The sequence below is a fragment of the Triticum urartu genome, chromosome 2A, assembly GCF_056163025.1.
Source record: "Triticum urartu cultivar PI428250 chromosome 2A, HENAU_Tu73, whole genome shotgun sequence".
NCBI lineage: Eukaryota > Viridiplantae > Streptophyta > Magnoliopsida > Poales > Poaceae > Triticum > Triticum urartu.
In genome coordinates, this window is record NC_141874.1 from 687360183 (window position 1) to 687432271 (window position 72089).

Genomic DNA, 72089 nt, shown 5'->3' on the forward strand with positions numbered 1-72089 from the left:
TATCCAATAGCAGCATGGTGCTTCTTCCGAGTTTTCAATAATCTCTCTTCTTCATGCTCCGAAAGTTTAGCACTAATAATTACAGGATATATCTTTTCATCATCAAGATAAGCATATTTAAGAGTATCAGGTAACGGTTTGAGCTCAAACATGGGATCACCCTTGGGTGGAGGAGGATCCCCTAGGATTTCAACAGGAAAATTGTGTTTCAGGATGGGTTCCTGTTTAAAGAATACTTCATCTATTTCCCTTCTTTCATTCATAAACATATCATTTTCATGGTCTAGCAAATACTGTTCTAAAGGATCACTAGGAGGCACAACAATAGAAGCAAGACCAATAATTTCATCTTTACTAGGCAATTCCTCTTCACGGTGTTGTCTACGAAATTTAGATAAATTAAACTCATGAGACATATCACCTAAACCAATAGTAACAACATCTTTTTCGCAATCTATCTTAGCATTAACTGTGTTCAAGAAGGGTCTACCAAATATTATGGGACAAAAGCTATCTTGTGGGGAACCAAGCACAAGAAAATCAACAGGATATTTAGTTTTCCCACACAAGACTTCAACATCTCTAACAATCCCAATTGGTGAATAGTATCTCTATTGGCAAGTTTAATTGTAACATCAATATCTTCTATCTCAGCAGGTGCAATATCATGCATAATTTCTTTGTATAAGTCATGAGGTATAACACTGGCACTAGCACCCATATCACATAAGCCATGATAACAATGATCTCCTATTTTAACAGAAATAACAGGCATGCCTACAACGGGTCTATGTTTATCTTTAGCACAAGGTTTAGCAATTCTAGCAGTCTCATCACGGAAATGAATAACATGCCCATCAATATTATCAGACAAGAGATCTTTAACAATAGCAATATTAGGTTCAACTTTTATTTTCTCAGGAGGTGTATATGTTCTAATATTGCTTTTACAAACCACAGTTGAAGCTTTAGCATGATCTTTCACCCTAACAGGAAAAGGTGGTTTCTCGGCACAAGCAGTAGGAACAATAGGATCATTACAGTATTTTCTTCAACTTTAATAGGTGCAACTACTTTTACTTCTATTGGGGGATGATATTTAAACCACTTCTCCCTAGGGAGATCAACATGAGTAGCAAAAGATTCACAGAAAGAAGCTACTATTTCAGAGTCAAGTCCATATTTAGTGCTAAATTTACGGAAAACATCGATATCCATAAAAGATTTAACACAATCAAAATTAGGTGTCATACCTGACTCCTTACCTTCGTCGAGGTCCTAATCTTCAGAGTTGCGTTTAATTCTTTCCAATAAATCCCATTTGAATTCAATAGTCTTCATTATAAAAGAGCCAACACAAGAAGTATCGAGCATGGTGCGATTGTTATCAGAAAGCCGAGCATATAAATTTTGAATAATCATTTCTCTTGAGAGCTCATGATTGGGGCATGAATATAACATTGATTTAAGCCTCCCCCAAGCTTGAGCAATTCTTTCTCATTCGCGAGGCCAAAATATATATATATATATATAATTACGATCACGATGAACAAGATGTATAGGATAAAACTTCTGATGAAATTCCAATTTCAATCGTTTGTAGTTCCGTGATCCCATATCATCACATAGACTATACCATGTCAATGCGTCTCCCTCCAAAGATAAAGGGAAAACCTTCTTCTTGGTAACATCATCGGGCATACCTGCAAGCTTAAATAATCCACAAACTTCATCCACATATATTAGGTGCTCATCGGGATGTAATGTTCCATCTCCTGCAAAAGGTTTAGCTAGCAGTTTTTCTATCATACCCGAAGGAATCTCAAAGTAGACATTTTCATTCTCAGTAGGTTCAATAGGTTGAGGAGCAACTCTTTGCTCTTTGGTCGGGGTGAAGATACCCCAAACAAGCCCCTCACAGGATTACTTTCCATAGCAACAAGTGACAGTAAATTTCATCACACTATATAAATATTTCCTTACCAAATTCCACCTACCAAAGGCGCTTCACTCCCCGGCAACGGCACCAGAAAAGAGTTTGATGACCCAAAAGTATAGGGGATCTATCGTATCCTTTCAATAAGTAAGAGTGTCGAACCCAACGAGGAGCAGAAGGAAATGATAAGCGGTTTTCAGCAAGGTATTCTCTGCAAGCACTGAAATTGTAGGTAACCGATAGTTTTGTGATAAGATAATTGGTAACGAGCTACAATTAACAAGAAGTAAATAAAGTGCAGCAAGGTGGCCCAATCCTTTTTGTAGCAAAGGACAAGCCTGGACAAACTCTTATATAGAGAAAAGCGCTCCCGAGGACACATGGGAATTATCGTCAAGCTAGGTTTCATCACGATCATATGATTCGCGTTCGGTACTTTGATAATTTGGTATGTGGGTGGACCGGTGCTTGGGTACTGCCCTTACTTGGACAAGTATCCCACTTATGATTAACCTCTATTGCAAGCATCCGCAACTACAACAAAAGTATTAAGGTAAACCTAACCATAGCATGAAACATGTGGATCCAAATCAGCCCCTTACGGAGCAACGCATAAACTAGGGTTTAAGCTTCTGTCACTCTAGCAACCCATCATCTACTTATTACTTCCCAATGCCTTCCTCTAGGCCCAAATAATGGTGAACTGTCATGTAGTCGACGTTCACATAACACCACTAGAGGAGAGACAACATACATCTCATCAAAATATCGAACGAATACCAAATTCACATGACTACTAATAGCAAGACTTCTCCCATGTCCTCAGGAACAAACGTAACTACTCACAAAGCATATTCATATTCATAATCAGAGGGGTATTAATATGCATATAGGATCTGAACATATGATCTTCCACCAAATAAACCAAATAGCATCAACTACAAGGAGTAATCAACACTACTAGCAACCCACAGGTACCAATCCTAGACTTGGAGACAAGAATTGGATACAAGAGATGAACTAGGGTTTGAGAGGAGATGGTGCTGGTGAAGATGTTGATGGAGATTGACCCCCTCCCGATGAGAGGATCATTGGTGATGACGATGGTGATGATTTCCCCCTCCCGGAGGGATGTTTCCCCGGCAGAACAGCTCCGCTAGAGCCCTAGATTGGTTCCGCCAAGGTTCCGCCTCGTGGCGGCGGAGTCATGTCCCGAAAGCTGGCTTATGATTTTTTCCTCATCGAAAGACTCCATGTAGCAGAGGATGGACATCGAAGGGCCACCAGGGGGCCCACAAGGTAGGGGGGGCGCGCCCCACCCTCGTGGGCAGGGTGTGGCCCCCCTCCGGAACTTCTTGCGCTCAGTATTTTTTATATATTCTGAAAATGACTTCCATGAAGTTTCAGGACTTTTGGAGCTGTGCAGAATTGGTCTCTAATATTTGCTCCTTTTTTCCAACCCAGAATCCCAACTGTCGGCATTCTCCCTCTTTATGTAAACCTTGTAAAATAAGAGAGAATAGGCATAAGTATTGTGACATAATGTGTAATAACAGCCCATAATGCAATAAATATCGATATAAAAGCATGATGCAAAATGGACGTATCAACCTTCATCTGGCTACCCGTTGCTGTTGTTCCGCCTCATCACAAACAGTTAATCCGAGTGAACTGTATGCCGTATATTGCACACGCCTTCATTTGGCTGCCCGTTTTTGTTCTTCTTTCTCATCACAAACAGTTAATTGAACTGAACCGTATGCCCAGGATTGCACATGCAACTAAAATCGGAAACGTGTTCAATGGCTCTGCCATCGCAAACGTTTTGCATCTTTTTTGATGGTTATTTTACACCATCGTTTGCGATTAATGCATCACACACAGTTTCGTCAAAGGGTCTTTGATCGTAGTGTCGCGTTAGCAGCATCCTGCAGTAGTGGAGAAGAGGAGAGAGAAGAGAAGCATGCTCTTGATTAGTAGCTAGCTGCAACACGAGCCCCAAGATGCTTTGTTAGGTTGTAAGGTGGGCCAACTACTAATAAAGTAGTACACATTTAAAACTTACTATTGTACATGTCGGCTATGATGTTGGCTCTAAATGATGTGGAAACTCCTTATAGCCGACCCTTTGCTGTATTATTAACCATGATCTGATAGGTGGTGGTCATTGAGGGAGTCTTGGATTACGGGGTCCTCGGGCGTCAGGGCTACGTGACGTGGGCCGGACTGATGGGCCATGCAGATAAAAGATGGAAGACTTTCCCCCGTGTCCGGATGGGGCTCTCCTTGGTGTAGGAGGCAAGCTCGGTGTGCGGCTATGAGGATTCCTTTCTCTGTAAACCGACCTTGTACAACCCTAGCCCCCTCCGGTGTCTATATAAACCGGAGGGTTTAGTTCTTAGGAACAATAATAATCATACAGGCTAGACATCTAGGGTTTAGCCAATACGATCTCGTGGTGGATCAACTCTTGTAACCCCTATACTCATCAAAGTCAATCAAGCAGGGCGTAGGGTATTACCTCCATCAAGAGGGCCCGAACCTGGGTAAAAACGGTGTCCCTGTCTCCTGTTACCTTCGACCCTTAGACGCACAATTCGGGACCCCCTATCCGAGATCTGCTGGTTTTGACACCGACATTAGTGCTTTCATTGAGAGTTCCACTATGCCGTCATCGAAAGGCTCGATGGCTCGCCTTGTCATCAAGGACGGTATCACTTCCGGAGGAGCCTTAGTTTCAGGGCAAACCCTTCGGCTTGGCGGCTTCACCATGGATGCCCATTCGGCCGTTAAGCCAAAAGAAACCCCCAAGTCGCCGAAAACCCTCTCCGTATCAGACCCGAATACTCCGACAAGATGGATCCGGCAGATCTATCGTATTTGAACGAGCTACTAGATCGCATCGCTGCCCTGGGGGTCTCAACTGACTATGATCGGATCAAGCTTAAACCCGACCAGAGAGAAATTAAAACTCCACCGATCACCCATCAGGTAGCGGTTGTGGAGGAACAAGCTGACAATAACTCTTCTCCTACGTTGAGAACAAACTACGTTCGGATTTCCGAACCCGGAAAACCGGATACCCGCCCTCCGAGTACAAAATCGGACATTACGCCTGCGTTTTCTCCGGACACTCCGGAACCTGGGCTGGTAACCTCGGAAATTCTTCAAACTCCGGATCCCACAGTGGGCCAGGGTGCGAATTTAAGCCCGCCCACCCACCACAAGTAATATTCTCCAATTAATTCCAGCCCTCCGGACATATGCGACCTAATGTATGTGCGGCAGCAGCTTCGGGAGACAGTCCATCACTTTTGGGCTAGATTCCTTCTTGTTAAAAACAAGATAAAAGACTGCTGCGATGACGACGCAATTTCAGCATTTCACAATAACTATACGGACGAGGGAATCCTTAATGCCCTCAATCATCATCGTGTACTGCAATTTGCAGATTTGGCACACATAGTACATAAGTACTACGCAATGGAAAGCGCCTGGAACAATCAGACAACCCGCTGGGAACCGCAGGCCTTTAAGCCATCTCCTCGGCGGGCAAAAAGGATGCACCCTCACGGGGCACCTGATCATCATCCCGTGGACAAGAAAACCAAGCCCTTTACGGGACATAGAACTGTCTTCGAGGAATGGCTCAATAGGCCCTGTCAAATACACTGACGCCAAATACCGAGCCAACACACAGCCTACGGGCATGTTGGATACTCCGGCAGGTGGCCAAGAGCGGCGAGGGTATCCTCACCAACAATACCCCAGAGTAGTACTGTTCAGAGGACACCGATCTCAAAGTATTCACGGTCTTCGAGACCTTCTCATCAAATAATCGACGCAAAAGGTCACTCCGCAACCTCACCGAAGGCTGCCAAATAGCAGCAATAAACCCTGGGAACGATACTGCGATCACTTTCAATGCCGTGGACGAACCAATGTCCCGCTCAGTCTGGGCACCAGCCGCTTTGGTCCTAAACCAAATCGTGGACAGCTTTCGGCTCACTAAAGTGCTAATGGACAGTGGCAGCAGGCTGAACCTCATCTATGAGGACACGCTCAATAAAATGCAGATGGACATGAGTCAAATTGAGCAGAGCAACACATCCTTTAGGGGAATCATCCCCAGCAGGGAAGCAAGATGCTTAGGGAAAATTAAACTAGATGTGGTATTCGGCACACCAGAAAACTATAGGTCCGAAGAGATAATCTTCCAAGTGGCTCCTTTTAACATCGGATATCATGCCCTGTTAGGACGAGAAGCATTCACACGCTTTCAAGCTATACCTCATTACGGGTATATGAAGCTCAAAATGCCCGAGCCCAATGGTGTTATCACTATTTCCAGTGATCCGGACATAGCACTCCATGCCGAAAATAAAATCGTATCCCTGGCCCTCGAGGCACTGTCCGAAGCCCTAGCGGCCGAGGAACTCACCGCTCTGCATTCCACAGTGGATAGGGACGATGTAATTCTTAATAAAAGGCCTAAATCCACCTCTATCAAGCCAGCTGACGAAATAGTCAAATTTCAAGTCCACTCGACGGATCCCAAGAAAACAGCTTCTATTGGGGCGCAGCTGGACCCGGCGGTCGACGCCGCATTGCGCGTGTTCTTGTGCGAGAACTGGGACATCTTCGCCTGGCACCCCTCGGATATGACAGGAATCCCACACGCGCTGGCTGAACATAGCCTCAATATAGTGAAGGGATACAAGCCGGTCAAGCAAACGCTCTGACAATTTTCTGAACCCAAGCGACATGCTATGGGGGAGGAGCTAGGCAAGCTACTCGAAGCCGGGTTTATTAGAGGGATCAAACATCCAGACTGGCTAGCAAAATAGGTCATGGTACCAAAGAAGGACAAATCCTGGCGCCTGTGTTTCGATTTCAAAGACCTTAACAAGGCCTTCCCTAAGCACCCCTTCCCAATACCTCGCATCGACCAAATTATTGATGCAACCACGGGACACGATTCACTGTGTTTTCTCGACGCATACTCTGGATACCATCAAATTAAGATGAACGAATCCGAGCAAGCCGCCACGGCATTCATCACCCCGTATGGGCCTTTTTGCTTCAACACTATGCCTTTCGGGCTCAAGCACGCCGACGCCACTTACCAACGCATGATTCAAACATGCCTGGAAAAGAAAATCGGCAAGACTGTGGAAGCATATGTAGATGGTGTACTCATCAAAACAAAGCATGTTGAATCATTGGTGGATGACTTACGCCTCACATTCGACAACCTCCGAACATAATATGTAAGGCTCAATCCGAAAAAGTGTGTTTTCGGCATTCCTGCTCGGGTTTATTGTCTCCAATAGAGGAATTGAAGCAAACCTAGCCAAAATCCGGGCCCTGTCACAATTGGCCACACCAACTGACCTCAAGCAGGTCTTGCCTTGAGTCATTTTATCTCCAGACTAGGAGAAAAAGCATTGCCATTGTATCGCTTGCTCCGACGCACCGGCCACTTCGTGTGGACGGACGCTGCAACAGCCGGACTGGAGGAAATAAAAGCTTTGCTAGCAAGCAACCCCATCATGGCCGCACCAAACATCGGCAAACCAATGTTGCTCTACATATCGGCAACTCACCAGGTGGTGAGTGCGGTGCTCGTCGTTGAACCAAAAGAGGAGGGGCATAAATTCCCAACCCAAAAGCCAGTATACTACATATCGACGGTCCTTACGCCATGCCAATCCCGATATCCGCATTATCAGAAGATAGCATATGTGGTCTTTGTGGCATCTAGCAAGCTGCGGCACTACTTTCAAGAGTGCTCGATCATGGTAGCTTCAGAAGTACCACTCAATGATATTATAAACAACCCGGACGCCACCAGCCGGATTGCCAAATGGGTTATTGAGATCTTACCATTTGAAATAATGTACAAACCACACCGAGCAATTAAATATCAGGTGTTGGATGACTTCGTCGCCGAATGGACAGAGGCCGAACTCCCTAAAGAGTACGGCACGTATTCCAACTAGGTGATGCACTTCCATGGCTCTAAAATGCTAGCCGGACTTGGGGCCAGCGTCGTCCTGACATCCCCTATAGGAGACACAGTCCGTTACGTGCTCCAAATACTGTGTACGGACTCTAATAACGCAGCCGAATACAAGGCCTTATTGCATGGTCTTCGGATGGCCGTCTCTATGGGCATTCAACGCCTTAGGTGCGTGGGTATTCAAACATCGCAATATCCCAAATAAATGGAGATTTTGATGCCAAAGATCCGAAGATGGCGGCTTATCACAACGCTACACTCAAAATATCAGCTCGGTTTGAGGGGCTTGAGTTCCATCATGTGGCCCGAGAGAGCAATCAAGCAGCAGACATCCTCGCTTGTATGGGGGCTAAGTGTGACCCCGTCCCACCTAACACGTTCGTGGAAAGGTTCTTCAAGCCATTCATGGTATGGCAAGACGAGAGCAGCAACGCCAGTCCGGATCCGATCATACCCCCAGATGTCGAACATAATCCCGACATCATCGGGGACTCGGCCACCGAACCAACACCATTGGCCCATGCAATCATGGCAATAATCGCTCCATGGACCGAACCATTCCTGGCCTACCTCAATAGGCGAGAGCTCCCCAAGGACCAGAATGAGGCTCGATGCATCATCCGATGCTCGAAAGCCTACAAGGTTCATGAGGGAGAGCTCTATAATAAAGGTACTACCGGAGTCCTTCAAAGGTATATCTCCGAAGAAGAGGGGTGACAGCTCTTGGCCGAAGTTCATGCTGGTCTTGGCGGTCATCATGCCGCAGCTCGGGCCCTCATAAGTAAGGCCTTCCGAATAGGATTTTTTTGGCCTACGGCCCAAGCAGATGCACAAGACCTCGTCCAGCATTGTGTAGGCTGCCAACTTTTCGCTAACCAAAGCCAGATGCCACCTACCGCCCTACAAACAATCCCCATTACTTAGCCCTTTGCAGTCCGGGGGCTTGACATGGTCGGACCCCTTAAAGGGGGAAGCCACAAGAAAAAATATATATTGGTCATGGTGGATAAATTCACTAAATGAATAGAGGCCAAGCCGGTTAAAACGGCCGAAGCCGGACCAGTGATAGATTTCATATCCGGTGTCGTACACCGTTATGGTGTCCCACACAGCATCATCACCGATAACAGCTCGAACTTCACAGCCGACAAAGTAAAAACCTGGTGCACTAATCTGGGCATCAAGCTCGATTACGCCTCCGTCTATCACCCTCAGACAAACGGTCAAGTCAAACGGGCTAATGGCCTGATAATGAGCGGCATTAAACCCAGACTAGTGCGATTCTTACATGAGTCGGATAAACACTGGGTTGAGGAGCTTGGCTCCGTACTCTGGGGGTTGCGGACCATGCCCAACCGCACCACCGGATACACACCATTCTTTATGGTGTACGGCGCAGGGGCCATCTTTCCCTGCGACATTATCCATGACTCACCTCGAGTCCGCATGTACGAGGAGAAAGAAGCCGAGCTCGATCGGCAGGATGACTTAGATGGTCTGGAGGAGGAGCGCTATGGTCTAGATGATGCCATGTCGTACCACGCCTCCCGTGTCTGTGACTTCAGCTCTCGTGACTGCAACCACGCCTCCCGTGCTTGCGGCCACGCCATGAAGGTAGAGAGAGAAGCCGGGTGCATGGAGAACGACGAGTCGGTAGCCAGCACCTCCGCGTCCGTCACCATCATCAAGGATAAGTAGAACATGGGGGGCCACCGCCGCTTGGGTTCCATGAAGTCCATCGCCGAGGCGATGCCGGCGTACATAGCCGGTGTCTTGCCCAGTTCTTCTCTTGCGAGGACCTCCGTTGATCCCACGTGGGCTCCATGGAAGTGTAGGTGCCTCCTTCCCCTCCCGCTGAAGCATCAGCTGGGCGTTCCACTCAGATGAGCGGCAGGGAAGTGAGCCGTCCTTTGCACTAAAGCATATACCACCGGGGCTCCCGCCAGTCCGATGACCGGACTACCGGACATGAGGAAGACAAAGGGATCTATGGTCAGCCATTTAGATTAGGTATTATTGTGCCTCCAAAGCCGGACTAGCACTGCTTAGTTTGATGTAATTGTAATGAAATCCGTCAGGTTTATATGAAAATCTAGCTTTTTTATATGAAATCCGGCTTTGTTTGATCAAATTTCGTTCGGTTAGTTTTAGTTGTTGTGAAAATGTATCCGGCTAGCGTTGGGTAGCGCCCTCCCACATTCGTGTCCACAGACTGGCCCACTATTCGCGAATGGATACAGGAGTATTTTTGCGGGTTATCGTTGGAGATGCCCTGACATGCTTCACACTTTCCCTTTGATATTCAGTTGTATCCCTAGCAATCCGACCCCATGCTAAAAATCTATTATGTGTTGCTTTCAGGCCTCACCACGATGAGCAAACTGGGTCGCAACCGCTGAAGGCAACCTAGTTACAGTTTGAAAACCACGTGTCTATTGACTGGGATCAAATTTAGGTCTAGAACACTAAATTGCAGCACTACTGAATCCCTGGAATCGCATCGTGGAATATTTTGGAGGAGTGCATTAATGACACATGGTTTAATTTCTATAGTATTGTAGTACATTTTTGTACATTTTATTTCCATTACATTGACGTGCAAGTCGGGAGTTACTCAGTAGAAACGACGTCTTGACGCCTATCTAAAGGAGAATAGCAAGGGGATTTTGTAGCAGTCTTGTAATGTCATCCGCATGGGTTACATTTCGTGTGCACAATTTTGATGCAAGAAACAATCAGGTTGGCAGGGGCTTTGGTGGAGAGAGGAACATATCCTTCTTCGTTGAGGGATCTAGAGATGTCTTTGGAAGAGGGGGGGGGACGAGCTGGAGCTGGTAATGGTGTTGGAAGGAGCTGGTGATGGGGTTGTTTTCACAGGAGAAGCATCTGGAGCAAGACAGATATAGAAAGCGAAAGGGGGCATAAAGATATTGTAGGTTGAAGCGAGGAGAAGCAAAGAGAGGAGGTGGAGTTGACAGAGAAGGATAGTGGGAATGGAAATGGAGGGCCTGCTGGTACATATCCTAGGCAACAGCAACAATTGCTTGCTGCTTTGCTATCCCAATTGGTTCAGGGGATGAGCTATGGAGGTGGAACACAAGAAGAGGTGATTCTTGGGAAAGGAGGGTTAAGTGGTGGAGGGGAACTAGAAAAAGGGCTACTGGTATTGAAAGGAATGCTCAAAAAGGAGAGAAAGGGACTGAATCTGATATGAGTAGTGGAGTCAGAAAGCAAACTGGCAGAGGGCCTTGGCAACAAATGGGTGGTGATGAAAGAAAGCAAAATGACAGGTTCAATAAGCAGGTTTGTGGCAAATATAAAGATCCCAGACATTCAACCAGAGAGTGTAGGGTGAGTCACTGCCTAATTTGTGGCACATTATTGGGGAATGCAATCTGTTGAAGCAAATGAAGCTGGTGCCAAAATATGTTGGCTATGCTGCTAAAGGTTTGGGGATCCTGCTAGTTCAGAGTTATAAGGATGTGCTCATTGCTGAACATATGAACCCTTTAGGAGTAGTCATAATAAGAGATGAACAGATTAATAAGACAGAGCTGGTGAAGGCCTTTGGGGAGATGTTTGACTAGGGATGGCAGTGGAGAGTGAAGGAATATGGTAAAAATTGCTACATGATGAGGTTTCCTAACAAAGCAAAACTAGTGAAATTTGCAAAATTCAACGACTTCAATCTGCTGGGGACTAGAATAGTGATTAAGGTCCATCCATGGTCTCTTGATCATCAAGAAATTGGGAAAATGCACACTACATGGGTCAAGTTTGAAAAAGTGCCTAATTGCTTCAGACATTTTTTGGGTATGTGTGAGGTTGCTGCAGTAGGCCTGTCTTGGAAGTTGATATGCGTATTATCAATGAAGAAAAAGTGAGGGTTAAGTGTGGCATCAGCTATCTAGGAAAAATGCCCTTACATGTGGAAATTACATCCCCTGATTTGTTGATGTTTAGAATTGGAGCTTAAATGGAAAAGGTAGTTCAATCGGGATGGTACAAAGAAGAAAAGAGGAAAAGTGATGTTGGTGAGTTAGAAGACAATGAGGAGGAGGAAGAAAAAAAGAAAGAAGACCAAACTGGATGACAAAGGCAGAAAAGGGGTGATGTTGGGTATCTTGTCACTAAGATAGAGTGAGGAAATAGATATAAAGAATGAAATGATAAGGATTGCAATGGAAAAAACTATGGGGCAGTGGCAGAAAGAAATGAAGGCAGATAAAGGGAAATGGCAGAAAGAAAGTGATATCATGTTCAATAAGATCAAAACCCTAGAAGAAGACAAGGCCAGACACAATGCATTGTGGAGCAAAACTGAGAAAAGGATCAATGAGCTAGAGCTTACACAGAAAAAGTTGGAGGGGATGATTGAACATCAACAAGGGAGAGATTCAGAAACTTTTGCAGGAGGCAGCTAATCGAGAACAATATGAAATGAAGCTGGCAAATATGGAATTTGAGGATTTTGAGAAAGAGAATCATGAGAGGAAAGAAGGCAATGAATCTGGAAAGTATAATGAGCCTACTGATTATAATGCTAGTCAGGAATCAACAGGGACTTTTGGAGAAAAAATGGCTGAAATTCATGGAGCTGGAATGTTGGATAAAAGTGAAGAAGAAAAAGAAGTGGAGTTGAAGAGAAGTCTAAGAAATAAAGGAAAAGAGGACCAAAAAGTTGAGGATATGGCAAAATCAGAGCTGAAGAAAGAGACAATTATGGTAAGAATCTAAATCCAAATATGAACAATCCTTCTTTACTTCATGTTAGTTCTTTAGTTGGTATTTATTTAGGATGCTCTATGGAAATGATTGACAAAAACTTAAAGATTATTAGGACAATGGTGATTGCTAGAAAAGATATATACATTCAAAACATAGCTAAAAAGGATGCTGGAGGGAGGAGACTGATAGGAGGGAGGACAAATCCCTTGACAATCCAGTGCATATTGATACTTGAGATGTGGATATTGAATAATTATGTTCTGATCTGGAACATTCTGATGCTGAGGTGGAGGAACAACAATATAAGAAACTATAAGCCATTTTCTAAGGAAGAAAAAATGGGAAAGAATGCTGACCAGCATTGAGATATGTGAAGCACTCAGTTGGGGTGGTGGGGGTCTTGAGAAGAAAAAAAAGAGGAAAAGAAGGATGATTAGCCTCTAACTGGCATAGAATTAAGAGGGCTGAGTTAGATAAAATATAGTTAATAATTGGGGGTAGTAAAAATGAGAGGAATTTCTGGAATGCTAGAGGCATTGGGCAAGATTAAAAAAAAGATATGTGAGAGAGATGATTATTGATCATAGATTGGATTTTTTAGGGATTTCTGAAACCATTAAACATAATTTCTCCAAAAATGAACTACACAATTTGTTTGGAGGGAGAAATTATGAGTGGTGTTGGAACCCACCTAGAGGGATGTCTGGAGGAATATTGATGGGTGTAAATAAGGATACATCTGATGTAGAACACATAGAGAAAGGGGAATACTTTTTGAGAATGTTAGTATCTGATAAAAATGTTAAAATGCATTGGAATTTGGTAACTGTGTATGGAAATGCTCAAGCAGAAGGGAAATCTGGTTTTTTAGCTGAGCTAGCCAGATTATATCATATTAACCCCTTACCTTGTTTGGTAGGGGGAGATTTTAACATTATCAGGAACGAAAAAGAGAAAAATAAACCTGTCCACGATGATCATTGGACTTTTATGTTCAATGCAATTATTCAGGAGGCTAGGCTGAGAGAACTACCTTTGAATGGGATAAAATTTACATGGGATAAAAACTTTTATGACCCCACCTATGAGAAATTAGATAGGGTGTTAATGTGCCCAGCCCGGGAAGAGAAATACCCATTGACAATATTACAAGCATTTGCTAGAGAGGTATCTGATCACACTTCTTCGTTCTTGGACACAGGGGTAAGCAAGATATCAAACATATTCTTAGATATGAGAATGCTTGGGCTATGAGAGATGGTTTCAAGGAGTTAGTTTATAAAACCTGGAATGAAAGATATATAGGAGATATTCTAGAGAGATGGCAGCTTAGACTAAGAAACCTAAGGAAGAAAACTAAAGGATGGAATAGAAATGTTGACGCATGGTATAGAAAAATTAAAATTTATATCACAAAACAATTAGATGAGATTGATAAAAAGGCTGAGGTCATGGGGATAGCTGCTGCAGATAGAAATGTATAAAAAGAGCTGTTAAAAAGAGTGATGATACGGGAGGAAGTGAAATGGCTCCAAAGATACAAAAATAAAGAAATTACATATGGGGATGCAAACACTAGATACTACCATGCAAAAGTAAATAGTAGAAGGAGAAAAAAACAAAATCATTTCCTTGGAACAAGAAGAGAGGTGGTGGAAGGTGAGGAGAAATTAATGGAATATATTACTATTTTTACAAAGATTTTCTTGGCCATCCAGAAGAAACCTAGATTTCCATGAAGGAAATAAAGATGAAACAAATTAGTGAAGAGAGGAAGATATTAATGACACACTTTTCTCTAAAAGAGATACAAGAGGTGGTGTTTAGAATGAAGAAAAACAAGAGCCTTGGCCCGGATGGATTCCCTGCTCATTTTTATGAGGAGTTTTGGGATTTAGTCAAGTGGGATTTGAAGGCCATGGTGGAGGAATTTTCCAAAGGGAATAGAAACATTTCTATATTGAATTATTGGATTATTACCTTGGTCCCAAAAACATCCGAGGATAAACAAGTACAAAAGTTTAGACCTATTTGTCTACTTAATGTTAGCTTTAAAATTATCACCAAGGTGTTGATGAATATGCTAACCAAATGTGTATCCCCTGTTATTTCCAAAACACAAACTGCATTTATCAAAGGGAGATACAAAATGGAGGGGTGGTGATTTTACATGGAGGTTTGAATACTTCTCATGCTAAGAAAGAGGATGAAGTGATCTTTAAAGTGTATCTTGAAAAGGCTTATGATAAAATTAAATGGCCCTTTGTAATCCAAATGTTAAACCTCAAAGGCTTTCCTGACAAGTGGTGTGATTGGGTAATGGAGACAATGAGGGGGGGGCATGTAGGGGTGAAGGTTAATGATCAATTTGGCCCATATTTTAAGACACGGAAAGGGCTGAGGCAAGGGGATGCCATGTCACCTCTCCTAGTTGACTTAGCTGCTAATGCGCTGGCAGTGCTCATGAGTAATGCTTTGGAGCATGGATTGGTGAAAGAGGTCCCGGGGTATGAAAATAATAAAGGGATAAACATGTTGCAATATGCAGATGACACAATCTTCTTAATGCAGGATGATGTGGACAATGTTAAAAACCTTAAGTTTATCTTGGGAGCTTTTGAACAGATGCCAGGGCTCAAAATATACTTCCATTTAAGTGAGATGATGCTCTTTGGGAAGGCTAGAGACAAACTATTGGGTAACGTAGCAATAATTCAAAATTTTCTACGCATCACCAAGATCAATCTATGGAGTAATCTAGCAACGAGGGGAAGGAGAGTGCATCTACATACCCTTGTAGATCGCTAAGCGGAAGCGTTGCAAGAACGCGGATGAGGTAGTCGTACTCGTGGCGATTCAGATCGCGGTCGATTCTGATCTAAGCACCGAACAACGGCGCCTCCACGTTCAACACACGTACAGCACGGTGACGTCTCCCGCGCCTTGATCCAGCAAGGAGAGAGGGAGAGGTTGGGGAAGACTCCGTCCAGCAGCAGCACGACGGCGTGGTGATGGTGGAGGAGTGTGTCACGCCAGCAGGGCTTCGCCAAGCACTGCAAGACACGAGGAGGAGAAGGTATTGGAGGGGAGGGTGAGGGAGTCCTGGATTAGGGGGTGTTCGAATAGCCGGACTATACCTTCAGCCGGACTCCTGGACTATGAAGATACAAGATTGAAGACTTCATCCCGTGTCCGGATGGGACTTTCCTTGGCGTGGAAGGCAAGCTTGGCGATGCGGATATTCAAGATCTCCTACCATTGTAACCGACTCTATGTAACCCTAACCCTATCCGGTGTCTATATAAACCGGAGTGTTGTAGTCCGTAGGCAATCAACTCCATATACAACAATCATACCATAGGCTAGCTTCTAGGGTTTAGCCTCCTTGATCTCGTGGTAGATCTACTCTTGTACTACCCATATCATCAATATTAATCAAGCAGGACGTAGGGTTTTACCTCCATCAAGAGGGCCTGAACCTGGGTAAAACATCATGTTCCCTGCCTCCTGTTACCATCCGGCCTAGACACACAGTTCGGGACCCCCTACCCGAGATCCGTCGGTTTTGACACCGACATTGGTGCTTTCATTGAGAGTTCCTCTGTGCCGTCACAATCAGGAAGGATGCCTCCTCCCGTCTTTAAAGACGGCACCGTTGCTAAGGGAGCCTTAGCTGTCGGCCAAACCCTCCGGCTAGGTGGTTTCCTCATGACCGCCTGTTCGGCTGTTGCACCGACGGTGACCTCTCGGGTCATCAAAAGCAACCTGCACGTCAGCTCGGAGCTCGTCGAGCAGCTAGATCCAATGGAGCTCTCTTCCGTAAACGAGCTCTTGGATCGCATCACCGCCCTGGGGGTCACTACGGATTACGACCAGGTTGGGCTTAAACCCGATCTAAGAGAAATTAACTCTCCCCAAGTCACCCACCACGTTGCCGTGGTAGAGACGCAGTGCGGCGACCCCTCATCTATTTTAAGGACTAGCTACGTCCGAATTCCCGACCCCTCCAAGCCGGATACCCGCGGAGGGGGAGATGTAACTCAAGACCTGAGCTTAGGATCAGGCAACGGGCCAGATTCACTGGACAACATCCAAGAATCCGAACTTCAGAGTTCGGAAACTCTTCAGCCTCCGAATCTTGGATTGGGTGAGCTTTCAGATTCAACGACACCCGCCCACCCGATCATAAGAGATCTCCCCCAAATCAGGCAGAGGCCCGAGGAAACAGTACATCATTACTGGGCCAGATTCCTCCTGGTTATGAACAGGATAAAGGATTGCCGCGGGGAAGACGCAATCTCAATTTTCTGCAGTAATTGCATGGACAAGGGAATCCTTAACGCCGTAAGTCGTCGTGATATCACACGCTTCGCTGACTTGGCGTCCATAGTACAAAAATACTGTGCGATGGAAAGCGCCTGGAAAACCGAAATAAATTTTTGGGATAATCCGGCCTTGAATAGTAATCCCGTCCGAACTAAGAGGGTGCATCATTACAGGACACCCGGGATAAACACCAAAAAGCCAAAACCCTCTATAGGGCATGGAACCGTACTATAAAGATGGCTTGATGGACCCTGTAGAATTCACAGTACAGAGGACGCCACACCAACTCACAGCCTTAGAGCATGTTGGATACTCCGGCAGGTGGCCAAAATCGGCGAGGACCTCTTAATTCCGGAGGCCGCAGAAAGCCAGCCCAAGGACACCAGTACCATTCTCACAGTCTTTGAGACTTTCGCATCAAACAATGTGCGAAAAAGAACACTCCGCAGCCTCGTCGAAGTCTATCAAGTTGCAACAATAAATCCATGGAGCGACACTGCCATTACCTTCAACGCAAGTGATGAACCTAGATTCCGAACAGCCCGAGCACCAGCCGCATTGGTCCTCAGTCCCATAGTGGACGGCTTTCGCCTCACCAAGGTGCTCATGGATGGAGGCAGCGGACTGAACCTCATTTATGAGGAAACTCTTCAAAAAAATGGAAATAGACTGGAACCGCATCGAGCGAAGCAGCACAACCTTTAGAGGAATAATCCCAAGTCGGGAAGCGCGTTGCACAGGAAAAATCACACTAGATGTGGTGTTCGACACGCCGGATAATTCCAGGTCCGAAGAAGTCACGTTTCAGGTGGCCCCGTTTAAGAGCGGATATCACGCTTTACTAGGGCGGGAAGCATTCAAAATCTTCCAAGCAATACCCCATTATGGGTACATGAAGCTTAAGATGCCCTGGCCAAATGGAATTATCACTCTAGCTAGTGATCCGGACATAGCACTCCGCGCTGAAAACAAGACGGCCGCATTAGCCCTTGAGGCGCTATCCGAAGCCTTAGCGGCCGAGGAACTAACTGTGCTGCGCTCCACGGTTAACATGGATGATGTGATACTCGATAAGATATCCAAATCCACATCCTTCAAGCCAGCTGACGAAATAGTCAAATTCCAGGTCCATCCAACGGACCCCAATAAAACAGCTTCCATCGGGGCACGACTGAACCCTGACGCAGACGCCGCACTGCGAGAGTTCCTACGAGAGAACTGGGACATCTTCGCCTGGCACCCTTCAGACATGCCAGGGATCCCACGCAGGCTGGCCGAACACAGCTTAAACATCCTAAAAGGATTTAAACCTGTCAAACAAGCCCTTCGGCGTTTTTCCGAACCCAAGAGACAGGCTATGGGAGAGGAGCTAGCCAAGCTATTAGAGGTCGGATTCATCAGAGACATAAAACATCCGGACTGGCTAGCAAACCTGGTGATGGTACCAAAGAAGGACAAATCCTGGCGCCTGTGTGTCGATTTTAAAGACCTTAATAAGGCTTGCCCAAAGGATCCCTTCCTCCTCCCCCGTATCGATCAAATTATCGATGCCACCGCAGGACACGATTTGTTGTGTTTCCTCGACGCATACTCCGGTTACCATCAAATCAAGATGGCAGAATCAGACCAAGCTGCAACAGCATTCATCACACCATACGGCCCATTCTGCTTCAACACAATGCCCTTCGGGCTGAAAAACGCCGGAGCAACATATCAGCGCATGATCTAGACATGTCTGGCAAACCAGATCGGCAAAACAGTGGAGGCGTATGTGGACGATGTGGTCGTCAAATCAAGAGATGTTGAATCCCTAGTAAACGACTTGAGGCTTACATTCGATAACCTCCGAAAATATGACATCAAGCTCAACCCAGAAAAATGCGTCTTCGGCGTTCCAGCCGGAAAGCTCTTAGGCTTCATTGTATCCGGTAGAGGAATTGAAGCAAACCCAGCCAAGATCCGAGCTTTGTCACAATTGGATGTCCCAAAGGATCTTAAGAAAATACAAAAATTAACTGGGTGCGTGGCGGCTTTAAGCCGCTTCATCTCCCGCTTGGGAGAAAAGGCACTACCCCTTTATCGCCTCCTTCGGCGCACCGAACACTTCGAGTGGACGGATGCCGCCATGGCCGGACTTGATGAAATAAAATCCATATTGGCAACAAACCCAGTCCTGGCCGCGCCAACCTCCGGCGAACCAATGTTATTGTACATTGCAGCAACAAACCAAGTTGTCAGCGCAGTGCTCGTTGTCGAGCGGGAAACGGACGGACACAAATTCCCCCTTCAAAGGCCGGTCTACTACGTGTCCACTGTCCTCACTCCATGCAAATCACGGTACCCGCATTATCAAAAGATTGCATACGCGGTATTCATGGCATCCCGGAATCTACGACACTACTTTCAAGAGTGTTCCATAACAGTAGCCTCGGAAGTGCCACTAAACGATATTATCAACAACCGCGATGCAACGGGCCGGATTGCAAAATGGGCCATCGAGCTTCTCCCGTTCAATATAACCTATAAGCCATGGCGAGCTATTAAATCACAAGTTTTGGCCGACTTCGTCACAGAATGGATGGAGGCCGAGCTCCCTGAAGAGTACGGCACATATTCAAACTGGATTATGCATTTCGACGGCTCCAAAATGTTGGCCGGACTGGGGGCGGCGTCGTCCTGACGTCCCTCACAGGAGACACAGTCCAATATGTGCTCCAGATCATGTACACGGATTCCAACAATGCAGCCGAATATGAGGCCCTCCTACATGGCCTCCGGATAGCAGTATCCATGGGTATCCAGCGCCTAGAGGTACGCGGGGATTCAAACCTCGCGATATCCCAAATAAATGGAGACTTCGACGCCAAGGACCCAAAAATGGCAGCTTACCGCGACGCCGTCCTAAAAATGTTAGCTCGGTTCGAAGGGCTGGAGTTTCACCATATAGCCCGAGAAAACAATCAAGCGGCGGACGTCCTAGCACGCATCGGAGCAAAACGCGATGCAGTCCCCCCCAACGTCTTTTTGGAAAGATTGTTCAAGCCATCCGTAGCATGGGAGGGGGAACCCTTACATAACAGCCCGAACCCAGCCGCACCACTTGACGCCGAACAATCTGACACAATCGGAGGCTCTGCCAACGAAATTACACCTTCAGCCCACGTAATAATGGCGGTTATCGCCCCGTGGACAGAACCGTTCCTAGCCTACCTTACTAGGCAGGAACTCCCCGAGGACCAAAACGAGGCCCGCTGCATAGTGCGGCAATCTAAGGCCTACAGAGTCCATGAGGGAGAACTTTATAAGAAAAGCACTACCGGAGTCCTTCAAAGGTGCATCTCCGCAGAGGAAGGGCGGAACCTCCTGGCTGAAATTCATGTCGGACTCGGTGGTCACCACGCCGCTGCTCGGTCCCTTGTTAGCAAGGCTTTCCGTACAGGCTTTTACTGGCCGACGGCCCGAGCAGACGCTCAGGACTTAATCCAACGATGCGCTGGTTGCCAACTTTTTGCCAACCAAAGCCATATGCCACCCACCGCACTCCAAACTATACCCATCACCTGGCCTTTTGCGGTCTGGGGGCTTGACATGGTCGGACCCCTTAAAGGTGGAACCCATAGGAAAAAATACTTACTGGTCATGGTGGATAAGTTCACCAAATGGATAGAAGCCAAGCCTGTTAAAACGGCAGAATCCGGACCTGTGATAGACTTCATATCCGGGGTTGTACACCGTTATGGCGTCCCCCACAGCATCATAACCGACAACGGTACAAACTTTACCGCCGACGAGGTAAAACTCTGGTGCAAAAACATGGGCATCAAGCTCGATTATGCTTCCGTCTATCACCCACAAACCAACGGCCAGGTCGAACGTGCAAATGGTCTTATCATGAGCGGCATTAAACCCAGACTGGTGCGGTCCCTCAAGGAATCTAACACGCACTGGGTAGAGGAGCTCGACTCCGTGCTATGGGGGCTGCGAACCACGCCAAATCGCACCACCGGGTACACACCATTTTTTATGGTGTACGGCGCAGAAGCAGTTCTGCCCTGCGACATAATTCATGACTCACCTAGAGTGCGCATGTACGAAGAAAGAGAAGCCGAGCTCGATCGACAGGACAACTTGGACGCCTTGGAGGAGGAGCACGATGTGGCAAAAGCCCGTTCCGCATTTTATCAACAGCAGGCCCGAAGATATCAAAGCAGAGAAGTACGGGCCGAAAATTACAATGTTGGCGAACTAGTTCTACGCCTGCCGGATAAGAAAAAGGACAAACTCAAGCCCAAGTGGGAAGGTCCATTCATAATCGACCAAGTCCTGACTGGCGGGGCGTACCGCCTGCGAGATGCGTCGAACAACCGACTCGAGCCGAACCCGTGGAACGCCACCCGTCTCCAAAGATTCTATGCCTAGCGCCGGACTCTGTGTTCGTCTCCTTCCTCTGTCCATCCCTTTTTGTATTTTTCTGTCTTACATTTCTCTCCTTCCCATTTTTTTCTTTCGTAGCCCTTAAAGGCGCATCTAGTGACGCGTCACTCGCGCTCATTAAACCTGGGGGCTTCTTTAACAGAAGCTTATTTATACGGGCTTCACGCCCAACACATGCGTCAAACTTCCACATGTACCTTTTTTCTTCACCATTATATGCATCGATATGACTTAAGTTTTGGCCAAGCTGGGTTGCCTGGCTCCTGTGCTTACCCCTACGTTCCCGATTGTTCAGCTAGGCGGTAAAGGGAGCACCTCTGTGATTGTTACTGCCGGGTCAGCCGGATGTGTACCTCAAACTGGGTGAAGCCGAAAGCTAGCGTTCTTAAGGGAATATTCGGTCGGTGAAATAAAAGATGATCTTTTTACTCATTTTATGCGCCCCTAGATGCTTTTTTTTCTGCGTCTCTTCACACAGTCCGGACATGCACCTTAGGGCATGCCTAACAGCGAAAGGAACCCTTAACAGAACTATTCTCTCTGGAAGATGTTTCTTACTAACCATGTAATATAACATAACTAGTTGGGCACTTGTCTGATAAAGCACTGATGACCCCTATGCCTGGTCTCCACGCATACCCCGGTTCTTATATAACCGCTAGGGTATTCGGACACACTCCGGACCGTCAGGTCCCGAGGTTGAAGCGAAAAGGTCGGCAACGACAAACGATCTACAATCCGGCTAGAAGGCATTACACATGTCAATTCAAAATTACACAGTCATTCTGACTGATTGTATTCCTCTTCTATACCATCTAACAGGCTGTCTAATTTACAGTCCTGCTGGGAATACTTCGCGACCAACTCTACTTGGCCGTATACTAAGCTTACAGGGATCTCCTTCCCGTCAGGCCCCCTGGTCCGACCTCGGCCATGTGGTTTGGGTCAGATTTCGTAAAACGGGTCTTCACCATGGCCCAGGCCTCCCTGGCGCCTTGTCGGTAGGCCGATATCTTCCACAACCGGAAGCGCCGCCGAGCTCCCTTCAGCTTCTCCGCAAGCTCTCCAAGGCCCTCGGGCACGGAGTGGGCAGGCCATAAGGCTTGGGCAATACCCCGCATCGCCTGCCGAATTCGCTCATGCAGTTGCAAGAGTTCGGGAAGAAGGTCACCCGTAGAACTGGGCATCTCCTCTGCAGGACGACCTGTGAGCATACCTACAGACATTACTCTGTTAGTCGACTTCATCGCCGAACTCTTTTTTCAAAGTTCGTTCAAGCACTTACTAAAAATGCCGCGTCGAAGCCGCTGATTATCCTTCGTGGAGTCCGACAGCTGGCCACGAACATCTTTAAGTTTGACGTCCAGCTTGGTGTTGGCATCCTGAAGATCATTCTTCTCTCGCCTCACCTCTGTCAACGTACTCTCACCGGCCTTTAGCCGGCGTAAGAGTTGTTGCTTGTCCGGATCGAGCCCGGCGCCATCTGCAAAATGATTTGTCAGATTTTCACCCACACCGCACAATACTAATCTTTCGAAGTGTATCTTACCTGAGGGGGTCTCTTTGGGCTCCCCTGCTGCGGCTAGTGCGGCCTATAGTTGGGCCTTGCACTTTTCCAGCTCCTGGGACAGTACGGTATTCTTCTCTGTAAGAAGCTACATATTACATGATCCTTAAATCAGTTGCTCTAACTGCTTCAAGTCTCGGGGGCTACTGGCATATATATATATATATATATATATATATATATATATATAACCAAAATTTTCTTACCCGTATGTCTTTTACATACTGCTCCGTGGCTCTGGCTAAACCATTTTGAGCGGCACGGAGGTAGGCATCTCCCGAATTAAAGGCATCTAAAGCCTCTTGGGAGAAACAAGCATCGCGTAGAATTGTCCGGCGATGCCTGTGGTTCATGGCACTCTTCACTTTAGAATTTGTGGCAGATAGCCTGTCCGCATCCTCTGTCGGAGGAGCGTCCGGTGCGCGCCTTGTGCTCGCCTCCGCTTCCTGGCCAGACGTTGGAGCCTGGCTGGTGGAGGCGCGATTGGCAACCTCTCCGGATGTAGTCCGGCGAGGTCTCTTCGTTCTGAAGATAGCACGAACATTAATATGCCCTGACAGAATAACTCCAGGGAAACAAAGGGTGCACTATACCTTTGCGCCGGCATCTCAGTCCGGACTACATTCCTTTTTGCTCCACGGGGCCCTGCGGCCCCTCGTTGGCTAGCCGTCGCAGGTTCGGCCTCCTGCCTCGGAAATCTCCCCTGCAAAACACGGCTGTCGTCAGAAACACCGGGCTACGTGAGGGTGGAATCTCTTTCAAGGGAATAAGACCCCGGTTTCTGTCACCTGGGAGGCCGGGATTAACCCTGGGTAATCCGCCGTAATGGCTACCAAGGTATTGTCCTTGCTTAGCTGATGGAACACCCCATCGATAAGCTCCACCGATATGTCCGGATCCTCTTCGGAGTCCGGATTGAGGGACCGTTCTGGGTCCTCGGGCTGTGGAGGGCGGCTGTTTATATCCTTTACCTCCTGTCGCAGTTCCTGCATTGAAGTCGTTAGACTACCTATCTAACCATGGGAGTATAAAACAAACGGGCAAGCGCAATTGTTCACTTACCCAACTTGGAGGATCGTACATACTGAATCCTACCCGCGGGTTGACGCGGAGGAATTCCTCCTTTTCTCCCTTGTACAAAGAGGATAAGATCTTAATTAAGGCGGCGGCTAAGGCCGGCCCCTTACGACCGTAACGTGTGGCGTCATTCTCCCCGTTGAAATCCCACATGGGGTGGCCTCTATAGTGAAGCGGCTGCACCCCCCGCATAATGCATGCGGCCATGACTCCAATCATGGTTAGTCCGGAATGAGCCAACAGTCTTATCCGGCCCATCAGGTAAAGGACGTCTCTGTTGCTTTCTCTCTGAGAGCTCCGCGGACGCCAGCTCAAGTGTTTCTTCAATGGAGCACTGTTGAACTCAGGGAGACCGACCCGGATAGGGTCCGGTAGCGGGACGTCATCTATGTAAAACCATTCCGAAGGCCAGTCCTCGGACGCCTTCTTTGGGGTTCCGGATAGGTATCCGGTCCCGGCGATGCGCCATACTTCGGCTCCGCCCACTTGGTATATAGACCCCTCCTGAGAACGGGGCATCAGGCAGAATAACCTCTTCCACAGTGCGAAATGAGCCTCAACGCCTAAAAATAGCTCGCAAAGGGCGACGAAACCCGCAATATGCAATACGGAGGCGGGCGTGAGATTGTGCAGCTGGAGGCCGTAGAACTCCAGAAGCCCGCGGAGAAATGGATGAATTGGGAATCCCAGTCCCCTTATTAGATAGGGGACGAGGCACACCCACTCTCCTTTAGAAGGATTGGGGGTGCTCTCCGCTTGTTTTCCGCCATTGTAGGTGGCGAGACCGGCTCGGACCGGGACCATGTATGCCTGAGGGAGAAATCCCTTGGCCTGAAGCGACACTAACTCGCTATGCAGATGGTGCAACTCTCCCAGTCCCCGGGTTTGGGACCGGAGGGGCGAGGGGAGGAGCTGCGACGGCTGGTCATGTTGGAATGGACCTTTGCTGGAAGCGCTCTGATGATAACTCACGGAAAGGAGAAGATGTGGTTTGGACCTAAATCCCCATCCCGTTAAATAGGTGGCTCGTTTATACGGCTAGGGGTGTGGGTGTAAAAACGCCCCGGCTTTTTGCATTCGTTTGACACGTGGAGGACGGCCATTATTGGGCGTGGAAGCCGAGGAGCACTACATTACAAAAATCGGACATTATTCCTACAGGTACACAAGATTTGGAGAAGAACCCGCCTTGCAATGCCGAACAATCTGCGCGCCGGACTCGTCGTCATTGAAGCCTGGTTCGGGGGCTACTGAGGGAGTCCTGGATTAGGGGGTGTTCGGATAGCCGGACTATACCTTCAGCCGGACTCCTGGACTATGAAGATACAAGATTGAAGACTTCGTCCCGTGTCCGGATGGGACTTTCCTTGGCGTGGAAGGCAAGCTTGGCGATGCGGATATTCAAGATCTCCTACCATTGTAACCGACTCTATGTAACCCTAACCCTATCCGGTGTCTATATAAACCGGAGGGTTGTAGTCCGTAGGCAATCAACTCCATATACAACAATCATACCATAGGCTAGCTTCTAGGGTTTAGCCTCCTTGATCTCGTGGTAGATCTACTCTTGTACTACCCATATCATCAATATTAATCAAGCAGGACATAGGGTTTTACCTCCATCAAGAGGGCCCAAACCTGAGTAAAACATCGTGTTCCCTGCCTCCTGTTACCATCCGGCCTAGACGCACAGTTCGGGACCCCCTACCCGAGATCCGCCGGTTTTGACACCGACAAGGGGGCTGCGCCAAGTGCAAGGGTCTGGCCGCCCTCCCACACCTCCACTATTTATAGGTGGGGGGAGAGGGGGGGCCGGCCCCCCTAGATCCCATCTAGGGTTGGGGCGGCGGCCAAGGGGGGGAGGAGTGCTTCCCAAGTCAAGTGGAGGCCCTCCCCCTTAGGGTTTCCCCTCTCCCATGCGCATGGGCCATGGGGGGGCTGGTGCCCCTGGCCCATTAAGGCTAGGGAGCCCCCCTACAGCCCATGCTGATGTATTGGACGTGGTGGAACATTTTCTGGACCTCCGGACCCCTCCAGAATCCTCCGGAACCTTCCGGAAGCTTCCCGGTACAATACCGAAAAAAACCGAACTTTTCCTCGAACCCGAACAACAACTTTCCATATATAAATCTTTACCTCTGGACCATTCCGGAACTCCTCGTGATGTCCGGGATCTCATCTGGGACTCCGAACAACATTCGGTAACCGCGTACATACTTTCCCTATAACCCTAGCGTCATCGAACCTTAAGTGTGTAGACCCTACAGGCTCGGGAATCATGCAGACATGACCGAGACATCTCTCTGGTCAATAACCAACAGCGGGATCTGGATACCCATGTTGGCTCCCACATGTTCCACGATGATCTCATCGGATGAACCACAATGTCAAGGATTCGATCAATCCCGTATACGATTCCCTTTGTCTATCGATATAGCACTTGCCCGAGATTTGATCGTCGGTATCCCGATACCTTGTTCAATCTTGTTACATGCAAGTCTCTTTACTCGTTCCATAACACATCACCCCGTGATCAACTCCTTGGTCACATTGTGCACATTATGATGATGTCCTACCGAGTGGGCCCAGAGATACCTCTCCGTCACACGGAGTGACAAATCCCAGTCTCGATTCATGCCAACCCAACAGACACTTTCGGAGATACCCGCAGTGCACCTTTATAGCCACCCAATTACGTTGTGACGTTTGGTACACCCAAAGCATTCCTACGGTATCCGGGAGTTGCACAATCTCATGGTCTAAGGAAATGATACTTGACATTAGAAAAGCTTTAGCATACGAACTACACGATCTTGTGCTAGGCTTAGGATTGGGTCTTGTCCATCACATCATTCTCCTAATGATGTGATCCCGTTATCAATGACATCCAATGTCCATGGTCAGGAAACCGTAACCATCTATTGATCAACGAGCTAGTCAACTAGAGGCTTACTAGGGACATGGTGTTGTCTATGTATCCACACATGTATCTGAGTTTCCTATCAATACAATTCTAGCATGGATAATAAACGATTATTATGAACAAGGAAATACAATAATAACCATTTTATTATTGCCTCTAGGGCATATTTCCAACACAAACAACAGGTCCGCCAGGAAATCCTGACTTGCAAAAGGAGCACTATACCCATAAAATATTTAGGAATGCGTGTAGCTGACTCCAGAATTAGAAACACACAATGAAGGTGTGTGACTGAAAAAATTGAAAATGATGTAGATATTGGCAAGGGAAATTGTTGGGCTCTATAGCAGGAAGCATGGTTCAAGCTTGTTTGACAAACATCCCACTCTTCATGGACTAATGAGCAACTCGACTCGTTAAGCTCGTACTCATTAAGCTCGTTCTTATTAAGGCTTGGCTCGTTAAGCTCATTAATATTAACGAGCAGAAAACCCTGCTCGGCTCGGCTTGTTTGAAGCTTGTTAAGCTCGTGAGCGCTCGCGAGCTCTCGTTAACAGATTATGATGTGTTACAATATACATGATGAATGTGTATGTGTGGTTTTCAATATGAAATATGGTGACTATAAAAAAATTCCAGTAGTTTGTTGCCTCACATGTCGATTAGATTGAATAGATGCGCTGAGGTGCTACAAAAAGTTTGTCACGTAAGATGAAAATATGTGTTGTGTTGTTACTAACGAGCTTAATGAGCTACTCGTGAAACTCGTTAGCTCGCTCGATACACTTGTTAAGCTTAACGAGCTGAAATCAATGATTGGCTCTGTTCATTAAGAAGCGAGCTACGAGCTTAATGAGCCGAACTATCGAGCATTCATTAAGCTCGCGAGCTACGAGCTTTTGGTCCAGCGATGTCATTTTATGCTATCCCCAAAGGGGTAATTAAGAAAGCTGATTTTTTTCAGAGCTAGATTGGTATGGCAAGAAGATGAAAATGTTAAGAAATGGCATTTAGTAAACTGGAAGACATGTTGCTTACCCAAGGAGGTGGGAGGCCTAGGAATTTGAAATTTGGAGTTAATGAACATTTCATTGCTAGCTAAATGGTTTTGAAAAATGGAGACAGAGGAGGGGCTATGGAAAGATGTGATGTTTAGGAAATATGGGGGAAATGGATGCCTATCTTGGGCTACTAGGAAAACTGGAGATTCTCAGTTCTGGGCTAGTCTGATGGAGGTGAAAGAGGTTTTCTACAGAATTGTGAAAAGGAAACTGGGAAATGGGGAAAACACTAGGTTCGTAGAAGATATATGGGTGGATGAGAAACCACCTAAAGAAGCCTACCCCAGACTATATGATACTTGTTTTGATCAGAACATAATAGTGGCCGAGGCCCAACTGAGGGGTTGGCATGGGTTCAGATTTAGAAGGACTTTGTATGGTGAAACTCTAGGTTTATGGAATAGTCTATAAAGTAGATGTGAAGAGGTTGAAATGAGAGAAGGAAAGGATGAAATAATCTGGACACTCACTGCTGACCACAAATTCTCTGTCAAATCACTATATACTTTGGCCTTAGATTCCCACAGAAAGTCTTGTGGAAAACTAAAGTCCCAGCTAAAATAAAGATTTTTCTGTGGCTGGTAAATAGGAAGAGGATATTGACCAGAGACTCACTACTCAAAAGAGGGAGGCGAGGGGATAAAAAATGTGTATTTTGTGGAAAAGATGAGTCAGTGGACCATTTATTCTTCACTTGCTCGGTGGCTTCTCTGATTTGGAGTTTGGCGAAATGTTCTGTAGGTTTGAGGACAATTCCTTCATAAATTCGGGAATGCTTGGGGGGATGGTTAGATAGGTTTAAGAAAAATGATAAAAAGCTAGTTATGGTTGGGATCTCTGCTTTATTATGGGCTATATGGAAATGTAGAAATGGGATAATTTTTGAGAATAAAAGGGTGACGGACCCTGTTGTTTTGATCAAACTAATGAGTAGCTGGATTATTGTGGACTGGTCTATTTTGCAGACAAAGGAGCAACAAAAAGGGGCACTGGATCTGGGAGCAAAACTGCTAGAACGAGTAGCAAGTGAAGTATATGTAACGTCGCATGGGTGGAGGATCAACGTGGCACGACTGAAAGGATGAGCAGAGAAAACCTTCTACCTGTTGTAGCTGCAAGTTCTTCATTGTTGCTATTTTTCTCTAGTAGTTTGTCTTTTGGAGTCTATAAGATAAATGTTGATGTCCGGACTTGGATACAGTGGATGTGTAAGGAGACGTCATGATCGATGTAGATGTGTTTCTCATCACTTAGCTCTGACAGGCCTTCCTGTTGAGGTTTGGGTGGAGTTGAGAGAGAGGAACATGGTAGATTGTCGTGTTTGCTTCCTATCGTAGCCTGTTTCGTTTGGATGCTTTGGTTTTCATTAATGAAAATCGGAAGGTGGAAGCCCTTCTTTTATCAAAAAAAAATCTCGGTAATCAACATACCTGAATTTTTGATAATATTGTGCAATGCGAGTGTACATGGATTCTTTTTATCCTGATGGTTATGAATATCAAGTTTTAGATCTTTCCTAGTCACAGAACGGGCATTTCCTCGATGGCTTGTGTAGTTGTTCGGATAGGCTCATATTCTTGGATTAGACGGCAGATAAATCACTCTCCCCGACTATGGAGGGAGAACACACTGGAATACGGATCTCGAGATTATTTTTATGCTATCCTTGGAGAAAGTCATTTCCCGAGCACCTTAGGCCGTCGCTTAGATAGACGACCCACAGGTCCCTCTGTTTGTCGATGGGAATGGGGCATTAAGAGGAACATAATTTTTGGATTTCCACACATTAAGTAGAAGAGCTCCGGATTTTCTGAGGTACGTACATGGGAAAGCGAAGCAAGGTGTGGCTTGGCGCTTATAGAGTGGAGTATACTGACAGTTAATCCAAGAGTCGCAATGCACACTCGGAGTGAATCAAGATGAGAACCCTCCACCTATGCCACTCCATCATGCCTTTTTTTACACAGTACAATACTAACATACACGCACATATACCCATCTTTTTAATCGCACACATGCACACACTACCCTATGAGCACCATTGAGATACTAAGTCGACACAAATTCAGTCAACGGGTGCCTTTTGACTGGATCAAGGGTGGGGGGGGGGGGGGGGGTATCCAAAAACTGATATTGCATAGATTCAAGTATTGGAAACCGGTGTCAAGCAAAATTAGTTAGGTCCTCTTTGGTTACAAGATTTCTAAAATGTGGGAACATGAGAAAAAAAAATAGGAATTGTACGTCATGGCATGTTGAATCCTACACGAATTGAAAACGCAACAATGTGTAAAAAAACACATGCATTTTCTTGAAGAATTAGATGTATGCCATGGTTGTCACTGAAACAAATAACACATTTCATGGGATTGAAATCAATGGAAAATTTGGATCTCAAGTAAGATCTCTTAGCAACTCGTGAAACCTCTCATTGGCCCCAAGTAAATTGTCTCACCGAATTGAGAGGACCTGACAAGGCATAAAAACTTAGTTGGGAAATCTCACCAGGCTTAAAAAATGACCTAACTAGTCTTAAAAACTTGGTCCCAACATAGTTTTTTAGAGACTTCCCTGGCTTGGTTTTAGTTTTCCTCTTACAACCTTAATTCCACTTACTGTTGTCAGGCTTGCTGGTAAATACTAAATGCTAGTACAGAAAAGTGATAATATTTGCCATATTCTAGGCAAGAACTCAAATCACATAAGGTAAATACCCTATAAGTATATGTAGCATAAATCAATCAAGGAAACATTACTTTAAATTAAGGAGGCACACCCCATTAGAACTACTTGGAGAAGGAGCCAAAGCTTTGACTGCCAAGACAAGCTGCCTCTATAGAAGACATGTAGACTCAAATTAAAAGAAGAAGACTACACTGCAAGACCTATTTCGCACACACAAACTAGTTCTTGTAGCATGTAAACTCACATCAATATACATTTTACGGGATGCTGGGCTGCTAATTATACTTGCCAAGAGGGCTTGAACCTAGGTACATTGTTGTCTCCATGGTCTCTAAAGTCTATGAATGGATCTCCTCATCGCTCGATTAAACACCTGAATTGTATGTATAGCTTCGTGTATAGGATCAATGAATTTCTCGTCAACAATATTAACGGAAGTCCATCGCTCACTAGCTTTTTGTCCAGATGAGTACCTACTGAATACACACTTAACAAAACTGGGACCAATTGAATTTCCTACTCTGAAGGAATGTAGTCTCTAAGAAAGCAGGTTCAATAAACAATGAACTCATTCCTAAACAAAGACCATTTCATATTGGAGTCTTCATCCCACTTTTAATGGCACAGTATAGCTGATGAGATACTCCAAAGTAGGTAGCAGTCATAACCACTTCACTCCACAAAAACTTTGGCACATTCATAGTGTACATAATCAATCTTGTTTTCTCCAAAAATGGTGATTCTTAATTTGCGCAATGCAGATTATTCTTTTAGCGGGAGGCGATGTTGCTGTCGATCGCGAGGTGCCCGCAGTCACTTTGTTAATCTTGAAGTTCTGCAACTCCGACCGGATCTTCATTAGACACAGTGTGAGTGCATGTCTGTGGTGGTGTTGAGTGTGCGAGTCTATGTTTTAATTAGTGTTGACCATTCACATCCAAGAAAATTCTTTTTTTTTAAATACGCACAAGCATGTGTATCATGTATTAAAAAGGAGATGAGGAAAAGAGCCCCGTCGGCCAAGGTTCTACAAGTAGTTACAAGCACCACTCCACCACGGCACCACCACACAGCCTAAAGGCCACGCTGACACACTTAACTACTCGCCCTAGCCCACCTAGTCAGCATAGCCGGGAAGTTAGAGTATTCTCCCTTCAATATCCCTGCTAGCTCTAGCTTCCATGATTTGCTCTCACTCTCAATTTTAAAAATGGCCTTTGTAGCCGAGGGCGAAGCCCCATCAAATACAACCGCGTTCCTACCCTTCCAGAGCTCCCACATGCACAAGGATAGGAGTGTGTTCGTGGGAAGCACATTGCTTAATTTATTTTTCCAATAATGAACTGCCATTAATATCATCTTTCCATATAAAAACGATCCAACCGCGAAAGAGTTCAACACCCGGCTACATATGAAGATGCACATACTCCAGACACACAAAGTTCCACATAACTACATGACTTTTCAGATCTGTATGTAATACACATGGAGATCACATCAGAAGTACTAGTTTATTTGAATTTAAAACATAACATGTACAATTGGAATTTAAGGACACATAAATAAAGTCGTCGCACATGATGAATTTGATTACCCACACGGCCACACATATGGCTTTGACAACAAACAAGACCATGCAAAGATCCGGATAGGGAAACAACGGTTCAGCGCGGCAGCTGTACGTGGAGAGTTGCACGCAATCGCAGATCCAACTTCTTCTTAGCACTGATTCCCATGGTTTCCGTCATGTCAAGATCACCGGGGAGAATGCCATCTGGAAGAGCCCAGTCGAAATAAAACAAAAGGCTTGCGAGAGCGAGCTCAATGTTCGCGATCCCAAACAACACCCCGGGGCAAATCCGCCGCCCGGCGCCGAATGGTACGAACTCAAAGTTGTTACCATTGTAATTCACCTTACTGCCCATAAATCTATCTGGGATGAATGCTTCCGGTTCTTCCCAGTACTCAGGGTCCCTTGAGATAGCCCAAGCATTCACAAGAACAATGGCGCCCTTGGGAACGTCATAGCCGAGTATGTTACATTGCTCTTGGCATTCCCTTGGCAGTAGTAATGGCGTAGGTGCGTGCAACCTCAACGTCTCCTTGATGATACACTGCAAGTAGCTTAGATTGGCTAGACCCTCCTCGGTTACCTTCATTTGTCCCGCGAAGGCACCCCTGACCTCAGCTTGTGCCCTAGACATCACACTAGGGTTTTGCATCAACTCTGTCATGGCCCACTGTAGCGTTGTTATCGGTGACTCGCTCCCCCCTGCAAAAACATCCTGTGTTCTTTTCCCTGTTGGTGAAACCGTGGATTGATAGAAAAACTAGCGCGCCCCACATGTACACACGTGTGTATGTATATATAGCATGTACTAGAATGAGCAAAATAACTTACTAAAATCACTGCTTTGATATGGTTCATGGTGAGGGGGAACGCAAGGTTGCCTTCTCGTTTGATCCTCAAGAGGGCATCGACCAGGTCTTCCTGGTGAACTTCCTTGGAGGATCTCCTCGCGAGATGATCATCTATGATACGCTCCAGGAAGGATAGCACAGAGTCTCGAAAGACCGCAGCCCTGCGCAAAGTGCTGCTCAGAGTGCGCGCTAGCCTCGACGACGGGAACAAGTCGGATAAGGTGTAGCCACCTATCAGCCGCACCGCCTCCGCGACATAATCGAGCAAGGTGTCACTGTCACGGTCCTTGAACCGGCAACCCAAGGTGGAGTGCACCGTCGTGTCCGACCCGTAAATGGTGAGCATGTTACTCAGATTCACAGTTAGCTGTGTCTCTGATGCAGATGAGATGGATCGAATGAACCTGATTACCTCCTCCTCACGGGTGGGCCGGAAAGATTTGACGCGCTTGGCGTTCAGCAGCTCGAGGACGCAAATCTTGCGGAGCTGCCGCCAGTGTGCACCGTATGGGGAGAACGTGATCCCCGTGCCATGCTCGTTCAGCACCTTGGCCGTTGAGCTCAGTGGCCTTGTGCAGAAGATGTGGTCGTGCGTCTTCATGATCTCCTTGGCAGCTTCGGCGCTGGAGGCGACGATCACTGAAACCTTACCGAGCTTGAGGAGCATAAGGGGCCCATGGCGCCGAGAGAGATCCCGTAAGGCACGGTGTGGGAGGGCACCAAAAAGATGGTGGAGATTGCCGATGATAGGAAGCTGCCATGGGCCAGGAGGAAGCCGTAGACCGCGGTCGCCGGAGCAAAAGAAAGCTCTCAGGGAGCGTAGGATGTACAGAAGTGGAAGAAGAGCTAAAAGATAGATGTATGCCTCCATGATTGGGTAGTATCAGTGTGGTGGATATGTGATCAATACTGGAATAGGAGTGGGGTTTTGGATGAAGAACTCAAGTAATCACGGTTTATATAGGCAGCATTGCTGCTTGTTCGTTTTCTGTTCCAGCTGCAGGTTGCTTGTTCGTTGCTTGATGCCCGTACTTCTTTTATGCCACGCGCATTTTCAGGGCAAAAAGAAAAATCAAAGTCAACTATGTGATCTCGTACCGATTTGATGGATGCATGTGATCATGCGGTACATATATCTAAAGAGTACTTATAGTGTGCTGCAGGAGCAGAATTAAATAGCTAGCATTTTTTTTGGAACGACGTAGCGTCCAGCTTTAAATTAATAAAGCCACTAGGCAGCATCCACACAAGTTTAAGACATTACAACTAATAAACACATAAGTTTCGCAGGCTCGACGTCCCGGCAAAGCCTAAGAACGATGCAGTTTAAGGAAAACAAAAGCGGAGCGAAACATAGGCTCAACGCAAAAGACTCAAGCTGACGGTCCTACTTGTCGCAACTTCACCATGCACAGCTTGATCTGCTCCATCACCTCGGTCATGTGGTCCTCATCACGCGTCTTCCCCAGCGGCGCCCAAGCCTGTAAGAAAATGTGGCATTTGAAGAGAATATCAACTGGGTGGGCAGGGAACTTGTGTTCTATAGTTATTTTGTTCCGAACCGACCAAAGTGACCAAAGCAGCGCCCCTACGCATCGCCGAACAACCCTTGCATTGGTGCCCCTTTGTACCAATAGCAAGGTCAACAGGTTATCGCTAGACCGCGGGTTCCAATTCTGCTTGAAGGCATCCCTAACCGCACTCCACGCAAATCTAGCAAGACTACATCCGAAGAACACGTGGTTTGCGTTTTCCCCTAGACCACAAATGGCACATGTTCTGTCCGTCAGTCCGTTTCTTTTGGCCATGTTATCCGAGGTAGGTAGGCTCTTGCAGAACATTTGCCACAAAAACATCTTGATCCTAAGGGGTAAGCCGTCCTTCCATAGCCCCCTGGCCATGTCAAGCGCGTTCCCCTCGGTCAATTTATCATAGAGAGATTTAACCGAGAATTTCCGGGAGGAGGTAACCTTCCATGTAATTGCGTCATTCTCGTGGTTAAGGTTTCTCTCCTCGAGTTCGGCCACCAGCGTTGCCCAGCGCGTAGCCTCCCTTGCCTCTAGATCCCTATAGAAGGAGATCGCCGGCGGGTGACCACGCAGGGCGTCGGCAACCAGGATGTTAGTATCAGTGGCCAGCTGGTATAACTCCGGATGGGATTGCCACAGCGGTGCTTAACCCCACCAAGAGTCCAGCCAAAACCACGTGTACGTGCCATTATTAACCCAGAATTGTGCGCCCACCAAGAAGGCCGGTCTCATGTAACACCCCGGATATGATTTACCCAATATGTAATCCAACTCTTGCCGTTTCCGGCGTTAAGTTATTTTATTTTCTCGGGTTCGGGTTTTTGCCTCCGTGTGTTGTTGTCGTTGTCATGCATCTCATATCATGTCATCATGTGCATTGCATTTGCATACGTGTTCGTCTCATGCATTCGAGCATTTTTCCCGTTGTCCGTTTTGCATTCCGGCGCACTGTTCTTCTCCGGTGGTCATTTCTACCTTTCTTTCGTGTGTGGGGGTTAAACATTTCCGGATTGGACCGAGACTTGCCAAGCGGCCTTGGTTTACTACCGGTAGACCGCCTGTCAAGTTTCGTACGATTTGGACTTCGTTTGATGCTCCAACGGTTAACCGAGGGACCGAAAGGCCTCGTGTGTGTTGCAGCCCAACACCCCTCCAATTTAGCCCAAAACCCACCAAAACCCTCTCCATCATCGAGAGCGTTCGATCACAATCGCGTGGCCGAAAACCGCACCTCTTTTGGACTCTCCTAGCTCCCCCTATGCCTATAAATAGGTCTCTCCCCGAAAATCACGGGTCTTCTTCCCCGAAACCCTAGTCCCGTTCCTCTCCGCGCGGCTGGACACGTCCGTCGGCCGCCGACGCGTCCGACTCGCCCCGCCGCCGCCACGTGGCGCTCTCCGGTTTGTCCGCCGCCTGCGCCCACTTCGCCGGGCCACAGGGCCTGCGGGAGGCCCTCCCGGCCCGGTGCCTCGCCGCCCGCGCCCGCCTTCGGCTCCGCCGCCTGACGCCGTCCTCCGCCGCCGCTGACTCGTCGCCGGCCAGCGGAAGCTCCGCCGCGGCAAGCACGCCGCTGCCACGTCGCCACCTCTCCGCCCCCTGCCTCGCCGACGCTGCGCCTCCGCCGCCTCTCCCCGCCGTCGCCGGCGGCCCCTCCGAACAGATCCGAGCAGGGACCGGCCCGATCCGGCCATCCCTCACCGACCCCGGCCACCACCTGCCTCGCCGGAGTGCGTGCGCCACCGCCTCAGTTCGCGGACCCAGCGAACCCTAGATCTCAGATCCACATATCTCGGTTGACTTTCCCCCTCTCCCTTATTTTTTCCGCTATGTTCATCATGTTGTATCTCCTCATCCGTAGATCCGTTTTGGGCATATAGCATATCAAAAATGTTCGTCTCAGAGAGCACATCATTTCATCTCATTGCATCATTTCCATTTGAGTTCATCTTGATGCCCGAAATGCTGTTGGAAGAGTGCTATTTGAGATAATTGTCAGATCTGCTGCTCCAATTAGATATTTGTCATTTTTGCCATGATTATTGTGTGCATGATATGCCCAGGAGCTCTACATATGTTTTGTTTTATGCTTTGTCATCTATCCAGTGGTGCCATCCATGTATTTTTGTGATGTGTGTGGTGACTAGCACAAGCTTGCAAAGTGGTGCATTCGTTAATGCTGATTTCAGGTACTTAGCAATTCCACTAAGTCTTTGATCTGTTTATCTCAATATGCCATATGTTCATGTTGTTTCCTAGTGATCCGTGCCTCTTTTGAGGATGATCAGTAAGGATGTTTTGTTAATCTTGTAGTGCTCTATCCATCCATGTCTTTGTTTGCAATTATGGAGCACCCTACCTTGAGTCAATCGAACTCTACTTTTGCTATTTCATGAATCTGGGCAGATTGTCTACTTGTCAGCGATTTTGCCGAGGATGTTGTAGTTGATCCGTGCATGCTATGTTATTGTTCTTGCCATGTCTAGATTGTATAATGTGTATTCTTCACGGGTGTATGCTTAGATTGCCATGACTTGCTATGTGGTGAGTGCATCTAGCTCGTAAACATGCCTACTTGATTTCTGATTTGCATGCTCCAGTTTTTCACTAAGTCTGTGATCTGATTATGTTTTTGCCATGTTCACATGCTTGCAAATGTATTTTCTGATCCCTTTTGGCTCAAGGTCACTAAGGGACTTTTGTTAAGCTCTTTGAGTAGCTCCATTCCATGCTTTACTTTGCCATTTTCAGGTCCTGTAGCATATAGTTTTCATGCTCCAAAGTGTGCTACCTGATCTGAAATTCCAGACAAGTGTTAATTTCAGTAAGTCTGAAATCTGTTTACCAAATGCATTTTTGCAATGCTTGTTTGAACCTGTTAATGCATGAATTGGCTGTAGCTCAGTGTTCATCTTTTGTTAAGCATCATGAATGGATCCCTGCCATGTATTTTTTTATCATGTTTGAGTGTTGTAGCATGCTCATCTTGTTGCATTTAGATGGTTACTTGCTGTAAATCGCAGACCGGTGCCATATTTGAATTGCTTGCCATTTCCAAACCGTAACTCCGATTCCGGCGATATTTATATTGTTTTCAAGCGATTTCATCTCACCTTTCCAGTGGCACACTTGGATTTCCAAGTTGAGGCCAGGTTCATTCATTCCTTTTCAAATCTTGTATACGCATCACATATCGCATCCCGCATAGCATACCATCTTTGCATCATATTGTTTGAGCTTTGCACGTGGTTGATTGTGTCCTTGTTGCTTGTTTGTCTTGTTTGGGTAGAGCCGGGAGACGAGTTCGCTAACGAGGAGCCAGTTGAGTTTGCTTTCGAGGATCCAGTCAACTCTGACAACTTTGCAGGCAAGATGATCATACCCTCGAAATCACTACTATCTTTGCTTGGCTAGATGCTCGCTCTTTTGCTATGCCTATGCTACGATGCCTACCACTTGCTTATCATGCCTCCCAAATTTCCATGACAAACCTCTAACCCACCATATCCTAGCAAACCGTTGATTGACTGTGTTACCACCTTGCTCAGCCCCTCTTATAGCGTTGCTCGTTGAAGGTGAAGATTGGAGACCGTTCCTTGTTGGAACATTATTTACTTGTTGGGATATCATTATATTATCTTGTTATCTTAATGCATCTATATACTTGGTAAAGGGTGGAAGGCTCGGCCTCTCGCCTAGTGTTTTGTTCCACTCTTGCCGCCCTAGTTTCTGTCATATAGGTGTTATGTTCCCGGATTTTGCGTTCCTTACGCGGTTGGGTGATAATGGGAACCCCTTGATAGTTCGCCTTGATTAAAGCTTTTCCAGCAATGCCCAACCTTGGTTTTACCATTTGCCACCTAGCCTATTTTTCCCTTGGGTTTCCGGAGCCCGAGGGTCATCTTATTTAAATCCCCCCGGGCCAGTGCTCCTCTGAGTGTTGGTCCGAACCAGGCAGCCTGCGGGGCCACCTCGGGGAAACTCGAGGGTTGGTTTTACTCGTAGCTTGACCTATCTGAGTGTGCCCTGAGAACGAGATATGTGCATCTCCTATCGGGATTTGTCGGCACATTCGGGCAGTGTTGCTGGATTTGTTTTAACTTGTCGAAGTGTCTTGTAGAACCGGGATACCGAGTCTGATCGGAATGTCTCGGGAGAAGGTCTATTCCTTCATTGACCGTGAGAGCTTGTCATGGGCTAAGTTGGGACTCCCCTGCAGGGATTTGAACTTTCGAAAGTCGTGCCCGCAGTTATGGGCAGATGGGAATTTGTTAATGTCCGGTTGTAGATAACTTAAACTTTAACTTAATTAAAATGAATCAATTGTGTGAGTTACCATGATGGTCTCTTCTCGGTGGAGTCCGGGAAGTGAACACGGTGTTGGAGTAATACTTGCCGCAGGTGGCCCTCTAGTTACCCGTTCGCTCTTTGCCTCCTCTTCTCGCTCTCTTTTGCGAATAGGATAGCCATCATATATGCTAGTCGCTTGATGCAGCTCCACATACTTTACCTTGCCTTACCTGTAAGCTTGAATAGTCTTGATCGCGAGGGTGCGAGATTGCTGAGTTCCTGTGGCTCACAGATTACGTCCAAAACAGATGCAGGGCCTGATGACTCCGTTCCATATGACGCGCTTGAGCTCAAGTGGGAGTTTGACGAGGACTCACGCCGATACTACGTGTCTTTTCCTGATGATCAGTAGTGGTGCCCAGTTGGGGCGATCGGGACCGTGTCGCATGTTGGGTTGTTCTTTTATTTTGGCGCCGTAGTCGGGCCATGAGTGTTTGAATGTTGTAATGCTATTTATGTACTTTGATTGACGTGGCGAGTGTAAGCCAACTATGTTTCTCCCCTTTTATTATCTATATTACATGGGATGTTGTGAAGATTGCCTAACTTGCGACATTGCTTTCAATGCGGTTATGCCTCTAAGTCGTGCCTCGACACGTAGGAGATATAGCCGCATCGAGGGTGTTACAAGTTGGTATCAGAGCCTTCCCCGACCTTAGGAGCCCCATTGCTTGATCGTTTTTAGCAGCCGTTGTTGTGTCTAGAAAAATGTTTTGAGTCATTTAGGAATTATATATCGGAGAGTTTAGGAATTCTTTTTACTCCCCAGTCTCCTCATCGCTCTGGTAAATCATCCTGACGTAGAGTTTTGACTCTTCTCTTCTCAAATTTCACAAAAAAAATTTAGGATCACGCGGGTATCTTGGAATCGTTCCGATGGTTTTGTGACGAGAACATTGTTCTTGGTGCTTCCTGTCTTTAGGGGTTGTGGCAGTGTCCCGGGGAGTTGAGCTCCGAGGTGTTGTCGTCACAATTTTATCGTTGCAGTTCTGGAATACCTGAGTTTAGTACGCCGACATCAAAAATCTCTTTTATGCAGTTCGTTGGTGAGATAACCTCGACGCCACCCAGTACTGGGGCGGGAGTTCGGGAGTATCGCCATAACTTGTATAATGGATGCTTTTCTAAGGTTGAGGTAGATGGTTTCCGAAGTTTTCTCGGTTATGTGTTGATGGATGGATACAGCTGGATGTAGGATTTGCTAGATTTGGGTGAGATATTATTCTTCCCCAGTATCCCCAACACCTGATTGCATAACCGGAAAGGTTCGGGAGTTTCATAGGTGGGAATTCTTGTAGCTCTAGTTCTTCTTCCACGGATATTTGGTTTGAGATTGGGATTTCTTACCGAGTATTCGTTCTTGATCCGTACCTTGTTGATTTATTCCTCTACCTAAATTCTAAGTGGCTTCCCAATTTATGGATATGTGACCATTTCAACTGGAATGCATTCGTTCATTTTGTTCGGATGTGAAGACTATATGTTGCAATTTTCATTCCGTTGGATTCAGCTTCATTTTATCTATCAATGTGCTAACGGTTGTCACCCTCTTCAGGATGGCTCCCGCTAAGAGCAGCAATCAGAATCAGAATCAGAATCAGGATCCGCCACCACCTCCACCTCCTCTGGAGGCATGGCAAGCTGTGATGGCCGCAACCAATGCAAACACGCAGTTGATCATGCAAATTCTTCAAGAGCGCAATCAAGAGAACCAAGGCAACCAAGGCAACAATCAGAATCACTTTGCTACACTCAACCAGTTCCTTGCGAACGGGCCAAAGACTTTCAGCAATTGTGTTGAGGCAACTGATGCTGACGATTGGCTCGTAGATCTGTGCAAGCATTTCGAGTGCAGTAACGTCAGGCCTGAGGACTTTGTCAAGTTCGCTTCCTTCCAACTCAAAGACCAAGCTGCAGAATGGTTCCAGCAGTACAAGGATTCCAGAGGAGGCCGTGTGATTACCTGGGATGAATTCCGTCAAGATTTCAAAGCTCATCATATCCCTCAGAGCGTGGTTGAAAGCAAGCGTGAGGAATCTGCAACCAGAAGCAAGGCTCTTTGTCTGTCCATGACTACAACAAGTTGTTTCAGATGCTCGCCCACTTTGCTAAGCAGGACGTCCCTGACGAGAAGAGCATGATATACCAGTTCAGGGGTGGTCTCAGAGAAGAAATCCAGCTAGCTCTTGTTCTCTTTGAGCCTTTGAGATATGATGAGTTCTACAACATGGCATTGAAGTAAGAGGCTGCTCAACTGAGGTGTGATGCTTCCAAGAAGCGAGTCAGAGATGCTACTCCTTCTTCCTCTACTCAAGTGGCCAAGCAACAGAAGTATTGGCTTCCTCCTCCTCCGTTCCGTCAGCCGTATCAGCAGAAGAGCAAAGGTGGCAGTGGATTTTCCCACCCACCCAACCCTGGCTTTCAGAACAAGACTTCATCTCAAGCTCCAAGATCGAGTGCTCCGTATCACCGTCCACTTTCAGAGGTCACGTGCAACAAGTGCCAACAGAAGGGTCACTATGCCAACAAGTGCTTTAATCAGAGGCGTCTTCCTCCTCCTCCTCCTGTGAGATCGGTAAGTACAACTGTGGTCAAGCATAACCCCAAGCACGCGAAGGTCAACTTGATGAATGCAGCTTAGGCAGAGGACTCGTCAGATGTCATCATGGGTAACCCTCCTGTTAACGATATCCCTGCAAGAGTTCTTTTTGACACTGGTGCATCGCATTGTTTCAAGTCAAAGCCATTTTTTTACCAAGCATGAATTCGTTTCTTCTCATTTGGGTAAACAAATGGATATCGTTTCTCCTGGCAAACGTTTGAGTGCAAGTCTGGAGGTGCCAGATGTTACTATCACCTTGGGCGACTACAAGTTCCTTTCTTCTCCAATGGTTCTTGGTAACTCGAATATTGATCTTATTCTCGGAATGGATTGGTTTTCTAAGCACAAGGCGCATCTTGATTGTGCAGCCAGGCAGATTCAATTGACTCATTCGTCTAAGTATGTAGTTGTCTTTACCGCTCGTGATGATACCATCCGTCTGTTTTCTCTCAATGAGAATGGTGAACTGGATGCCATCTCACAAATTCCAGTCATTTGCGAATATCAAGACGTCTTTCCAGAAGAGCTTCTAGGAATGCCTCCGCACCGGCTAGTTGAATTCGTCATCGATCTTGAGCCTGGCACGGAACCAGTGTGCAAGCGTCCTTACAAGCTCGGACCTAAAGAGTTGAAGGAGCTGAAGAAGCAACTCGGTATTCAAGAGAGAATGGGTCTTATCCGACCTAGTTCTTCTCCGTGGGGTTGTGGTGTTCTTTTTGTGAAGAAGAAGGATGGGACGGACCGACTTTGTGTTGATTATCGTCCTTTGAACAAGAAGACTATCAAGAACAAATACCCACTTCCCAACATCAACGAGTTGTTCGAACAACTCAAAGGTGCCCAAGTATTCTCCAAGCTTGATCTCCGCATGGGTTATCATCAGATTTGAATCCGTGAGCAAGATATTCCCAAGACGGCTTTCAGGACAAGCTATGGTTCATATGAATACACTGTCATGTCTTTTGGCCTCGTCAACGCTCCTCCGACGTTCTCTCGCATGATGAACTTCATCTTCAACGCCTACACCAATGACTTCGTTTTGGTCTATCTCGACGACATTCTGGTCTTTTCAAAGAACAAGGAAGATCATGCCAAGCACTTGCGTTTGGTATTCGATAAGCTCAGGGAACACCAGTTCTACGCCAAGTTCTCCAAGTGTGAATTTTGGCTCGATGAGGTTCTTTATCTTGGGCATATGATCTCTGCCAAGGGCATTGCGGTGAATCCTGAGAAGGTGTCTGCAATTGTGAATTGGGGACCTCCTCAGAAGGTGAAGCAACTCCGTAGCTTCCTCGGTCTCGCAGGCTACTGTCGAAGATTCGTTGAAAACTTTTCAAAGATCGTGAAGCCTCTCTCAAATCTTCTCCAGAAGCACGTCAAGTACGTTTGGTCTCCGGAGTGTGACATTGCTTTCAACACTTTGAAAGAGAAATTGGTCACTGCTCTAGTTCTGACTCCTCCTGATGAATCCAAACCGTACGAGGTCTTTTGCGATGCCTCTCTTCAAGGTCTCGGCGCAGTGTTGATGCAAGAGAAGAAAGTTGTGGCTTATACCTCTCGCCAGTTGAAGCCCAACGAGAAGAACTACCCCACTCATGACCTCGAGTTGGCGGCAGTTGTGCATGCTCTTTTGACTTGGAGACATCTCTTATTGGGAAGAAAAGTGGACAATTTCACTGATCACAAGAGTCTCAAGTACATCTTCACTCAGCCTAATCTCAACCTCAGGCAGACTCGATGGGTCGAAATGATTCAAGAGTATAATCTGAGTATCGAGTATACTCCAGGAAAGGCCAATGTGATTGCTGACGCATTGAGCAGGAAGGCTTATTGCAACAGTCTTATTCTCAAGCCTTATAAATCCGAGCTTTGTGAAGCTTTCCGCAAACTTAATCTGCAAGTGGTTCCTCAAGGTTTCCTCGCCAACCTTCAAGTCTCTCCTACCTTGTAAGACCAGATTCGCCAAGCCCAGCTTCTTGATGCTATGGTGGAGGTGAAGATTGGGATTGCCAAGAGTGAACCCAAGTACAAGTGCTACCGCCTTGATGACAAGGATACTCTCTTCTTCGAGGATCGTATTGTTGTGCCCAAAGGTGACCTTCGTAAAGTGATCATGAACGAGGCTCACAATTCTCTCCTATCCATCCACCCTGGGAGCATGAAGATGTATCAGGACCTCAAGCAGGCTTATTGGTGTACTCGAATGAAGCGCGAGATTGCTCAGTTCATGAATGAATGTGATGTCTGCAGAAGAGTGAAGGCAGAACAGCAAAGGCCAGCTGGTCTCCTCCAACCTCTTGCCATTCTAGAATGGAAGTTTGACCACATTGAGATGGACTTCGTGATTGGGTTTCCAAAGTCCAAATGTGGCAATGATGCTATATTCGTTGTCATCGACAAACTCACTAAAGTGGCACACTTTCTGCCTATCAAAGAGTCAATCACTGCAGCTCAATTGGCGGAGCTCTATACCTCTCGAATTTTCTCTCTCCACGGTATTCCACAAGTGATCTTTTCAGACCGTGGCAGCATCTTTACCTCCAAGTTTTTGGATTCTTTTCAGAAGGCCATGGGCACCAACATCCGTTTCAGCACAGCTTTCCATCCGCAAACTAGCGGTCAAGTCGAGCATGTCAATCAGATTCTTGAAGATATGCTCAGGGCTTGTGTGATCTCCTTTGGCATGAAGTGGGAGGATTGTCTTCCTTATGCTGAATTCTCCTACAACAACAGTTTTCAAGCAAGTTCGGGCAAGGCCCCATTTGAAATTCTGTATGGCAGGAAGTGCCGTACCCCTCTCAACTGGTCTGAAACCGGTGAACGTCAGCTTCTCGGTAATGACTTAATCACAGAGGCAGAGGAGATGTGCAAAGTCATTCGAGATAACCTCAAAGCAGCCCAATCCCGCCAGAAGAGCTACTATGATAGTAAGCACTGTGATTTGGCTTTCGAGATTGGAGATCATGTTTACCTCCGCGTATCTCCTATGAAAGGTACCCGCCGCTTCGGTATCAAAGGGAAGCTTGCCCCTAGATACGTGGGACCTTTCAAGATCGTCAGCAAGAGAGGCGATCTCGCCTATCAACTCGAGCTTCCTTCAAACTTTGCAAATGTGCATGACGTGTTCCATGTCTCTCAGCTCCGCAAGTGCTTCAAGACTCCTGATCGCACCGTCAACTTCGAAGACATTGAGCTCCAAGAAGATCTCTCTTATCGTGAGCACCCCGTGGCTATTCTTGAAGAGACTGAACGCAAGACTCGCAACAAGTCAATCAAATTCCTCAAAGTCAAGTGGTCACACCATTCCGACCGTGAAGCTACATGGGAACGCGAGGATCACCTCCGTTCTGAGTACCCAGTGTTCTTTCAGTCCTAGATCTCGGGACAAGATCCTTTCGTAGTGGTGGAGTGTTGTAACACCCCGGATATGATTTACCCAATATGTAATCCAACTCTTGCCGTTTCCGGCGTTAAGTTATTTTATTTTCTCGGGTTCGGGTTTTTGCCTCCGTGTGTTTTTGTCGTTGTCATGCATCTCATATCATGTCATCATGTGCATTGCATTTGCATACGTGTTCGTCTCATGCATTCGAGCATTTTCCCCGGTGTCCGTTTTGCATTCCGGCGCTCCGTTCTTCTCCAGTGGTCATTTCTACCTTTCTTTCGTGTGTGGGGGTTAAACATTTCTGGATTGGACCGAGACTTGCCAAGCGGCCTTGGTTTACTACCGGTAGACCGCCTGTCAAGTTTCGTACCATTTGGACTTCGTCTGATGCTCCAACGGTTAACCGAGGGACCGAAAAGGCCTCGTGTGTGTTGCAGCCCAACACCCCTCCAATTTGGCCCAAAACCCTCTCCATCATCGAGAGCGTTCGATCACGATCACGTGGCCGAAAACCGCACCTCTTTTGGACTCTCCTAGCTCCCCCTATGCCTATAAATAGGTCTCTCGCCGAAAATCCCGGGTCTTCTTCCCCGAAACCCTAGTCCCGCTCCTCTCCGCGCGGCCAGACACGTCCGTCGGCCGCCGGATGCATCCGACTCGCCCCGCTGCCACCACGTGGCGCTCTCCGGTTCGTCCGCCGCCCGCGCCCACTTCACCGGCCCGCAGGGCCCGCGGAGGCCCTCCCGGCCCGGTGCCGCGCCGCCCGCGCCCGCCTTCGGCTCCGCCGCCGCCGACTCGTCGCCGGCCAGCGGAAGCACCGGCGTGGCAAGCTCACCACTGCCACGTCGCCACCTCGCCGCCCCCTGCCTCGCCGACGCCGCGCCTTTGCCGCCTCTCCCCGCCGTCGCCGGCGGCCCCTCCGACCGGATCCGGGCAGGGACCGGCCTGATCCGGCCATCCCTTGCCGACCCCGGCCACCACCTGCCTCGCCGGAGTGCGTGCGCCGCCGCCTCGGTCCGCGGACCCAGCGAACCCTAGATCTAAGATCCACATATCTCGGTTGACTTTCCCCCTCTCCCTTATTTTTTTTGCTATGTTCATCATGTTGTATCTCCTCATCCGTAGATCCGTTTTGGGCATATAGCATATCAAAATGTTCGTCTCAGAGAGCACATCATTTCATCTCATTGCATCATTTCCATTTGAGTTCATCTTGATGCCCGAAATGCTGTTGGAAGAGTGCTATTTGAGATAATTGTCAGATCTGCTGCTCCAATTAGATATTTGTCATTTTTGCCATGATTATTGTGTGCATGATATGCCCAGGAGCTCTACATATGTTTTGTTTTATGCTTTGTCATCTATCCAGTGGTGCCATCCATGTATTTTTGTGATGTGTGTGGTGACTAGCACAAGCTTGCAAAGTGGTGCATTCGTTAATGCTGATTTCAGGTACTTAGCAATTCCACTAAGTCTTTGATCTGTTTATCTCAATATGCCATATGTTCATGTTGTTTCCTAGTGATCCGTGCCTCTTTTGAGGATGATCAGTAAGGATGTTTTGTTAATCTTGTAGTGCTCTATCCATCCATGTATTTGTTTGCAATTATGGAGCACCCTAGCTTGAGTCAATCGAGCTCTACTTTTGCTATTTCATGAATCTGGGCAGATTGTCTACTTGTCAGCGATTTTGCCGAGGATGTTGTAGTTGATCCGTGCATGCTATGTTATTGTTCTTGCCATGTCTAGATTGTATAATGTGTATTCTTCACGGGTGTATGCTTAGATTGCCATGACTTGCTATGTGGTGAGTGCATCGAGCTCGTAAACATGCCTACTTGATTTCTGATTTGCATGCTCCAGTTTTTCACTAAGTCTGTGATCTGATTATGTTTTTGCCATGTTCACATGCTTGCAAATGTATTTTCTGATCTCTTTTGGCTCAAGGTCACTAAGGGACTTTTGTTAAGCTCTTTGAGTAGCTCCATTCCATGCTTTACTTTGCCATTTTCAGGTCCTGTAGAATATAGTTTTCATGCTCCAAAATGTGCTACCTGATCTGAAATACCAGACAAGTGTTAATTTCAGTAAGTCTGAAATCTGTTTACCAAATGCATTTTTGCCATGCTTGTTTGAACCTGTTAATGCATGAATTGGCTGTAGCTCAGTGTTCATCTTTTGTTAAGCATCATGAATGGATCCCTGCCATGTATTTTGTTATCATGTTTGAGTGCTGTAGCATGTTCATCTTGTTGCATTTATATGGTTACTTGCTGTAAATCGCAGACCGGTGCCATATTTAATTGCTTGCCATTTCCAAACCGTAACTCCGATTCCGGCGATCTTTATATCGTTTTCAAGCGATTTCATCTCACCTTTCCAGTGGAACACTTGGATTTCCAAGTTGAGGCCAGGTTCATTCATTCTTTGTCAAATCTTGCATATGCATCACATATCGCATCCCGCATAGCATACCATCTTTGCATCATATTGTTTGAGCTTTGCACGTGGTTGATTGTGTCCTTGTTGCTTGTTTATCTTGTTTGGGTAGAGCCGGGAGATGAGTTCGCTCACAAGGAGCCCGTTGAGTTTGGTTTCGAGGATCCAGTCAACTCTGACAACTTTGCAGGCAAGATGATCATACCCTTGAAATCACTACTATCTTTGCTTTGCTAGATGCTCGCTCTTTTGCTATGCCTATGCTATGATGCCTACCACTTGCTTATCATGCCTCCCAAATTTCCATGACAAACCTCTAACCCACCATGTCCTAGCAAACCGTTGATTGGCTATGTTCCCGCTTTGCTCAGCCCCTCTTATAGCGTTGCTAGTTGCAGGTGAAGATTGGAGACCGTTCCTTGTTGGAACATTATTTACTTGTTGGGATATCATTATATTATCTTGTTATCTTAATGCATCTATATACTTGGTAAAGGGTGGAAGGCTCGGCCTCTCGCCTAGTGTTTTGTTCCACTCTTGCCGCCCTAGTTTCCGTCATATCGGTGTTATGTTCCCGGATTTTGCGTTCCTTACGTGGTTGGGTGATAATGGGAACCCCTTGATAGTTCACCTTGATTAAAGCTTTTCCAGCAATGCCCAACCTTGGTTTTACCATTTTCCACCTAGCCTCTTTTTCCCTTGGGTTTCCGGAGCCCGAGGGTCATCTTATTTAAACCCCCCCGGGCCAGTGCTCCTCTGAGTGTTGGTCCGAGCCAGGTAGCCTGCGGGGCCACCTCGGGGAAACTAGAGGGTTGGTTTTACTCGTAGATTGACCTATCTGAGTGTGCCCTGAGAACGAGATATGTGCAGCTCCTATCGGGATTTGTCGGCACATTCGGGCGATGTTGCTGGATTTGTTTTAACTTGTCGAAGTGTCTTGTAGAACCGGGATACCGAGTCTGATCGGAATGTCTCAGGAGAAGGTCTATTCCTTCGTTGACCGTGAGAGCTTGTCATGGGCTAAGTTGGGACTCCCCTGCAGGGACTTGAACTTTCAACAGTCATGCCCGCGGTTATGGGCAGATGGGAATTTGTTAATGTCTTATTGTAGATAACTTAAACCTTAACTTAATTAAAATGAATCAACTGTGTGAGTTACCGTGATGGTCTCTTCTCGGCGGAGTCCGGGAAGTGAGCACGGTGTTGGAGTAATACTTGCCGCAGGTTGCCCTCTAGTTACCCGTTCGCGCTTTGCCTCCTCTTCTCGCTGTCTTTTGCGAATGGGATAGCCACCATATATGCTAGTCGCTTGCTGCAGCTCCACATACTTTACCTTGCCTTACCTGTAAGCTTGAATAGTCTTGATCGCGAGGGTGCGAGATTGCTGAGTCCTTGTGGCTCATAGATTACATCCAAAACAGATGCAGGGCCTGATGACTCCATTCCAGATGACGCGCTTGAGCTCAAGTGGGAGTTCGACGAGGACTCACGCCGATACTACGTGTCTTTTCCTGATGATCGGTAGTGGTGCCCAGTTGGGGCGATCGGGACCGTGTCGCATGTTGGGTTGTTCTTTTATTTTGGCGCCGTAGTCGGGCCATGAGTGTTTGAATGTTGTAATGCTATTTATCTACTTTGATTGATGTGGCGAGTGTAAGCCAACTATGTTTCTCCCCTTTTATAATCTATATTACATGGGATGTTGTGAAGATTGCCTAACTTGCGACATTGCTTTCAATGCGGTTATGCCTCTAAGTCGTGCCTCGACACGTAGGAGATATAGCCGCATCGAGTGTGTTACATCTCACCACTTGGATCCCATTCCAAAACGCCGAGCCGTTGGGTTTGGCCTTGAAGAGGTTTCCGTCCAGGAAATATTTCGCCCAGAGGATATCAGCCCAGAGTCCCGACTCGTTTTGGGCGAGGCGACACCACCACTTGGTGAGCAAAGCCACATTCTTAAGCTTAGAATTCGTTATTCCCAAGCCACCAAACATTTTTGGTCTGCATACTGCAGCCCATTTCACTAAATGGTATTTACGTTTGGTCCCGGTTCCTTCCCAAAAGAATCGAGAACATGGAGTGTCAAGCTTGGTGTGTACACCATCTGCGAGGAGAAACATCCCCATTGTGAATAGCGGGAGAGAGGACAGACTCGAGTTGGTCAGAATTAACCGAGCAGCCGAAGACATAAACCTTCCTCTCCACGGACTCACTCGGTTGGCCACTTTTCTATAGAGTGGCTCCCATTCGGCAATGGTGAGTTTCTTATGCGAGATCGTAAGACCAAGGTATTTAATCGGGAAGCTCCCAAGCTTGCAATTAAGCAAATTGGCGACTCGCGTGCTTTCTTGATCCACCATCCCAATGGTGATCACTTCGCTTTTGGGAAATTGATCTTAAACCCCGACAAAATCTCAAAATCAAGAAGCAATAACTTGACCGAGGTGATGGTATGGTCGTCTGGTTTGAAAATAAGCATCGTATCATCAGCGTATTGAAGGTGAGTAATGCCGCCGGGGATGAGGTGGTTGTCAAGTCCTTTAATGTGTCCCGCGGCTCGGGCTTTGTTGATCATGGCAGCAAGGGAATCTGCAACAAAATTGAAAATAAGTGGCGAGCTCGGGTCACCCTGCCGGAGGCCTCGCATGTTGTGGAAGAATTTTCCCATTACACCATTGATGGTAACCATCGTGTGCCCACTACACACAAGGTGAATGTGAAGGAAATATGCCCTAGAGGCAATAATAAAGTTGTTATTTTATATTTCCTTATATCATGATAAATATTTATTATTCATGCTAGAATTGTATTAACCGGAAACTTGATACATGTGTGGATACATAGACAAAAGACTGTGTCCCTAGTAAGCTCTACTAGACTAGCTCGTTAATCAAAGATGGTTAAGTTTCCTAACCATAGACATGTGTTATCATTTGATGAACGGGATCACATCATTAGGATAATGATGAGATGGACAAGACCCATCCGTTAGCCTAGCATAATGATTGCTATGTTTTATTGATATTGCTTTCTTCATGTCATATACATATTCCTTTGACTATGAGATTATGCAACTCCCAGATATCGAAGGAATACCTTGTGTGCTATCAAACGTCACAACGTAACTAGGCGATTATAAAGATGCTCTACATGTATCTCCGAAGGTGTTTGTTGGGTTGGCATAGATCAAGATTATGATTTGTCACTCCAAGTATCGGAGAGGTATCTCTAGGCCCTCTCGGCAATGCACATCATAATAAGCCTTGCAAGCAATGTGACTAATGAGTTAGTTGCAGAATGATGCATTACGGAACGAGTAAAGAGACTTGCCGGTAACGAGATTGAACTAGGTATGAATATACCAACGATCAAATCTCGGGCAAGTAACATACCAATGACAAAGGGAATAACGTATGTTGTCATTGCGGTTTGACCGATAAAGATCTTCGTAGAATATGTGGGAAACAATATGAGCATCCAGGCTCCGCTGTTGGTTATTGACCGGAGAGGTGTCTCGGTCATGTCTACATAGTTCTCGAACTCGTAGGGTCCGCACGCTTAACATTCGATGACAATTTTGTATTATATGAGTTATGTGATTTGGTGACTGAATGTTGTTCGGAGTCCCGGATGAGATCACGAACATGATGAGGAGTCTTGAAATGGTCATTAGGTAAATATTGATATATAGGACGATGGTATTCGGACACACCGTAAGTGTTTCCGGATGCACCGAGTACTTATCGGGTCACCGGAAGGGGTTTCGGGCACCCCCGGCAAAAGATATGGGCCTTATGGGCTAAGAGGGGAAACGCACCAGCCACAAAGGGGCTGGTGCTCCCCCTTCATATGGGATGGCCAAATTGGAGTAGAAAAGCGGAATGAGGAAAGGAAAAAGGGAATAGGATTCCCCCTTCCCCCTTTTCCCTTCCTACTCCGAATAGGAATAGGGAAGGGGAGAGGCCGAATTGGGAGGACCCCATGTAGGATTCCTCTTACCTGGGGTGCCCCCTTGGCTGCCTCTCCTCCCCTCCAACCTATATATATGTGGGGGGCACCACTAGAAGACACATGAATCATTGTTAGCCATGTGCGGCGCCCCCCTTCACAGTTTGCGCCTCCGGTCATATTCACGTAGTGCTTAGGCGAAGCCCTACGCGGATCACTTCACCATCACCGTCACCATCTAGGGACGTCATCGAGCTGAACGTGTGCAGAACTCGGAGGTGCCGTACGTTCGGTGCTTGATCGGTCGGAACGAGAAGAAGTTCGACTACATCAACTGTGTTGTCAAACATTTCCGCTTTCGGTCTACGAGGGTACGTGGACACACTCTCACCTCTCGTTGCTATGCATCTCGTAGATAGATCTTGGGTGAGTGTAGGAAATTTTTGAAATTGCATGCTACGTTCCCCAATAGTGGCATCCGAGCTAGGTCTATGCGTAGATGTTATATGCACAAGTAGAACACAAAGAGTTTCGACGGTATTGTTGGATGAAGCGGCCCGGACCGACATTACATGACCACGTTCATGAGACTGGTTCTATCAACGTGCTTCGCACACATGTGGCTAGTGGGTGTCTGTTTCTCTAACTTTAGTTGAATCGAGTTTGACTATGGCCGGTCCTTGTTGAAGCTTAAAACAGCACACTTAACAAAAAATCGTTGTGGTTTTGATGCATAGATAAGAACGGTTCTTGCTCGTAGCCCATAGCAGCCACGTAAAACTTGCAACAACAAAGTAGAGGACGTCTAACTTGTTTTTGCAGGGCATGTTGTGATGTGATATGGTAAAGACATGATGTGATATAATTTGTTGTATGAGATGATCATGTTTTGTTAAAGTTATCGGCAACTAGCAAGAGCCTTATGGTTGTCTCTTTATTTCATAAGATACAAGCACCATATAATTGCTTTATTTTATCGCTATGCGATGGCAATAGTTGCAAAAGCAATAGTTGGCGAGACGACCATGAAATGACACGTTGATAGAGATCAAGATGATGGAGATCATGGTGTCATGCCGGTGATGATGGAGATCACGACGGTGCTTTGGAGATGGAGATCAAAGGCACAAGATGATGATGGCCATATCATGTCACATATTTTGATTGCATGTGATGTTTATCCTTTATGCATCTTATATTGCTTAGTACGACGGTAGCATTATAAGATGATCCCTCACTAAATTTCATGGATAAGTGTTCTCCCAGAGTATGCACCGTTGCTACAGTTCGCCGTGCCAAGACACCACGTGATGATCGGGTGTGATAAGCTCTATGTTCACATACAACGGGTGCAACCAGTTTTGCACATGCGAAATACTCGGGTTAAACTTGACGAGCCTAGCATATGCAGATATGGCCTCGGAACACTGAGACCGAAAGGTCGAACAGGAATCATATAGTAGATATGATCAACATAGAGATGTTCACCATTGAAAACTACTCCATCTCACGTGATGATCGGACACGGTTTAGTTGATATGGATCACGTGATCATTTAGATGACTAGAGGAATGTCTATCTAAGTGGGAGTTCTTGAGTAATCTGATTAATTGAACTTAAATTTATCATGAACTTAGTCCTGATAGTATTTGCATATCTATGTTGTAGATCAATAGCTCGCGTATAGCTTCCCTGTTTTATTTTTGACATGTTCCTAGAGAAAACTAAGTTGAAAGATGATAGTAGCAATGATGCGGACTAGGTCCGTGATTGTTCGAGAACGTTGCAGAAAACAAAAAAATTTCCTACGTTTCACCAAGATCAATCTATGGAGTCAACTAGCAACGAGACGACAGTGCATCTACATACCCTTGTAGATCGCGAGCGGAAGCGTTCAAGAGAACGGGGATGATGGAGTCGTACTCGACGTGATCCAAATCACCGATGACCAAGTGCCGAACGGATGACACTTCCGTGTTCAACACACGTACGGAGCGGATGACATCTCCTCCTTCTTGATCCAGCAAGGGGGAAGGAGAGGTTGATGAAGATCCAGCAGCACGACGGCGTGGTGGTGGATGCAGCAATGATCGCAGCAGGGCTTCGCCGAGCTTCTGCGAGAGGGAGAGGTGTAGCAGGGGAGAGGGAGGCGCCAAGACTTCAGGTGCGGCTGCCCTCGCTCCCCCCCTTTATATAGGCCCCCTGGGGGGGCGCCGGCACTGGAGATTGGATCTCCTAAGGGGGGGCGGCGGCCAAGGGGGGTGGAGTGCCCCCCAAGGCAAGTGGAGGCGCCCCCCACCCTAGGGTTTCCAACCCTAGGCGCAGGGGGGCCCAAGGGGGGGGGCACCAGCCCACTATGGGCTGGTTCCCCTCCCCACTTCATCCCATGGGGCCCTCCGGGATGGGTGGCCCCACCCGGTGGACCCCCGGGACCCATCCGGTGGTCCCGGAACAATACCGGTGACCCCGTATCTTTCCCGATGGCCGAAACTACACTTCCTATATATAATTCTTCACCTCCGGACCATTCCAGAACTCCTCGTGACGTCCAGGATCTCATCCGGGACTCCGAACAACTTTTGGATTACTGCGTACTCATATCTCTACAACCCTAGCGTCACCAAACCTTAAGTGTGTAGACCCTACGGGTTCGGGAGACACGTAGACATGACCGAGACGGCTCTCCGGCCAATAACCAACAGCGGGATCTAGATACCCATGTTGGCTCCCACATGCTCCTCGATGATCTCATCGGATGAACCACGATGTCGAGGATTCAAGCAACCCCATATACAATTCCCTTTGTCAATCGGTATGTTACTTGCCCGAGACTCGATCGTCGGTATACCAATACCTTGTTTAGTCTCGTTACCAGCAAGTCACTTTACTCGTACCATAATGCATGATCCCGTGATCAACCACTTGATCACATTGAGCTCATTATGATGATGTATTACCGAGTGGGCCCAGAGATACCTCTCCGTCATACGGAGTGACAAATCCCAGTCTCGATTCGAGCCAACCCAACAGACACTTTCGGAAACACCTGTAATGTACCTTTATAGTCACCCAGTTACGTTGTGACGTTTGGTACACCCAAAGCACTCCTACGGTATCTGGGAGTTGCACAATCTCATGGTCTAAGGACATGATACTTGACATTCAGAAAAGCTACAGCAAACGAACTACACGATCTTTGAGCTAAGCCTAGGATTGGGTCTTGTCCATCACATCATTCTCCTAATGATGTGATCCCGTTATCAGTGACATCCCCATGTCCATAGCCAGGAAACCATGACTATCTATTGATCAACGAGCTAGTCAACTAGAGGCTCACTAGGGACACATTGTGGTCTATGTATTCACACATGTATTACGATTTCCGGATAATACAATTAAAGCATGAATAAAAGACAATTATCGTGAACAAGGAAATATAATAATCATTTTATTATTGCCTCTAGGGCATATTTCCAGCAGTCTCCCACTTGCACTAGAGTCAATCATCTAGTTACATTGTGATGAATCGAACACCCATGGAATTCTGGTGTTGATCATGTTTTGCTCTAGGGAGAGGTTTAGTCAACGGATCTGCAACATTCAGATCCGTATGTACTTTACAAATATCTATGTCTCCATCTTGAACATTTTCACGAATGGAGTTGAAGCGACGCTTGATGTGCCTGGTCTTCTTGTGAAACCTAGGCTCCTTGGCAAGTGCAATAGCTCCAGTGTTGTCACAGAAGAGTTTGATCGGCCCCGACACATTGGGTATGACTCCTAGGTCGGTGATGAACTCCTTCACCCAAATTGCTTCATGCGCTGCCTCCGAGGCTGCCATGTACTCCGCTTCACATGTAGATCCCGCCACGATGCTCTGCTTGCAGCTGCACCAGCTTAGTGCTCCCCCATTCAACATATACACGTATCCGGTTTGTGACTTAGAGTCATCCAGATCTGTGTCGAAGCTAGCGTTGACGTAACCCTTTACGACGAGCTCTTCGTCACCTCCATAAACGAGAAACATGTCCTTAGTCCTTTTTAGGTACTTCAGGATATTCTTGACCGATGTCCAGTGTTCCTTGCCGGGATTGCTTTGGTACCTTCCTACCAAACTTACGGCAAGGTCTACATCAGGTCTGGTACACAGCATGGCATACATAATAGACCCTATGGCTGAGGCATAGGGGATGACATTCATCTCTTCTATATCTTCTGCCGTGGTCGGACATTGAGCTGAGCTCAATTTCACACCATGCAACAGAGGCAAGAACCCCTTCTTAGACTGATCCATATTGAACTTCTTCAATATCTTATCAAGGTATGTGCTTTGTGAAAGACCTATGAGGCGTCTTGATCTATCTCTATAGATCTTGATGCCCAATATATAAGCAGCTTCTCCAAGGTCCTTCATTGAAAAACTCTTATTCAAGTAGGCCTTAATGCTGTCCAAAAGTTCTATATCATTTCCCATCAAAAGTATGTCATCTACATATAATATGAGAAATGCTACAGAGCTCTCACTCACTTTCTTGTAAACGCAGGCTTCTCCATAAGTCTGCATAAACCCAAACGCTTTGATCATCTCACCAAAGCGAATGTTCCAACCCCGAGATGCTTGCACCAGCCCATAAATCGAGCGTTGGAGCTTGCACACCTTGTCAGCATTCTTAGGATCGACAAAACCTTCCGGCTGCATCATATACAATTCTTCCTTAAGGAAACCATTAAGGAATGCCGTTTTGACGTCCATTTGCCATATCTCATAATCATAGAATGCGGCAATTGCTAACATGATTCAGACGAACTTCAGCTTCGCTACGGGTGAGAAAGTCTCATCGTAGTCAACCTCTTGAACTTGTCGATAACCCTTAGCGACAAGCCGAGCTTTATAGATGGTCACACTACCATCCACGTCTGTCTTCTTCTTAAAGATCCATTTATTTTCTATGGCTCGCCGATCAACGGGCAAGTCAGTCAAAGTCCATACTTCATTTTCATACATGGATCCTATCTCGGATTTCATGGCTTCCAGCCATTTGTCGGAATCCGGGCCCGCCATCGCTTCTTCATAGTTCGAAGGTTCACCATTGTCTAACAACATGATTTCCAAGACAGGGTTACCGTACCACTCTGGTGCGGAACGTGTCCTTGTGGACCTACGAAGTTCAGTAGGAGCTTGATCCGAAGTATCTTGATCATCATCATTAACTTCCTCTCTAATCGGTGCAGGCACCACAGGAACATTTTCCTGAGCTGCGCTACTCTCTGCTTCAAGAGGCAGTACTTCATCAAGCTCTACTTTCCTCCCACTTACTTCTTTCAAGAGAAACTCCTTCTCTAGAAAGGATCCATTCTTGGCAACGAAGATCTTGCCTTAGGATCTGAGGTAGAAGGTATACCCAATGGTTTCCTTAGGGTATCCTATGAAGACGCTTTTTTCCGACTTGGGTTCGAGCTTTTCAGGTTGAAGTTTCTTGACATAAGCATCGCATCCCCAAACTTTTAGAAACGACAGCTTAGGTTTCTTCCCAAACCATAATTCATACGGTGTCGTCTCAACGGATTTCGATGGAGCCCTATTTAAAGTGAATGCGGCAGTCTCTAAAGCATAGCCCCAAAATGATAGCGGTAAATCGGTAAGAGACATCATAGATCGCACCACATCTAATAGAGTGCGATTACGACGTTCGGACACACCATTACGCTGAGGTGTTCCAGGCGGCATGAGTTGTGAAACTATTCCACATTTTCTTAAGTGTGTGCCAAATTCGTGACTCAAGTATTCTCCCCCATGATCTGATCGCAAGAACCTGATCTTCCTGTCACATTGATTCTCAACCTCACTCTGAAATTCCTTGAACTTTTCAAAGGTCTCAGACTTGTTTTTCATTAAGTAGACATACCCATATCTACTCAAGTCATCAGTGAGGGTGAGAACCTAACGATAGCCACCGTGAGCCTAAACACTCATTGGACCGCACACATCAGTATGTATGATTTCCAATAAGTTGGTTGCTCGCTCCATTGTTCCTGAGAATGGAGTCTTGGTCATTTTACCCATGAGGCATGGTTCGCACGTGTCAAATGATTCGTAATCAAGAGACTCTAAAAGTCCATCTACATGGAGCTTCTTCATGCGTTTGACACCTATGTGACCAAGGCGGCAGTGCCACAAGTATGTGGGACTATCATTATCAACCTTAAATCTTTTGGTATTCACACTATGAATATGTGTAGCATTACGCTCGAGATTCATTAAGAATAAACCATTCACCATCGGAGCATGACCATAAAACATATCTCTCATATAAATAGAACAACCATTATTCTCGGATTTAAATGAGTAGCCATCTCGAATTAAACGAGATCCTGATACAATGTTCATGCTCAAAGCTGGCACTAAATAACAATTATTGAGGTTTAAGACTAATCCCGTAGGTAAATGTAGAGGTATTGTGCCGACGGCGATCACATCGACCCTGGAACCATTCCCGACGTGCATCGTCACCTCGTCCTTCGCCAGTCTCCGCTTATTCCGCAGCTCCTGCTTTGAGTTACAAATGTGAGCAACCGCATCGGTATCAAATACCCAGGAGCTACTACAAGTACTGGTAAGGTACACATCAATTACATGTATATCACATATACCTTTCGTGATGCCGGCCTTCTTGTCCGCTAAGTATTTGGGGCAGTTCCGCTTCCAGTGACCACTGCCCTTGCAATAAAAACACCCAGTCTCGGGCTTGGGTCCATTCTTTGGCTTCTTCCCGGCAGCTTGCTTACCGGGCGCGGCAACTCCCTTGCCATCCTTCTTGAAGTTCTTCTTACCCTTGCCTTTCTTGAACTTAGTGGTTTTATTCACCATCAACACTTGATGTTCCTTTTTGACTTCTACCTTTGCTGATTTCAGCATTGCAAATACTTCAGGAATGGTCTTTTCCATCCCCTGCATATTGAAGTTCATCACAAAGCTCTTGTAGCTTGGTGGAAGCGACTGAAGGATTTTGTCAATGACCGCGTCATCCGGGAGATTAAATCCCAGCTGAGTCAAGCGGTTATGCCACCCAGACATTGTGAGTATGTGCTCACTGACAGAACTATTTTCCTCCATCTTACAGCTGAAGAACTTGTCGGAGACTTCATATCTCTCGACCCGGGCATGAGCTTGGAAAACCATTTTCAGCTCTTCGAACATCTCATATGCTCCGTGTCGCTCAAAACGCTTTTGGAGCCCCGGTTCTAAGCTGTAAAGCATGCCGCACTGAACGAGGGAGTAATCATCAGCACGTGTCTGCCAAGCGTTCATAACGTCTTGGTTCTGTGGGACGGGTGCGTCACCTAGAGGTGCTTCTAGGACATAATCTTTCTTTGCAGCTATGAGGATGATCCTTAGGTTCCGGACCCAGTCCGTATAATTGCTGCCATCGTCTTTCAGCTTGGTTTTCTCTAGGAACGCGTTGAAGTTGAGGAAAACGTTGGCCATTTGATCTACAAGACATATTGTAAAGATTTTAGACTAAGTTCATGATAATTAAGTTCATCTAATCAAATTATTCAATGAACTCCCACTCAGATAGACATCCCTCCAGTCATCTAAGTATAACATGATCCGAGTTAACTAGGCCGTGTCCGATCATCATGTGAGACGGACTAGTCAACATCGGTGAACATCTTCATGTTGATCGTATGTTCTATACGACTCATGCTCGACCTTTCGGTCTTCTGTGTTCCGAGGCCATGTCTGTACATGCTAGGCTCGTCAAGTCAACCTAAGTGTTTGCATGTGTAAATCTGTCTTACACCCGTTGTATGTGAACGTTGGAATCTATCACATCCGATCATCACGTGGTGCTTCGAAACAACGAACTGTCGCAACGGCGCACAGTTAGGGGGGACACTTTCTTGGAATTTTTTATGAGGGATCATCTAATTTACTACCGTCGTTCTAAGTAAACAAGATGCAAAAACATGATAAACATCACATGCAATCAAATAATAGTGACATGATATGGCCAATATCATATAGCTCCTTTGATCTCCATCTTGGGGCTCCATGATCATCTTGTCACCGGCATGACACCAAGATCTCCATCATCGTGTCTCCATGAAGTTGCTCGCCAACTATTACTTCTACTACTATGGCTAACATGTTTAGCAATAAAGTAAAGTAATTTACATGGCGTTTCTCAATGACACGCAGGTCATACAAAAATAAAGACAACTCCTATGGCTCCTGCCGGTTGTCATACTCATCGACATGCAAGTCGTGATTCCTGTTACAAGAACATGATCTCATACATCACATATATATCATTCATCATTCATCACAACTTTGGCCATATCACATCACATGACACTTGCTGCAAAAACAAGTTAGACGTCCTCTAATTGTTGTTGCAAGTTTTTACGTGGCTGCTATAGGTTTCTAGCAAGAACGTTTCTTACCTACGCCGAAACCACAACATGAATTGCCAATTTCTATTTACCCTTCATAAGGACCCTGTTCATCGAATCCGATCCGACTAATGCGGGAGAGACAGACACCCGCCAGCCACCTTATGCAACTAGTGCATGTCAGTCGGTGGAACCGGTCTCACGTAAGCGTACGTGTAAGGTTGGTCCGGGCCGCTTCATCCCACGATGCCGCCGAATCAAGATAAGACTAGTAACGGCAAGCAAATTGACAATATCGACGCCCACAACTACTTTGTGTTCTACTCCTGCATAGTAACTACGCATAGACCTAGCTCATGATGCCACTGTTGGGGAACGTTGCAGAAAACAGAAAAAATTCCTACGTTTCACCAAGATCAATCTATGGAGTCAACTAGCAACGAGAGGAGAGTGCATCTACATACCCTTGTAGATCGCGAGCGGAAGCGTTCAAGAGAACGGGGATGATGGAGTCGTACTCGCCGTGATCCAAATCACCGATGACCAAGTGCCGAACGGACGGCACCTCCACGTTCAAAACACGTACGGAGCGGATGACGTCTCCTCCTTCTTGATCCAGCAAGGGGGAAGGAGAGGTTGATGAAGATCCAGCAGCACGACAGCGTGGTGGTGGATGCAGCAATGATTGCAGCAGGGCTTCGCCGAGCTTCTGCGAGAGGGAGAGGTGTAGCAGGGGAGAGGGAGGCGCCAAGACTTCAGGTGTGGCTGCCCTCCCTCCCCACTTTATATAGGCCCCCTGGGGGCGCCGGCCCTGGAGATTGGATCTCCCAAGGGGGGGCGGCGGCCAAGGGGGGTGGAGTGCCCCCCAAGGCAAGTGGAGGCACCCCCACCCTAGGGTTTCCAACCCTAGGCGCAGGGGGCGCCAGGGGGGCGCACCAGCCCACTGTGGGCTGGTTCCCCTCCCCACTTCAGCCCATGGGGCCCTCCGGGATGGGTGGCCCCACCCGGTGGACCCCCGGGACCCACCCGGTGGTCCCGGTACAATACCGGTGACCCCGTATCTTTCCCGATGGCCGAAACTACACTTCCTATATATAATTCTTCACCTTCGGACCATTCCGGAACTCCTCGTGACGTCTAGGATCTCATCCGGGACTCCGAACAACTTTCGGATTACTGCATAATCATATCTCTACAACCCTAGCATCACCGAACCTTAAGTGTGTAGACCCTACGGGTTCAGGAGACACGTAGACATGACCGAGACGGCTCTCCGGCCAATAACCAACAGCGGGATCTGGATACCCATGTTGGCTCCCACATTCTCCTCGATGATCTCATCGGATGAACCATGATGTCAAGGATTCAAGCAACCCCGTATACAATTCCCTTTGTCAATCGGTACGTTACTTGCCCGAGACTCGATCATCGGTATCCCAATACCTTGTTCAGTCTCGTTACCAGCAAGTCACTTTACTCATATCGTAATGCATGATCCCGTGATCAACCACTTGATCACATTGAGCTCATTATGATGATGAATTACCGAGTGGGCCCAGAGATACCTCTCCGTCATATGGAGTGGCAAATCCCAGTCTCGATTCGAGCCAACTTAACAGACACTTTCGGAAACACCTGTAATGTACCTTTATAGTCACCCAGGTACATTGTGACGTTTGGTACACCCAAAGCACTCCTACGGTATCCAGGAGTTCCACAATCTCATGGTCTAAGGAAATGATACTTGACATTCAGAAAAGCTACAGCAAACGAACTACACGATCTTTGAGCTAAGCTTAGGATTGGGTCTTGTCCATCACATCATTCTCCTAATGATGTGATCCCGTTATCAATGACATCCCCATGTCCATAGCCAGGAAACCATTGCTATCTGTTGATCAACGAGCTAGTCAACTAGAGGCTCACTAGGGACACATTGTGGTCTATGTATTCACACATGTATTACGATTTTTGGATAATACAATTATAACATGAATAAAAGACAATTATCATGAACAAGGAAATATAATAATCATTTTATTATTGCCTCTAGGGCATATTTCAAATAGTGATCTGAGGATTATCCTCATTGCTGGACAGAAGTATGTCCTTGATGCACCGCTAGGTGACAGAACTATTACAGGAGCAAATGCAGACATTATGAACGTTTGACAAGCTCGGTATGATGACTGCTTGATAGTTTAGTGCACCATGCTTTACGACATAGAACCGGGACTTCAAAAATGTTTTGCACTACATGGTGCATATGAGATATTCCAAGAGTTGAAATTGTTATTTCAGACTTATGCCCGTGTTAATAGATATGAGACCTCTGACAAAGTACTTTGCCTACAACATGGAGGAGAATAGCTCAGCTAGTGAGCATGTGCTTAGAATGTCTGGGTACTACAATCGCTTGAATCAAGTGGGAGTTAATCTTCCAGATAAGATAGTGATTGACAGAGTTCTCGAGTCGCTATCATCAAGTTACTAGAACTTCATGATGAACTATAATATGCAAGGGATGACGAAAACGATTCCCAAGGTCTTCGCAATGCTGAAATCAGCGAAGGTAGAAATCAAGAAAAAGCATCAAGTGTTGATGGTTAACAAGACCACTAGTTTCAAGAAAAGGGCAAGCGAAAGAAAGGGAAAACATCAAAAGAATGGCAAGAAAGTTGCCACTCCCATGAAGAAGCCCAAAGCTAGACCCAAGCCTGAAACTATGTGCTTCTACTGCAAAGGAAATGGTCACTGGAAGTGGAACTGCTCTAGATACTTGGCGGATAAGAAGGATGGCAAAGTGAATAGAGGTATATTTTATATACATGTTATTGATGTGTACTTTACTAGTGTTTATAAGCAACCCCTCGGTATTTGATACTGGCTCAGTTGCTAAGAGTAGTAACTCGAAATAGGAGTTGCAAGATAAACAGAGACTAGTTAAGGACGAGGTGACGATGTGTGTTGGAAGTAATTCCAAGGTTGATACGATCACCGTCGCACACTCCCTCTACCATCGAGATTAGAATTGAACCTAAATAAATGTTATTTGGTGTTTGCATTGAGCATTAATATGATTAGATCATGTTTATTGCAATATGGTTATTCATTTAAGTCTGAGAATAATTGTTGTTCTGTTTATATGAATAAAACCTTCTATGTCATACACCCAATGTGAATTGTTTATTTATATCTTGATCGTAGTGATACACATATTCATAATATTGATGCCAAAATATGCAGAGTTGATAATGATAGTGCAACATATTTGTGGCACTTCCGTTTAGGTCATATTGGTGTAAAGCGCATGAAGAAACTCCATGCGGATGGACTTTTGGAATCACCTAATAATGAATCATTTGATGCTTGCGAACCATGCCTCATGGGCAAGATGACTAAGACTCCATTCTCCGGAACAATGGAGCGAGCCACTGACTTATTGGAAATAATACATACCGATGTATGCGGTCCGATGAGTGTTGAGGCTCGCGGCGCGTATCATTATTTTCTAACCTTCATAGATGATTTGAGAAGACATGGGTATATATACTTAATGATACACAAGTCTGAAACATTTGAAAAGTTCAAAGAATTTCAGAGTGAAGTGGAGAATCATCGTAACAAGAAAATAAAGTTTCTACGATTTGATTGTGGAGGCGAATATATGAGTTACGAGTTTGGCCTTCATTTAAAACAATGTGGAATAGTTTCACAACTCACGCCACCTGGAACACCACAACGTAATGGTGTGTCCGAACATCGTAACCATACTTTATTAGATATGGTGCAATCTATGATGTCTCTTACAGGTTTACCACTATCGTTTTGGGGTTATGCATTAGAGACAGCTGCATTCACGTTAAATAGGGTGATACGTCTCCAACGTATCTATAATTTTTGATTGCTCCATGCTATATTATCTACTGTTTTGGACATTATTGGGCTTTATTATCCACTTTTATATTATTTTTGGGACTAACCTATTAACCGGAGGCCCAACCCAGAATTGCTGTTTTTTTGCCTGTTTTAGGGTTTCGAAGAAAAGGAATATCAAACGGTGTCCAAACCGAATGAAACCTTTGGGAACGTGATTTTTAGGAAAATTATGATCCGGGAGACTTGGACCCTACGTCAAGAAAGAAAACAGGAGGGCACGAGGTAGGGGGGCGTGCCCACCCCCACCAGGCGCGCCCTCCACCCTCGTGGGCCCCATGTTGCTCCACCGACATACTCCTTCCTCCTATATATACCTACGTACCCCCAAACGATCAGATACTGAGCCAAAACCCTAATTCCACCGCCGTAAGTTTCTGTATCCACGAGATCCCATCTTGGGGCCTGTTCCGGAGTTCCACCAGAGGGGGCATCGATCATGGAGGGCTTCTACGTCAACACCATAGCCTCTCCGATGAAGTGTGAGTAGTTTACCTCAGACCTACGGGTCCATAGTTAGTAGCTAGATGGCTTCTTCTCTCTTTTTGGATCTCAATACAATGTTCTCCCCCTCTCTTGTGGAGATCTATTCGATGTAATCTTCTTTTTGCGGTGTGTTTGTTGAGACCGATGAATTGTGGGTTTATGATCAAGTCTATCTATGAATAATATTGGAATCTTCTTTGAATTATTTTATGTATGATTTGTTATCTTTGCAAGTCTCTTCGAATTATCAGTTTGGTTTGGCCTACTAGATTGATCTTTCTTGCAATGGGAGAAGCGCTTAGCTTTGGGTTCAATCTTGTGGTGTCCTCTCCTGGTGACAGTAAGGGCAGCAAGGCACGTATTGTATTGTTGCCATCGAGGATAACAAGATGGGTTTTTCTTCATATTGCATGAGTCTGTCCCTCTACACCATGTCATCTTGCTTAAGGCGTTGCTCTGTTTTTAACTTAATACTCTAGATGCATGCTGGATAGCGGTCGATGAGTGGAGTAATAGTAGTAGATGCAGGCAAGAGTCGGTCTACTTGTCTCGGACGTGATGCCTATATACATGATCATACCTAGATATTCTCATAACTATGCTCAATTCTGTCAATTGCTCAACAGTAATTTGTTAACCCATCGTAGAATACTTATGCTCTCGAGAGAAGCCACTAGTGAAACCTATGGCCCCGGGGTCTATCTTTATCATATTAATCTGCTACTACTTAGTTATTTCCTTTGCTATTTACTTTGCCTTTATTTTACTTTGCATCTTTATCATAAAAATACCAAAAATATTATCTTATCATATCTATCAGATCTCACTCTCGTAAGTGGCCCTATAGGGATTGACAAACCCTATTTGCTTTGGTTGCGAGGATTTATTTGTTTTGTGCAGGTACGAGGGACTCGCGCGTAGCCTCCTACTGGATTGATACCTTGGTTCTCAAAAACTGAGGGAAATACTTACACTACTTGGTTGCATCATCCCTTCCTCTTCGGGGAAAACCAACGCAGTGCTCAAGAGGTAGCAAGAAGGATTTCTGGCGCCGTTGCCGGGGAGGTCTACGCAAAAGTCAACATACCTACACTAGTAGAAAACGGGCCATTAGTACCGGTTTGTAAGAGCCTTTAGTGCCGGTTATGGAACCGGCACTAACGTTTCGGCACTAAAGCCCCCCCCCCCCGTTTAGTACCGGTTCAGCACAAACTGGTGCTAAAGGGGAACCACGTGGCACGAGCCAGCTCCGGGGGCCGGGAGCCCTTTAGTACCGGTTGGTAACACCAACCGGTACTAAAATGTTTGGGGGATTTTTGGTTTTATGATTTCTTTTTCATTTAATTTTGTGTTTTCCATTTTAATTCTTTTTCGTTTGCTGGTATTTTACGGTACTACACATTGTACACATTATGCATATATATATATAAATAGAATTTCTAGTAGAACCAATCATATATATATCATCAATGTCTCACAAACCACCATATTAATTTACACATACACACATGTATAGCTATATACAATTTCTCCTACATATGCATGTTGCCTTCGGAGCCAGTGGCATTAGCCTAATTGGTGCCTTCGGAGCACGATGACAATTGGAAGTGGTCCATGACATGTTCGATGGGGGCGGTAGCGGGTAATAGTATTCTCCCTTCAGATTTATGACCTGGTCGAGCAAAAATCCCGCTATTTCCTATTGAAGTGCTTCTACGCGCTCCGTTTCTAGGAGCTTGTCCCGCACCTCTTTGAACTGTTAAGGAGATCAATATGCATGTGTATTAGTTGTGTGACTAGATATCGATAATGGTGTAAAAATTGTGAATAGTGTTCTGACAAGCGTACCCATTCCTGTCTTTGAGATCTGCTCCTTTCGGACGCCATCATGCGAATGTTCTCGCAAACGTAGTATGCACACAGATTAGTCCCCTGCGCCTGCTTCAGGGCCTTTATTACGAGAATGGAATTTAATTTGATCAGATAATAATTAATCAAGCATGATAATTAAAGAGATGGCAGCTAGCTAGCTAGTACTACTTAATTACTTACCTTGGATCGAAACCATTTCAGCTGTGGTTTCCATTCGCCTTCCGTGACGCTGATGAACCTTGCCCAAGCCCTGCCCGCCGACAAAGAAAATGAATAAAGGGGTTATTAAATAGTTCATATCATGAAATGACGAACTAAATAGGCCGAGATATATAGTTAATAATGATTGAAATTACCTGTTGACTATCCCATACAAGATGTTGTAGTCACTATTTGCTTTGAGTAGCGAGTCCAGTATTTCAACTGTTCCGGCGTCAACTTTAATGATACACAAGATCCAGTGAAATCTGCATGCACACACGTTTGCATGTCTTAATTAAGCGGGCATATGTAAGAAAAAACATGTAGCTAGATAGTAGGCAAAAATAGAGAATTTGTAGTACAAGAAAGTGTGACTCACTCGAAGTTGTAAGGAAGTAGTATATCTTCATTGTATTTGAGGTGCTTCAAGAACCCTAGCATGCTGTCCTCTACCTGCTTTTCATAATACTTGCTCATTTTCCATGTGTATTGATTAACGGTGTTTGTGTCAATGAACCCAATGCCATAGCGTCCACCTTTTCTCATTTCATACATCTTCATCCTGCATAATACCACAGAAAAGAATATAGTGAGGATAATTACAGGTAATGATTGATCAAAAGGATCACTACAGCTAGCTTGAGACTTAAATTACAGAAAGAAATCACTTACAGACAATAGCAACTGACGATAGATTTGTCGAGTGCGTCTTGATTGTATAACTGAAACAGTTCAGAATACTCAACGGCCACAGCTTTCCCATGGTAGTAATGATCCTTCTTGACATACACCATGAGGGACTCTCAATCGGATCTCTTGGTAATGTCCATGTACCATTGATGCAATTCATACATTCTCGTTGGGAGCTTCTTGACATCTTCTGGCTTGACCAAAGGTTGGCCTCGGACATATTTCCGTTTTATTTCCTCCTCTGTAATCACAGGCATGTCCTCGATCTCGAGGAGTTGTCCAACAGTGATCTTGAGTTCTTCAGCCTGCATTATATGCTCCTGGGTTATTACCACATCGCCCACCTCGGGAACGTAAACTGTTTGGCCACAATAATATTGGGCGTGCGTACTGTCACGTGTTGTCGGCACAACAAGCGGGGGGGGGGGGGGGTCGATTGCGCCGCCTGTTCTCCCAGCTGGGCAATGGTTTTCCCGCATTTTTCGACAGCTGCTTGTTGTTTGCTCGATCTCGAGCTCGCCTCCTTCTGTAGACGTTGTCGATGTAACTTCCTGATGTGGCGCTCATAGTCTATGTCAACAGGCTTAGGAGCTGGTGGTTGAGCCATACGAATGAAGTGGTCAACTACTTCCACAGGCACATTCTCCCTTGGCGGCGGTGGCGGTTTCGGTCCAAAATGGGCGTCGACTTCTGCCCGCACTATGGCATTGGTTTGCTCCTCGGTCCTGTCGTAAGCCCTCACAGGAAGAGGAGTAGTGAGGTTTGGACCATATTTATATCGCTTGCCTCCGCCTGTACTTCCTGTACTATGACCTCGACTGGTACCGCTACGCACCATAGCTGCGGGGTGTCTCTTCTGCGATTGCTGAGGCAGCGGAGACGGCTGACGGGGCTGAGTTGGACGAGGAGGAGTGGCCTGAAGCTGTGCCAGACTTGGAGGAGGAGTGGCCTGAGGTTGTGCCGGACTTGGAGGAGGAGTGGACGTCTGACGCTGTGTCAGACTTGGAGGAGGAGTGGCTTGACACTTTGCCGGACTTGGAGGAGGAGGAGTGGCCTCACGCGTTGGTGGACTTGGAGGAGCGGGAGTCTGCTGACTCGGTGGCGGACTACGACGAGGAGTCGGGTGACGCGGTGTCCGTGGACTTCGAAAAATGATGCAATCCTTTCTCCATAGGATGATACGATGTTTGGCATCTCCGAGTGTGTGCTCCTCATCACCTCCAGGAATGTCAAGCTCTAGCCCCGAATATTGGTCCACCACCTCATCAACCAAGACACGAGCATAGCCCGCTGGAATCGGGTTGCAATGGAAGGTTGCCTCGGGGGAATTTGAAAAAGCAACGGCGTCCGCCAGCTTCATGGATATGTTCTTCATTTTGAAGTGTAGCTCGCAGTTAGTGTTCTCCGTGATGTCATCCACGGGGTATCTATCCAGCACTACTGCGTCGCCTGGGGCGGAACCCACGCTGCTTCTCGGCATGGATGGGGCGGTGGTATCCAATGCTGGATCATCCGCTAGCTTCTGCAGCTGCTGAGACCCCCTTTGCTGGCTAAGTGAGTCGATCTGCTCCTGCTGCTGCTGGAATTTAGCTGCCAATTCCGCTTGACTTGCTTCTAGGCCTTGAAGGCGCTCATAGTCGAACTTCCTTTGCTCCTCCTCCATCTTCCTCTTCTTCTCCTCGACAATCTTCTTTCTCGCACGGGTTCTGTAGTCGGCGTTCCAGTCCGAAAACCCCTCATACCACGAAATAGCGCCCTTGCCTCGTGTTCTTCCCGGGTGTTCAGGATTTCCCAGGGCACGCGTAAGCTCGTCGTTCTCTCTGTTGGGCTGGAACACCCCCGATCGAGCCTCTTCTATTGCAACAAGTAGCGCATCATCGGCTCCGTTCAGACATGCCTTCGTCGAAACATTGCCTGTCTTCGGGTCCAACTCCCCCCCATGCGCATAGAACCAAGTCCTGCACCTGGGGGGCCAGCTCTTACTAACCGGAGTGACACCTGCATCCTCCATCTCTTTCTCAGACTTATCCCACTTAGGCATTTCCACCGCGTAGCCACCTGGCCCCAGCTTATGGAACTTATCCTTTTTTTTCGGCATTCTTCTTGTTTATTCTCAACCGTTCCTTAGCTAATTCTGAATCCTTGAATTTCACGAAATCGTCCCAATGAGCACTTTGATTCTCTAGTATCCCCTCGAATACTGGAGTCTTCCTTCCTCCCTTGACGTACTTCTCCCACGTCATTCTCTTGTGTTTCTTGAAAGCAACCGCCATCTTCCTAAAAGCAGCGTTCTTGACTTTCCGCACGTCTGCTTCTGTGAAATTATCTGGTAAGGTGAAATGTTCCATGAGAGTATCCCAAAGCAGATTTTTTTGCTTCTCGTCGACAAAAGTAACATCTGGACGTGGATTTGCTGGCTTTCTCCATTCTTGAAGGGAGATCGGGAGTTGGTCCTTCACAATAACTCCGCACTGACGAACGAACTTGTCCGCAATCTTCTTAGGCGCTAATGGTTCGCCATTAGGTCTGATTGCCTCGATATTGTACTTTACGCCCTCCTTCAACTTTTTGTTCGGGCCTCGTTTCGTCCTTTTTCCTGAAGATTTGCTCCATCCGGATGGCTGAAAGAAGAAAGATCGATTCGTTAATATATCTTCAACTCATTTAAAACATGCGATGATCACCAGATTCCTGCTTATATAAATATATATACCTCGCCGGTGTTTGTTGTTTCAGGATCAACATGTTCTTCGTCGTAGTTCATGACTTCATCTTCTCGGTCGTCGCGATCGAATATCATATCACCCTCTTCGGTGTAGTTTAGAAATTCGGAGCCGTCAAAATCTTCTTCATTCTGATGATCATCTAGCCCGCGTATGATATCGAGCATGGTCTGTTCTCTCTCTCTCTGTTGGTATTGTCCGCCATAGCTTTTATTTAACTATGCCAAAAGAAATATAAAACAATTTAGTATAATCTCGAATACATCGTCTCGAATAATAGATATAATCTCGCATACATCATCTCTAATAATAGATATAATATTGAATACATCACTAGCTAGCTAGCTAGCAAGCTAATAAAGATCGAATAGTACAGAGTAATCTAGGCCACTCGCGGTTCCTGAGGTGCGGGCGATGGACACCCAAAGAGAAGGAACCATCACCGGATCATAGCTCGGGTGATCTCCCCAAAGAACCTGCCAGGTATTGGAGAACCTGACGTCCATAGCAGCCATGTAGCGATGGACGTGCTCGTCCTCCTCCCTGACACGGCGACGTACCACCTCCGGCGGGGCCGGCTCCCTCCGCACTGAAAGTGGCCCACGTCAATGCCACCAAAGGAGATGAGGGTCGACGACGGGACCCGGGGCCGGGTTCCTCACCAAGCGTCGCGCCCCTGAAGGTAGCACCTCCCAGTGCCAGCCCGGCGGAGCCCAGTCCCGGACATGGGTCCTCTGAAGCAGGACGTCGTCGCGGACGTGTCGACGGCGAGGATGCGGGCCGGGCATCGTCGACAACAAAATACTATATGCCGCAAAAGTAAAGTAACATTTATTAAATGATGGATTGTGATGATTTCATATATGCAAATTCTAAATTTTATAACTAAAAATATAAGAAACTAAAAAAACATCGATCATCGTCTAACAATTTGAAATTAATCTAATTCATCTAGCTAGCTAAAACTAACATTTCCAAAATTTCTAACATTTCTATATAACTAACATTTCTATAACATTTGACATTATATATATTATAACTAACATTTCTACATACTATTTGACATTAATCTAATCTAATTAATTAATTCATCTAAAACTTTGTATGAAAAACAGAAAAACAGAAAAAACTAAAAGCTAAAAACAGAAAAATTGTGTGTGTGCGCGTCTAGTGTGTGTGTAGTGTGTGTGTGTGTGTGCGCATGTAGTGTGTGTGTGTGCGCGCGCGTGTGTGTGCGCTACGGTCGGTGCTGGAGCCGGCGCCGGTGTGCGCTACGATCGATTGGAGGGGGGAGAGGGGCCGGGGGAGGGGCTCACAGCGCGCGCGGGCAAGGTCGAGGCGACGGCGACGGCGAGGGCGAGGTCGATCCAAAGGCGACGGCGACGGCGAAGCGAGGGGATCGGCGACCGGGACGGCGACGGGGGTGCCGCGGAGTCGACGGGGACGACGCGACGAGGACGGGGGCGTCGCGGAGTCGACGGGGACGGCGCGACGGGGGCGGCGACGGCGCGGGACGGGGCGGCGGCAGAGAGAAGTGGGAGATGAGAAACTGAAAATTTTCGAAGTGTTTCTTATATAGGGGACACCTTTAGTACCGGTTGGAGCCACCAACCGGTACTAAAGGCCTGTTTTGGCCAGGCCAAGCGGGGGGGGGGGGGGGAGCACCCCCTTTAGTACCGGTTCCTGGCTCCAACCGGTACTAAAGGCCCCCCCCTTTAGTACCGGTTGGTGCCACGACCCGGTACTAAAGGGGGTGCGCTGCCAGGCGAGGGGCGCAGAAGTTTAGTCCCACCTCGCTAGCCGAAGGGCGCTCACACCTGCTTATAAGCCCCGCCGCCGCTGCTGTCTCGAGCTCCTCTCTAAAGCAGGCCTTCTGGGCCTACCTCTGCTACTCTGCCCGGTGGGGCCTATTAGGCTTGCGGGCCTGCATCCTGGCCCAACAACAGGTTGGGTTTCTAGTCGTATGCAGGCCGCTGTGGCCCGGTAGGTGGGCTTTTTTTATTTAGTTTTTTCTTTTCTGCTTTATTTATTTTGTTTTATTTATTTTTAGTTGTTTTTTGCTGTATTTAGAGTTTCTTTGTGAATATTTTTGATAGTTTTTAGAAACTTTCAGTTAGTGCCGGTAGTTTTTAAATTTGAATAGTTTAAATTTTGAATTATTTGAAATTTGTGTGAATCACTAGTTTGTGAATAACTTAACTTTAAAAATACATTTTCCATTGATTCTTTTTTATTATGTTTAATATTAGTGTGTTTTATCATTATATTCAATTTGGTAATGCTTAAGTTATTTAAAAATGAAATGCCTTTGTAACGGATGAGTTTTCGTCCGAAACCCTGATACTTCGAAA

At 46.5% G+C, this 72089-nt stretch overlaps 1 protein-coding gene and 1 pseudogene across 2 annotated transcripts; one reads left to right on the forward strand and one right to left on the reverse strand.

Annotated features, from left to right (window-relative positions):
* The first annotated feature begins 11587 nt into the window (after positions 1-11587).
* LOC147986738 (uncharacterized) lies at positions 11588-13051 on the forward strand (annotated as a pseudogene).
* Positions 13052-32423: 19372 nt separating this feature from the next.
* Positions 32424-34051, reverse strand: LOC125534105 (desmethyl-deoxy-podophyllotoxin synthase-like). 2 transcript variants are annotated; one of them, XM_048697401.2, is made up of 2 exons: positions 33161-34051; positions 32424-33044 (listed from the first exon to the last, which is right to left on the reverse strand). In XM_048697401.2, the coding sequence occupies exons 1-2, from the start codon at positions 34049-34051 to the stop codon at positions 32424-32426; spliced, it is 1512 nt and encodes a 503-aa protein (XP_048553358.2). The 2 variants fall into 2 exon arrangements, with proteins under 2 accessions (XP_048553358.2, XP_087396261.1); XM_087540135.1 differs by having other exon boundaries at positions 32424-33058; positions 33157-34051.
* Between the last annotated feature and the right edge of the window lie 38038 nt (positions 34052-72089).

What these genes read in the sequence shown, in the direction of transcription:
- LOC125534105 (XM_087540135.1), bottom strand. Translation starts at nt 34,051, where the DNA reads ATGGAGGCATACATCTATCTTTTAGCTCTTCTTCCACTTCTGTACATC. An exon ending in CAAAGCAGTGATTTTAGTAA is followed by an intron (nt 33,059 to 33,156) that starts GTTATTTTGCTC and finishes TTTCACCAACAG; the next exon opens with GGAAAAGAACACAGGATGTT.